The 66,608-nt window shown below is 46.3% G+C and overlaps 6 protein-coding genes and 1 non-coding gene across 12 annotated transcripts; 4 read left to right on the top strand and 3 right to left on the bottom strand.

The window, feature by feature from the left end:
- Nucleotides 1-9,265: 9,265 nt before the first annotated feature.
- On the bottom strand, nt 9,266-18,243 carry LOC120681808 (protein CHROMATIN REMODELING 19-like). 5 transcript variants are annotated; one of them, XM_039963422.1, is made up of 13 exons: nt 16,508-18,243; nt 16,282-16,399; nt 15,607-15,647; nt 15,047-15,297; nt 14,779-14,959; nt 13,797-13,982; nt 13,546-13,719; nt 13,312-13,470; nt 12,949-13,026; nt 12,636-12,772; nt 12,346-12,564; nt 11,516-11,696; nt 9,266-9,815 (listed from the first exon to the last, which is right to left on the bottom strand). In XM_039963422.1, the coding sequence occupies exons 1-12, from the start codon at nt 17,996-17,998 to the stop codon at nt 11,534-11,536; spliced, it is 3,198 nt and encodes a 1,065-aa protein (XP_039819356.1). In that variant the 5' UTR covers nt 17,999-18,243; the 3' UTR covers nt 9,266-9,815; nt 11,516-11,533. The 5 variants fall into 5 exon arrangements, with proteins under 5 accessions (XP_039819356.1, XP_039819357.1, XP_039819359.1 ...); XM_039963423.1 differs by lacking the exon at nt 9,266-9,815 and adding an exon at nt 9,861-10,225; XM_039963425.1 differs by lacking the exon at nt 9,266-9,815 and having other exon boundaries at nt 11,161-11,696; nt 16,508-17,136; nt 17,269-18,242.
- A 3,073-nt stretch (nt 18,244-21,316) lies between these two features.
- Nucleotides 21,317-23,447, top strand: LOC120683443. The gene is made up of 2 exons (XM_039965524.1): nt 21,317-21,792; nt 23,117-23,447. The coding sequence occupies exon 1, from the start codon at nt 21,426-21,428 to the stop codon at nt 21,789-21,791; it is 366 nt and encodes a 121-aa protein (XP_039821458.1). The 5' UTR covers nt 21,317-21,425; the 3' UTR covers nt 21,792; nt 23,117-23,447.
- Nucleotides 23,448-28,089: 4,642 nt separating this feature from the next.
- On the top strand, nt 28,090-29,577 carry LOC120681271 (transcription factor bHLH111-like). The gene is made up of 6 exons (XM_039962783.1): nt 28,090-28,280; nt 28,377-28,487; nt 28,597-28,834; nt 28,937-29,068; nt 29,141-29,212; nt 29,325-29,577. Exons 1-6 carry the CDS (start codon nt 28,090-28,092, stop codon nt 29,436-29,438), a joined length of 858 nt encoding a protein of 285 aa, XP_039818717.1. The 3' UTR covers nt 29,439-29,577.
- Nucleotides 29,578-35,157: 5,580 nt separating this feature from the next.
- On the top strand, nt 35,158-36,773 carry LOC120683041 (amino acid transporter AVT3C-like). The gene has a single exon (XM_039965053.1). It carries the CDS (start codon nt 35,373-35,375, stop codon nt 36,642-36,644), a length of 1,272 nt encoding a protein of 423 aa, XP_039820987.1. The 5' UTR covers nt 35,158-35,372; the 3' UTR covers nt 36,645-36,773.
- A 13,991-nt stretch (nt 36,774-50,764) lies between these two features.
- Nucleotides 50,765-60,254, top strand: LOC120681546. 2 transcript variants are annotated; one of them, XM_039963065.1, is made up of 24 exons: nt 50,765-51,161; nt 52,866-52,999; nt 53,095-53,179; nt 53,293-53,346; nt 53,429-53,520; nt 53,622-53,725; nt 53,941-54,013; nt 54,156-54,540; nt 55,095-55,418; nt 55,497-55,685; nt 55,777-55,869; nt 55,961-56,018; nt 56,690-56,802; nt 57,265-57,511; nt 57,619-57,737; nt 57,827-57,951; nt 58,044-58,158; nt 58,293-58,348; nt 58,622-58,715; nt 58,787-58,979; nt 59,053-59,151; nt 59,263-59,387; nt 59,501-59,563; nt 59,868-60,254. In XM_039963065.1, exons 1-24 carry the CDS (start codon nt 51,123-51,125, stop codon nt 59,970-59,972), a joined length of 3,084 nt encoding a protein of 1,027 aa, XP_039818999.1. In that variant the 5' UTR covers nt 50,765-51,122; the 3' UTR covers nt 59,973-60,254. The 2 variants fall into 2 exon arrangements, with proteins under 2 accessions (XP_039818999.1, XP_039818998.1); XM_039963064.1 differs by having other exon boundaries at nt 50,767-51,161; nt 59,263-59,414.
- TRNAT-CGU lies at nt 52,755-52,826 on the bottom strand. The gene has a single exon. It is a non-coding gene; the product is annotated as a tRNA-Thr (tRNA).
- A 1,035-nt stretch (nt 60,255-61,289) lies between the features above and the next one.
- Nucleotides 61,290-66,039, bottom strand: LOC120681548 (tRNA (adenine(58)-N(1))-methyltransferase non-catalytic subunit TRM6-like). Its single transcript, XM_039963066.1, has 13 exons — nt 65,871-66,039; nt 65,669-65,793; nt 64,987-65,107; nt 64,797-64,878; nt 64,640-64,710; nt 64,157-64,198; nt 63,928-64,052; nt 63,362-63,455; nt 62,602-62,849; nt 62,425-62,527; nt 62,243-62,348; nt 61,883-61,969; nt 61,290-61,712 (listed from the first exon to the last, which is right to left on the bottom strand). The coding sequence occupies exons 1-13, from the start codon at nt 65,984-65,986 to the stop codon at nt 61,611-61,613; spliced, it is 1,422 nt and encodes a 473-aa protein (XP_039819000.1). The 5' UTR covers nt 65,987-66,039; the 3' UTR covers nt 61,290-61,610.
- Between the last annotated feature and the right edge of the window lie 569 nt (nt 66,040-66,608).

Here is a 66,608-nt window from a genome sequence, read left to right as displayed (position 1 = left end):
AAAGAAGGGTAGCAATCAGCCTTAGGTTCACATTTTTAACAAATGTAAATCTTAGTATAAGTGATCAAATTTTACTTTACTCTCAACCCACTAAGCAAATTTTAGATTCACTTCATGGAACTTCAGCTCTGATACCCGTTGCGAGAACCGCCCAATTTAATACTATTTTAAGCGAACCGCCAGTCATTATCATCCAGATGAGAGTTAACACGTGCTTGCCAGAGAGCGTGCCACGTGTTACCCCACATCTAGAGACACGAATAATTGACACGTCGTTCGCCTAAAATAATATTAAATCCGGTAGTCCCGGTATGTGCTCCAACATACGCCCAGAATCAGCATATGCACATACCGTTTACAATCGAATACATCACCAATAATCCACAAAGAGCAGTTTTACATTACCAGAGTTCGAAACTCAATATTACAAGTTCAACATAGGAAGGTTCAAACTAACCTCCATTGCAAGCCTTGGGCTCACGAAAGCCATATTATACAAAAACTTAAAGTTTATTATATTTACATGAGAGTTCTGTTGCGCTAGAAATACTAAAAGATAATGGTGCCTTGCTCAAGGACACCATCACAGCCTCAATGACATACTCCTCCCCCGCACCTGGATCGGCGGGGTAGAAGTGGCCGAACACCACTTCTGGTTCACCTGCAACTAGGTTTAGAATCAACCTGAGTACAAAGGTACTCCGCAAGACTTACGCGATTAAATAAATAAGGATCATGCAAAGGCGGCTCAAGTAAAGGCTTTAGGGTTAAGTGATTATAGCATAAGTATGAGCTGTCTAGACTATCACCTAGCAAATTTAATTAATCTTGCCCAACCCTAAATAATTTTTGTTGATTAAAAGAGTAACATAACATACAATAGATCATCGATATGACATGACTTCAAAGCCAACAATACCGAAACTCTCTATGAAGAATTCGACGAACCAAGAGCTTGCTCATATCTGAGAGCGCAGCAATTCGAATTGATTATAACCTTGCAAGGGTGTACTACTTTACCCACACGATGCGAGGACCATGTGACTCACCCAGCCGATCACGCCGGGCAAGGGGGTACTCACGTCAACCGTTCCCAACAAGACTTAACCGTTGAGGGTACGCCCAGCTTGCGCGTGGAGACATAGTTCCACCGGGGACATCTCTAAACTTTCCTACACATAGGTCCACCCGGGGACACACTAAGCCTCCCTGCATAGCCCTTGGCCACGTATCTGGGACCGGGCCCCAATGATCAAGTCAAAGAAGGTAATTGGCTCACTCATACCATTATATTGGATATGTGGTAGCACGGAAAGGTGCTCAAGGCCGATGGCATCCACTCGGTCCTTAATCAATCCAAGCGGACTATGCCCATGTGACTTCATTCTCTAGGCCCTACCATTCCGCTCGAATCTCGGTACTACCACTTCACTAACCACCAAACCAAACCAGTGCGATCAAGGGTAACCGGTAAATGTGATACTCCAGCTGTTCTTTCTAGTAAGCCAGTTGAGTATTCTAAGAAGAGCTAAGCATCTAGTCAAATTAAGTTATTAACTGACTAACATGTGGCAAGAACATGGTTAAACAATTCAAGGAATGATAGTGCATCAAAGTAGGTACAAGAATGCAATACATACATAATATATATAACCCAACATTACCCAAGTGAGATAACTAAACTAGTCAAATTAGATAGGTGCAAGGAATTATGCTTAGCTGCTTGCCTTGGTTAGCTTCGGGCTCAACCACAAACTGGACTCCGGGTTTGGGCTCAACGGACTCGGTGGGCTCCACGGGTTCGTTCTCCGACGGTTTAGTCACTATAATGCATGAATGAGATGCTAGAATTAGCATGATGCCATGATCGTGCAAGAAATGCTATGCATGAAATGATGCGTATGCGATAGTATGATGCAGTGACATGAAAAAGACATGCTATGAATGAAACATGGATAAAACACTATGCAAAGGCACAAGAACGCACCACAGGTGATTATAACACACAACACTAATGCATAACGATTCCAAAGTCAAGATAAGAATTAAGAAACATGGCCTACACAGCAAGCATAAATCATGGAATAAATTGACCATGCAGAGAACATTACAAGGAACTCATGAAAATTGGATTTGCATCAAAAGCATTTTCCTAGAATTAATTGTTAATGTTACAAATTCAGCTATCCTATAAAAGTAAATTCAGAAAAGGCATGTAAACTTAACTGAACAAATCTAGGAAAATTACCACAGAAGCTAGACAAGAAAACAAAGCTAACAAATTTAGTTTCACCATTTTATCATTTTTCTACAAAGAGTTATGCAATAGACAACATTTCAGACAGCAAGCATGAAAACACACTAAGACCTTAACAAACAATAGGTAAACATATGAGCAAGTTGCACCACTGGAAACTACACTTCATAAGGAGTCTAGCAAAATTTGGTTTGACATTTTTAGAGCAGCACACAAATAACTAAGCATTTAAATCACTTTTGCAACAATAAATCATAAATAAATATACAGAAAGATAACATGCAAAATAATATTTGTCATGGGTATATCTAATGCACAGGAATCCAATAAAAACAAGTTTTACATTTTTCGGAGATCTATATGAATTTTAAAATTTCACTGCACAACAAAAAGAATCCTAAACGCTAGATCCACCCACAGCCGGCCAGCCCAGATGCTGATAGGTGGGCCCACGGGACAGCGACCCACCCAAGCCGGGTCAAGACAAGGCCGGGGCCTTGACCCGCGTGTGGGCATGGCCACACGGCCAAGCGAGGGCGCGGCGCGCGCGCGGCGACGGCTGCAGTGGCGCAAGGCGGCGCGGTGAGGCGAGGCCGGAGAGGGGCAGGGGGCACGCGCACAGCGTGTCCCAGGCGGCGGCGAGTCTCACCGGCGGCGGCACGGGTGGAGAGCAGCAACGACGGGGCGGCACGATGACGAACGGCGGCGGCGGGCGGAGGGGTACGGCGGCGGCCCTGCACAGCGAGGGGGAAGACTGGATGAGGCTCGGAATCGGCCGAGGAGGATGTGGAGAAGGTCCCTGTGCGAGGAATCGAGCCACGGCTCACCGGAGGCGACGAATCGACGGCGATGGCGGAGCTCGGGGGTGGAGGCAATGGAGGAAGGGTGCTAGGGTTTGGGCGAAAAGGGGTCGGGCGCTCCAAATGGACGAGGAGAGGGCGAGCGGGCGGACGGATGGGCGCTGCGGATAAGGACGTGCGCGAATCGAGGATCGCCAGCAGCTGTGGTGACGTGCGGCGGGCCGTGATTCATGCAACGCACGCCGAAGCAGAGGAACGGTGGACCGTCCGCTGTCAAAACCGGACCGTCCGAAAAAAAATTGGGGTCATGACATTTGCAACCGGAGTCTTTAGTAGATATCAGTTAAATCCAGAATGGGCTCACTGGGTAGGTGTCAAGAAGGCATTAAGATATTGCCAAGGCACCAAAGATTGCTCACATATAAGAGGATAGACAATCTTGAGGTTGTATGTTACACTGATGCTGATCTTGCTGGTGATGAAGATGATAGAAAATCCACTTCTGGATATATCTTCACTCTGGCAGGGGGAGCAATTTCATGGAGAAGTGATAAGCAAGGTGTAACGGCTGCATCTACGATGCAAGATGAATTTGTGGCATGTTATGATGCAACAGGACAGGCAGTGTGGCTTAAGAATTTTATTCCGGCATTAAGAGTTGTGGATAGTATCTTGAGGCCTATCACAATACACTGCGATAATCAATCTACAGTATTCTTTTGCACAAACGATAAGTTGTCTGGTGCTTCCAAGCACATTGACCTCAAATATCGTGTCATGAAAGATAGAAACCGGGACCGCACAATTAAGATTGAGCATATAAGTACTACAACAAATATTGCGGATCCGCTCACAAAAGGTTTATCACAATTCCTTTTTCTGAAACATGTCCTAGGTATGGGTTTGACTGATACTTTTGATCAAGTCCTGGTTCAGGGCCATTAATATTTCCCCAAATAAGAATAAGAATCCTGACAAAGTTTTCAGTAAGGCTATGGGTAATGTTATCCCAGTATGCCGTTATGCTGCTAATGATGCATTGGTCTGGTACTTGCTGATTTACGGAGGATGGATTTTAGTTTAAGTTAAGCATAAGTTAGTGATACTATAAGCATTAAGTTTAAGTTAAGAATAAGTTGTTGACCTTAGGTCAAGGGGGAGAATGTTGGTTTTGTTTTTGTTTGACCTTGGTCAACAACAGAATCAAGAGAAAAAGAGGGAGATCTCATCCCGTGAGTTTAGGGATCGGTTCCCTGAACCAATCCATGATTGCCTTGATCGGGAGGCAATCCTAAACTCATTGGCCTCGGCCCTGGGCCTATAGTGCTTATAAATAAGAGGGGGTCAACCCCAGGGTCAGCAATCTAATCCATTCCACCATCCACCGATCATTCAGAGCACTGGAAGGCTCAGAAGCACGAGTACCATGCCCGGGGCAGTGGTAGCGGCGTCCTGAAGGCCGCCGCTACCCCGAGAGGACGCTCAAGGAGCGTCTGGGCTACGTCCCCGACGCTGTCAACACCGTCGACGACGTCACGCCTACACCTACTTCCAGCAGCGCCATGGACACCACTACTGCTGGTATAGACCGAACATTTTCATTCCGCATTAGTTGATGTACTAGATGTGATCTACTTTGGATTAGTGATTCTGGTTAAGCAAGTTCATGCTAAGTTTTGTTAGATTAATCCTAACAAATCTAACATGCAGCAAGTAGTACTCCTGCGCCAGCGTATACATATGAAAACGTTGCTACTGCGATGGATGTAATAATGTATAGTGGTTTTAAAAAAAAAAGAAGTATAGTGGTTTTCAGCTAATAATCATACATGCATGACAGGGTACATGCGATGTTAACACCGGCCGTTACAAGAACCGGTGGCACACCGTTAGTTGTCATCTCGCTCCCCCCTGGACCATAGCCCGGCCATGCCCCCACATGCCACAGCGACCATGTACACCAAGTAGATTCCCTCCCAACAGGGCAGCACTGCGGTGACGAGGCGTGGGTGGGAGGACCCGTATGTACGCCAAACTGTTAGCAGCTTACGGGATGGCACAGGGATGGCCGGGGCCGGGCATGTCTCTGCATCACTGCATGTGGCGCAAACTGAAACTAACCCTCCTACACGCACGAGACGAGAGCTAGTCCTTCGCCCCTGCTTCGTTCTCCTTCATTCACAATGCAATCACACAGGTGCGCGAGAGCTCAGTCTTACGATGGTATGGATATTTTTGCACAGGAAAAGTTAGCTAGACCCCAATGCGGTGTGCGCTTTCGATCTGCGCCATACAAGCAAGGGGATAAAAATTTTGCTTCAGAAGACGCATGGCTAGCTAGGCGCCATGGCTGCGGCGGCCTGCCTCAGCTCATGCACCTGACTGAATTGACATGCTGCGATGGCGCTGCAAATCAAGCGAGAATAATATCTGCATGCTAGCCATTGCATTGTGACCCTAGCTGGATCGGAGTAGCTAGTCAGCAAGAAGATAGCATCGCGCGCCGCCGGCCGACAAGTAGGATGTCAAAGACTGGTCGTCCTGTGTCTTCCAGCAGCGGGTATATATATAGTCCAAGGCTGCATTGATTCGCAATCGCAACTTTCTGCATTGACAAGATCTATTATCTGCAGGGAATGACGAGGCACTATATTCAGGAGGCGGCGAAGCAAAGGTGAAGATGGACACAAACACAACCCGCCCCTTGTTTAGATGTAAAATTCAAAATTCCAAAACTATCATATCGAATGGGAATCTTACATGTATGAAGTATTAAATCTAGACGAAATAAAAAACTAATTACATAGTTTGCTTGTAAATTGCGAAACGAATCTAATGAGTCTAATTATGCTATGATTAGACACTAAATTGCTACAGTAATTGCTACAGTACACAGCTCTAATGATGAATTAATTAGGCTCGTTAAATTCGTCTCGCAATTTATGAACGGAATCTGCAATTAATTTTATAATTAGTCTATATTTAATACTTCAAATGTGAAAAAATTCTCTTTCAAAAATTTTACGAAGTGCATGTAAACGATGCCCCGGCCGGGAACAGCCACGTACGTGCAATTGTCTGAACATTGGTGCGCCGTTTTCTTTCCAGCTTTTTCTAACCTCCTGTTCCAGTACATTGCATACTGATTGCAGTGGTACGACTTCACAGTCGATTGTTCAGTTCGATCCGACTGCTACAGCAGTATCAGTTGTAGGTAGGAATGACAAAGGGTCTTAAAATTTGGTTTAGAGCTAAGGGCTGGGTTCTAAAAAGATCATACTCTAATTGTATACAATTATTTTGAGCTGAAAATATATAAGGGCCAATTGCCATCCGTGGTTGTAGGATAACTAAAAGCAAACTGGAACTTGCAATGAAAAAATGTTGGACATGTATATATAGTTGTAATGTAAGGCCGGAGTGTAGTATGCCGTGCCATCTTCTGGAGTACTGAACTGTTCGCCTGAACGGCTAGCTGCTAAGGGATCGGACCACAAAGAAAATTTACTCTCGAGCTCCCAACACTAAATAGAGAAACCCACATCCATCCTCCTCATTTGTCTCGGTAAAATTTAGACCCGGGATTAATATGAGCATTATTAGTCGCAGGTCTAAATTTTATGGATGCAGGAACCCTTTTAGTCTTGGTTATTAACAACAGCCAGAACTAAAAGTTATTCTTAATTTAGTCCAGATTGGTATTAACAATCGGAACTAAAAGGGCTCTAGACATTAGTCTCTGTTGGTAACACCAACCGGGACTAGTGTAGACCCTTTAGTCCCGGGTTGATGTTATCAACCAGGATTAAAGGGTGGTCCTTTAGTTCTGGTTGTGAGTCTTAGATGGGCTAGTTCAAAAGAAAGTATCCTATCTAAGGTCACATGTGCTTTGTAGTTGGCGTAGTAATAAGTTATACGCGAGGTTAGAGGTCTTCAGTTCGAATTCCACAGACTGCAGGGTTTGGTTGCCTTACGACAATTAATTAGGTTGATTCTACAGTGGTGGAATGTAACTAGCTAGTCGCGATTATTCAACCGGGGACTAAAGGTCCGTCCCGGTTATTCGACCGGGGACTAAAGGACTGGAACCTTTAGCCCCTGACTGCTAGGTCAGGTAGGGAAACTGGAACTAAAAGAGTTGTTAACTAGGATCAAAGGTTGATTCTGCAGTGGAATATAACTAGCTAGTCAATCAGCGTCAAGCCAAGCAGTATATTATGGAATCTGCAATGTCCTCTCTAAAATGTAAAATGTATTAGCAAGATTATTGAAAGTGTCATAAATTTAATTATATTTTTCACGCTTCATATTTCTCTCGGTCACCTGACAAATGTGGGAAACTTACAGCCATTTCCGACAAGATTAGCCTGCCTCCGCTCCCGAGCTTAGAGAAGGGCCATGGGAGATTAATTAGCTTTGGTTGTTCGATGGTAAACGTGTTGGAGAAATGAGACTATATTTGGAGGAAAACTAGTAGTATACCTAAAGAGTCTGACACTGAAACCCACATAATCACTTGAGCCATATCTGTACAACGAGGAGGCAGAGGATGGAGGAAATCGAGTAGTATATGGCTGTACAGATATGCAATGGGTCTGACACTGAAATCCACATAATCACGTGAGCCATATCTGTACACCAAGACCTTCAGGCCACGTATGATGTCGCGCCTATTACGCCACGCGCGCGAGAAAAAAAAAAGAGGACACAAAAGAGAATTCACGGGCGCTTCCCACACGCACCCTGCCCTCGCCAAAGAGAGATTCCCATGGCGTACATGCATGGCTGCGGCGTGCCCCTGCCGCCATGCGTGGCATCAGGCATGGCAAAGAGCACCAGCCGGCTGGAGGTAGTCAGGTAGATGATGGTGGGACTCGAGACACTCATAGGCCGGGACTACGGGAAGGAGGAGCGAGGACGCATGCAGGCAAGTTGCGAGTTAACGGCAAGCTTACACACCATCGTACGTGCGTGTCGGGGATCGGATTAGCGCGTGATGGTCCAAAATGAGACGTCGTGTGCGTCGCTTGCACGGACCGCGGCATGGCCATGTGACCCGTACGTTTCATCCTCCTCCCGTCCAGCAGGTCCACAGGAATAAACATACGTTTTGTACGTATACAACGTTGGCTAAAAAAGAAATTCCTCCTCACGTAAGGAGTAGGATCCGACAGTATAATTGCCCTCTTCACGTGCACGGTTTTGACCAAACCATTCGAGGCGTAGGCGAAGCGACAAACAATGTGATATTTGCCAAGGGATGCGTGTAACACTAACAGTCACCAGTGTAAGAAGTTGAGAGACAAATGCAAGAAAAATATTTGAGCACTTGGCAAAAGATCAGAATGTACGAAGCTACCAGTTTCAGGCAAGCAGCAGCAGAAATAGACTGGACAAGGAGGTCCTGCGAGGTCATCACATCGTCGTTTCTATCTACAATAGGACGATTACGTCCTCTGTTCCCAATGATTCCGACGGCACCCATACACATACCACTGGCGATAACGTCACACCAGTACACAAGGTCATGGCTGTTTCCCCATGTCGCTTGTGCACATCTGCTCAAGTAGCAAAAGAGGCCGGGGCAAATTCCACGTCATCCGGTGGGGTGGGGGGTTGGTTCAGAGAGACAGACCACGAGAAACAAACTAGCCCAGCTCATGAACCCAACTTTACCTACCAGCGATTGACGACCAGATCACGCCCCTCCACGAGAGGACAATTCCAGCGTCCGGGGACAATGCTCATTCCATCAATGATGCAAGCAAACAGCACTACCCCACGGGGCCTTTCTCTTCATGGCCAGGGCACCAGGACGCCGTGCCTCCAAGAGGTAACAATGTGGCAATGTTTGGGGTCAGCAGCAGTACTTGCTTCTTGGCCTGAATGGTTTCTCCGGATAAATGAACGAATCATGCACGTGGCAATGGTGCAGCATTTCAATAGTCGGATTCACCAGACTAGTGTACGTACAGAAGTACCGAACACCAAGTGGGCAAATCATCATACATGAATGGAAACTGACAAGTCGACACTATACAAGAACAATCGGCTCACACGAATACATTCCATTTTTCTCCCACCAAAGTGATAGGCGCTCTCAAAATGAAACAACCCATACCACAAGTCAAGCAATCATATTCCAAAGGGTAACCACAGCCAGATTTATCATACAACGGGTAAGCAAGCAGCAGCAATCAAAGCCTCATTCAACAAATCTCCTTCTACAAAAACGTAGCTTCACAATATAAACAGATAGCCCGGGATCCTAGGCTCTCAGCCAAATCAAGACATGTAGATACAAGAAATTTGGCAAACTAGAAGTCAGATAAGTCTAGTAAGCAAAGCAGATCCTCAGTCCAGAATCAGGGACTAAGAAAAACATATCCAAAGCCTTCACGAACATAAAATGTATTTGTTGCATTTGGAATATGGTTACGTCGTGTCTAGAAAAATGACTGAAAAGTCCCACTTAGGCGATAATAAAAATAGAACTGGAGAGAATTGTCAGAATTAGGCTATCGCAGGCAAAAAAAATATCTTGAAAGAAAGACAGAACACATTCCGGTATGAGTATTGGAAGTCAGAAAAGAGGCATTGTACAGAGCAGTTTGAAAGTAGTCGAGTGCCATGCTCCGATTGTAACTGATACCATCACAGCTGCCAGGTTATTTCTCAGAAATGATAATTTACATTCATTAAAACCTCATCCACGAATTGCCAGTAGGATGAAAATGTGCACTGCATAGGTCACTCCCCTAGATCATTTTCGTTCTTGTTAGTACATTTGGATGAGTTTATGGTCAACCCAATGATCCAAAGAAACAAAAACTTGCACTCATAATTGCAAATCTTAACATGGGGATAAAGAAAGCCAAGATATAAATATAATAAGTAGTGCACCTTTGAGCCATATTCTAATATGACATCAATGTTGAAGTGCTCTAATCTGAATAGACGGTGGATGCCCTCGAAGTAAATATAAACCCATATTTCACATGATTGATTGAAAATGCTTAACTTACTATAACTGCCTCAGGAAGAAAGATGAACTCTAACAGAACTTCACAAGCAGACTATCCGAGCACCAAGCATAAAAGAAGAGCACATAACAATGAAAAAATAGGACTGGCAAGCTTGATTAAGAAAATGCCAGAGTGAGGGATTACTGCAAACAAAAAGAAATATATCTGAAATAATTGAAAACTTGTCAAGGCTCGACAGTATCTCATCAGGTACAGTTCGCGATGACCAAATAAGTTGAAATCTCAATATATTTGGACAGCTGCAGCTAAGGTGCTGCATACTGCGGATACTTATACACATTAAAGAGAAAAACAACTCCGCAAACACAAGCATACAATCATGCTTACCCAAAATCTAATGCAAGCACATTAAAGGGCTCTCATTTTAGCTTATTGCAAGAGCCCTCTCTTTAAGGAAAGAGCAAACAGGTCAAAATCATAGATTACCTAAAGCGGGTCAGAATTTCTAGAGAGAGCTATGGGGTGGTGGCCAGCCTTGCGGCGGAGGTGGGCGGTGAGGCAAGGAGGTGATGGCAGCGCTGGCCGGGTGGTGGAGGACAACCGGTGGGCAGTGTTGGGGCGGTGGCCACTGCTGAATACGAAGCAGGAGGGCAAGAAGGGGGAGGGGGTGCTTGCCAGAGACAAAGAAGATGAGGGTTGTGGCGTGGTCTTCCCAGATCCGGACAATCTTCTCAGATCCGGACAGAATGGGAGAAGGTAGAGGGAGGGGAGAAGAGGGCGGTTCTCGCCAGCATTGGAGACAACGCCACGAGGCGGAAGACGGCGGCGGGGGTGGATCAGGCGGGTTAGGGCAGGCGAGTGATTTTGCTTTTCTTTTCCCATGTCGTGCGGATAAGATGGGATACTAGGGCGGGGTGCTCTTGACCGAACGCTGTTGGGAGAGCCCTCTCCCTGGCCTCTTGTGCTTTATATGAGTTTATTGTGCTAGCAAAATTGTTAATTTATGATGCCTCCTCATATCTATCTATTTATTGCTTTTTTTGGGGGGTGGGGGGTATAACTGTGTTCTTTAGTAAAAAAAAAAAGAAGACATGATCTATACTGACACACGGAATGGTACAGATTGAAGCACTTATAGTAAGCTGCATCTCATTTAAAACATGTTGGAACTTTGGTACAGATGCACTACTTTCAGTCTTTCCTATCTAGAAGAATGAAAATCAGACTCCATATCCCAACCTGTAGTAAGCTTAAACACTGTGTCACTATCCACAACCAGAACCTGATTGGCTATCCAGCAGTTTGTAGAGGAGCATTCGTAGAAATGATGGATAAGGCAGATGCCGACAAATTGAGGTCCAGTGCAAAAAGGCATCATGGATGCAAATCTTAGGACCTCAAGAAATTAACTAAGGTGACCAACATGCTTATATGAAGTTCAAAAACCTAACAGTAAGTATAGAATCAAATACCTCCAACACACTCCATGATTAGGCCAGGAGAAGAGATGCCAAAATCTCGCCCATTGTCTTCTCTGGTACATCAGTGCTATTATCTAACTCTGCTCCAGATTGAAGAATTGCAGCATCTAGCACCAACTTCCGCCTCGCAATCTCATATATGTTTTCATCAACCGAACCTTTTGTCACTAACCTGGATGAACAGATAACACACACACACAAGATACCATTCCATAACAATTTCATGTGGAGATTGATATGTAAACAGTTACATTCACTGCATCGCCTTTCATAATAGTGATTATCTATGTGTCACTTTGATATTTTTTGTTTGACATTATGATCATTCCCGACTATAAGGCCATAACTACTTCAAAGATCCAATGAAATTAAAATGATATAGAGTAAACCCAACAAAAAATGTCAATTTTTCCTAGGTATTCAACAAATTAGGATGCTACTCATTTGCAAGAGTAGCAAATAGCTCACCAAAGGTAGCAAAAGTGCAAAACCAGAAAATTCCTAAGTTATCTTTCAGGACATGCATATACATGCGAAGTGTAGTTCATGCACAAACTTAAATAAAACTAGAAAGCACAAAGGCTTTCTATAATAATGCTAGATTTCATCGTAATAATCCAGAACAACTTCTATATGCAGGAGTGTGTTGCAGGAAAAAAACTTAGAAGATTTTAAAAAGGTATAATAGTAAAACAAAGGAAATACTTTTCAGAATCTTTTGCTACTATAAAAAAGAAAACACCTTTTGGGTAGAAAAGTAATAATGATATCAACAAACAAAAACAGAACAGATATTGAATCCAAATCAACTAGAGTGGCACCTGTAGACAGTGACAGGTTTCTGTTGTCCAATGCGATGGCAGCGGTCTTCAGCTTGCCGGTCCATCTGGGGGTTAAAATCCATGTCATGTATAATGACTGTGTCAGCTCCTATAAGGTTCAGTCCTTGGCCTCCAGCTCTTGTAGAAAGTAAACATGCAAATATGGAATGATCATTGTTGAAAGTGTCCACTATGGTTTGCCTTTCTGTTACAGGTGTCCTGCAAAAATGACAGATAGTTAATTAACAGGTAAAAAATTCAATCAGAAAATTTGTAAGGAAAGAACTTACCCCCCATCAAGACGTCTATATGTAACTCCTATTACTTCCAGTGCCCATTCAAGAATATCAAGCATTGTGGTCCACTGACTAAATATGAGTACTCTGTGACCATTATTTGCTAGAGAAGGTAATAGCTCTGCTAAGGCCTGAACAGAGAGTAGAGATAAGGTAAATAAGAATGACTAGTTTGAAAATTAGCTGCAAGTACATGGATGGCTCAATTGAGAGTTTACTGTAAAAACCTATATCAATATTTCCACCTTTTTTAAAAATAAAAAACAGCAACTGCAAGGAAAAACAGGTGTTGGACGAAGAAATATACTTGACATTTCGCTGATGCAAAAACATGCTCATCTGTTAGAGCACCTTTTGTACTCGCATCACCATATGATATTAATAGCTGCACAATACATAAATAAATAAATACACCATCAATATAGAATAAGAAACAAGACTAACTTTCAAACAATAGTGTGTTCCTAAAAAATCCAAGACCACCATTTGCCCAATGCAGCAATAGTCAGTCCTACATGGAACTATTTGGTACATAGAAATAAATTAATACAAAAAGGACAGTGGTTCTGACCAGACAATGCAAAGAGCAAATCCTCCTAGATTTAATTCAGTCAGCAAGGCAATAGATGATGGAGAAGCTCATAAAGTAGAAGTCAAGAAAGAACAATACTTGGTGGATATCAAAATCATTGTAGTTCTTTAGCTCTTGGATTGCTTTCTCCAAGGAACATTCAAAGCCAAATGCACCTTTAGGGTAGAGCAACCTTGCAATTCGATCAACATCTTTGTCACTATAAAAACGCCTTACAAGCAAAGGATGGTTCGCTATCTGTGCAGCAATGAAAGAAAATCTGAAACAGCCATAAATATATTTATAAAATTTTGCATCATAAGATACACGGACCTTGCGAAACTGTGTAAAATAATTTGATATTTGCCGCTTTGGAATCAATCCAACAACATTATTGGTAATGTCGACTGAAGACTTGGTACTACGAGCCTGACAAGCACTACGGTATTCATCTATGGAATTTTGGTAAGCTTTAGACTGCTCTGTGTCCATGATGACAAACTTAACCTGCAAAGAAAGATGAACATAGGTTGAAACATCAAGAGCACAACTGATTGCCGATGTCTAAGAAGCGACTCACGCACATGTTGTATTTTAGGAACAAGCTGCTGCATTACATCTGACTTCAATCGTCTAAGAATAAAGGGCCCTAAAATGGACTTTATGTGTGAAATTAGTCCGCGATCTTCTGCATTCAGCAGCTTCTTCAGATCAACATCTCCAGTGGCAAATATGTCAGGCATCATAAATTCCAACAATGACCATAGCTCCTGCAGACCATATTACCACATAAAGTTTCAGATATATAGCAATTTAAGATCAAATAGAATCTTGAGCAATAAGATTGCCTCCAAAAAGATGTGATGGTGGAAAGCTTTCAGATAATTTAAAAAAACTGATATCACTTATGTCATGCCAATAAGCAATGATTGTTTATGTTTAAAAACAAACATGAAACAGATACAAATAAGGACTTAGTGGTATCTACAATACCAAACATGTGCCAATATAGCATGGAGCCTCAGGTTAAGGAGTAAAAGAAAGCTGTCATCATACCCTTCATTTATTTCCCTGCTCTAGTGCTTCCATTCTTAATATTTTTGGGAGGTAGGAGGGTTGAGACGTAAACTCATATATTGACACTAAAAACACTGGTTCATAAGTATGGTACAAAGAAATGGCAGAATTGTACTTTGATATTGTAGACTGCCCTGTATTCAGATGAAGTCCACAAGTCCAGAACACAATGTAATTGAACTCAGGAAAGTTTTGCTTTCAAGCACTACTGTAATTAGATATGATCTTGAAATAGCTTAAAAGGTGCTGCTATATTCCTCAAAAAATTGTGCTAGTTCAAAATCTATTGTTGAATTATTGGTAGTGTCTGGGCAAATTATTTTGAATTTTACCTAGTCAGTATACTCTACAATATTTTTAGAAAGTTCTGTACATCAATTTCATCACATAAGTGGATGTTTGATGTTTTTCTACTTTCTGTTTGCTAAAAAACAACATGATCTATGTTGAAGGACTACCATCAGGCAAACACTTGTCAAACATACTTACATGCAAATCATTTTGAAGAGGAGTTCCTGTCAGCATTAGCCTTTGACGTGCATGTTGCGCAACAGCCATCAGGTTTCTCCATCGGAAGCTGCCCTTATCTTTAAGAACATGTGCTTCATCCATCAAAACACAACTCCATCGCCATCTTTTGAGGGCCTTACGATCATCCTTTTGTTGAGCACTACAATAAATGTTTCAAGAGATAAGCATTTTCCAATGTTATAAAGCTGACATTCTGCTGCGCCACACAAAAGAAGTCACTACAAACCTTCGTCTTTCAAAAAGTGTGTAGCCAACAAGAAGGACATTAAATGGGGCTGGACAGCCTGCCTTGCCTAAGGAGCTTAATTCCTTTGAGTAGGCAGTCCTTCCAGCTCCATGAAACATGACGATTGAAAATGAAGGGCACCACTTCTTGAGTTCTCTTTCCCAATTTTCCAACACAGAAGCTGGGCAAACTATGAGATGTGGACCTGGGTCGTTATATAGATGCCGCAGCAAAGTAAGATAAGTGACAGCCTGTAAGAAAAAAGAAAATTCAAACACTAAGAAAAATGAATTGGCATTCAATCATGCGGCATCCTACAAGTGATGTATTCTAACCTTCTAGAAGGCCACATTTGCAACAATCAAACGTTAAGAGAAATAAATCATCCAAAGTTATATTTCAACACAATACGGTCAAAAAGAACAAATATGAACTAGCATAGATGATACATAACATATTGTAGAATGCCGTTGACATAAGACAACAATCATGTCACCAATGACAGATAATTTGGGATTCCCCTAACTTGGGAAATCATGTTAGGTTACTATCATGCATACCTGCACTGTCTTCCCAAGACCCATTTCGTCAGCCAGGATTGCTGTAACAACAAAATAGAACTATATATTAACATGGAAATAATCTAATATTTTTTGGGCATGGTGAAAATGAAAAAACATAGCAAAATAATAACAAGATCATTAGCATATGGTGCTCCATTATGCAGCTCATAACAATGATTGGCATATCGCTTTCCTTAAAATGAATATACCATACAAACGAATCATTGCACAAAAACAAAATCTAAAGTTGACAGTAATAACGTAATATATTAGTAACTGACAGAACAAAAGATTTTTTGAGATATATTCCTATGCTGCTAGAAGATAGTATTCAAATTGGTCACCATCTATTTGGCATACCTGCGTCATACCACAGTAGGGGTTTCCGCAATGTTCTCCATAAAAAAAAATGCGAACAGAACCAAACAGCAGTATTTAAAGTGTTTTCAATCAAAATGATTTTCACCAGTGCGATTGATACTCATGTAATTTACATCTGTGTAGCAAAAAGAACTAGCAAATTAAGGACTTGTTATTGCAGAAGGCAACTGCTGCAGGATCAACAGGATGCTCTCTAACAGTGACAGGAATCATAGGCTACTCCATTGGCAAATAATGTTATGAGCAATTGAGAGTGCTAAGTTCAGCAGCCTAATACATAAAAAACTTCACCTCCGCCAATGCTTTTCCGATGCAATAAGAGAAGGAAATTAACTCCCACGAGCTGATACGGCTTCAACACAGGGTCAAACCCTGAATTCTCACTTGTGCATGCAGCACTCACATCTTCCTGTTTGGGAGTTCACAAATCCCATTGGATCAAAACATTAGTTATCCAAAACACTTAAAATTGCCATCTGAATAAAGAACCTTAAATTACATGTACCAGACAATTTACCTGAGTAACAATCCGGCAAGTAGAAGCATCTGTTTCAGCGTAGCTTTCAATATTTCGTGCTGAAGTACCAAAAAGCTCCTGTCGCAGATCTGCCGAGATGCGTGAGCACTTGCGCAACGCCATTCCCACAACATCCCCCTCACGCTCCTCCACATGCACATTTCTCCCCACATTGCATTCCTCTTCGTCCTCATTCTCCAGCGCCGACCAATCCACCTCGTCATCATCCTCCACATCCACTGCTACAGGAACATCACTGTCGTCATCATCCCCAATCACGAATCGTCGACCAGAGGGGCGTTGCTGAAAAGGCCTCGGGTCTTGGTAGTCAAAGTCATCATCAGCAAGGTCTAAGTCTTCATCTTCCTCGGAGATGTCAATGGCAGCAGTTAACAACCGACGACCAGCAGCACGTCGCGGACGCGATGTCCTGGAAGGTGGAGCTGCAATGTCTAAGTCATGGTCTGTCAGGTCGAAGTCATCATCATCAGTGTCAGATAGCCCTGTGGTGGCAGCAGCCTTGGAGGGTTTGGGATTGTGGCGGAACGAGCCAATTGACGGAGCCTGCCAATGGGGCTGGTGCTGCGGATGCTTCCCGACGTGCTGGCTCTTCCCTTTGCGGCGCAGGCCTGACGTCCTCAAAGGCGAGGTAGGAAGGTCTAATTCATCCTCGGACATGTCAATGGCAGGAGTTAACAACTGGCGGGGCTGGTGCTGCGGATGCTTCCCGACGTGCTCGCTCTTCCCTTTGCGGCGCAGGCCTGACGTCCTCAAAGGCGAGGTAGGAAGGTCTAATTCATCCTCGGACATGTCAATGGCAGGAGTTAACAACCGGCGGCCCGCATTCCGGCGCCAGGGCGATGTCCTGGAAAGCGAAACTGGAAGGTCCAAGTCATGGTCTGTGAGGTCGAAGTCATCGTCCTCACTGTTAGATAGCCCCGTGATGGCAGCGGCCTTTGAGGGCTTGGGATTGTGGCGGAACGAGCCAATTGAAGGAAGAGCCTGCGAATGGGGCCGGTGCTGCGGACGCTTCAGAACGCGTTGGTTTTTCCCTTTGCCGCGCAGGCGTGACGTCCTCGAAGGCGAGGCAGGAAGATCAAAGTCATGGTTCGTGATGTCGAAGTCGTCGTCCTCGCTGTCGGACAATCCCAAGGCCGCCGCGGCCTTGGAGGGTTTAGGATTGTGGCGGAAGGAGCCAGTCGACGGAGGGGCCCGCGAAGGGGCCCCGTGATGCGGGCGCTTGAGGCCGCGCTGGCTCTTCGCGGCGCGGCGCGACCGTCCGTCCGCACCTAGGTCGAAGTCGTCGTCGGAGAGGACGACTGTTGCAGTGCTGGTGCCGGCGGCGGAGGAAGACTTGGGGTTGTAGCGGAATGAATCGATCGGCGGCGGAGGCTGCGAGGGCGGCTTGTTGGAGCGCTTGAGGACGCGCGAAGGCTCGAAGGTGTGAAGCGACCACTCCTCGTCGGAGATCTCTTCGAAGGCTCGAGGCATCGGGGCGAGGCGGCGGCCGCAGCCCGCTGCTACACCTGCGAGCTGCGGCTAGGGTCTGGGGTTTTCGAGGCGGCGGGGAAAAGCCGGTGGAGACGGGAGGCGGGAAGACGAGAGGCAGCAGGCGAGGAGGTGGCGGCGACGGCTGTCGAGTGGGAGCACGAGGAATTGGGGACGGAATTTTGGCGGCCGGAGGACTGGGAGAACTGGGCGGCGCCGAAGCCGAATAGACGGGAGCGTATATTCATCACCTTCTGCTATCGTGCTATCGGAAGCCGTTCAATCGCAGAAACGAGCGCCGCCCTCGCCACACCCGCCGGCCGCCGCCCCTGCTCCGGCGGCCTCCGTCGCACCCGCCGCCGCCCTCTACTGCCGCCACGCTAACCGAGTCTGCCACCACGCTGCCTAGCCACCGTCGTGTTGTCTTCTCTTCGCCCCCGCCACCGGCACCGCCCACCGGAGGTCCGGCCCCGGCCGGCGGCGCTCCCACGCCGCCGGGCCGCCGCCACCCTCGGACCCCGGCAACACCGAACCCTAAAGATCCGCAGCCTACACCGCCACCCCGGCTGGCGGCGACCTCGCCGCCGGCCGCTCCGCCCACCCACCACCCTTCCCGGCCACCCCTCTCCCTCCCCTAGCTCGCCGTCGCTGCTCCGCCTCCCCCTTGTCGCCCCGTGTCGCGAGGTTGAAGATGAACAGCGCCTCTGCGACGCGTCGCCTCCCAGCCGCTCGCGCGACAAATAGATTTCCCCGAATAGACCCCGCCAATTGCTTTTCTGGAGGAGGGGCGCACTGTAATTTCCACTTTTGAGGGCAGTTTCCAAAATTTTCGGAAGGTTTTGAATCATTTTGAATTAGCCCTTGTTTAGTTGTATTCAAAATTTCAAAACTTTACATGATTCACCATCATATCGCATCTTTGAACGCATGCATGAAGTATTAAATGTAGCTAAACAAAATAACTAATTACACAATTTGTCTGTAATTTGCGAGACGAATCTTTTGAGCCTAGTTAACCCATGATCGGATAATAATTATCAAATACAAACGAAATTGCTACAGTATCAAAAATCCAAAAGTTTTTGCAACTAAACAAGAGCTTAGAGAATTTTATGTGGGGCATCTGCATCTCTGTCAGTCTGCGAATCTTGTCGTGCTGGGTCGGTAGGAATGATTCGGTACTTGCGATCTAGGCTTACGCTAACCCAAGTTTTACTCTACAGTCATTTAAAAAAAAAGCTTTACTCTACGTTCTATGGCTACACCCTTGAGCAATTATGGCAATGTTTTGCTAGATTGTGCTTCTAACAAGAGCAACTCCAACAGCCTCTGTAAAGTATTATGAATAAGTAAAAATAACAAAAGTTAAGTGAAAGCTGGATCCAACATCCTCTCTATCTCGCTCTCCTCGGTACCCTCCTCGGTATCACACGCTCCGCGCCAGCTACTTCTTCCGAGCGGTTCGCACTCGCCATCCTCCTCCTACCGTGTGGGACCACCCTCCCTCTCCTCTAATTTTCCACGGACCAGAGACCATGCCGGGCGGTGGCGGCGGCGTTCCCAGGCCGCCGGCGCAGGCAGCAGCAAGAGGAGGGTGGCGCAAGAGAAGCAGCATGAGGAGATCACGTCCCTCACCGCCGCCGCCGCCGCCCAAGACATCCCTGCCATCTCGTGCCGCCTCGGCCGACCTGGGCCGTCCCCGCAAACCTGCGCCGCTCCAGATGTCCAGCGCTGGCGCCGCCATCCAGCACTGCCCCGGTGCCGCTGTCCCGCGCTGCCCCCGCCGACCTAGACTTGCTCGCCGCCCACGACCGGCCACGGTAGAGGAGAGCCACGGGGACGCGTGCCTCCGGGAGGCGGCGGTGCAGGGAGCCAGGAGAAGAGCTCGATTTGGGGGAGGGAAGGAAGAAGATAAGAAGGGAGGATGACATATGGGGCCCACCAATAGTATAACATATGGAGAGTCCTTTTAAAGAGTCCGTTGGAAAGCTTGGTAGTTTGGAAAGGTTTTTATAGTTTAGCTAGCCTCCAAATCTTTAAATTTAGCTAATATTTTTGCAAATCTTTTGGAGATGCTCAACATGTGTAACTCTTATATCTATTAAAAATAGATGAGGTGTGGACGTCACTCCTTTAAACACATACACGTGTATCCTACTCCTGCTCCTATATACTACTACCTCAGCTCCAAGTTTTAACAAATTTAGATTTATGAATTTTGCTATGTATCTAAACATAATGTTACAAAGGGAGTATATAGCTACGGGATAATATATTGATGGAATTGAGAGGGTGTTTGAATCAAGTTCTAAAATTGGCATTAGTCAATCCAAATAGAAATGCTAATTGGATGGACTAAACTTTAGCAAGATTCAAAAAATTTAGCACGCAACTTTAGTCCATTCAAACAAATCCTCAATCATAATAGCTTATTGGCCATTGTCACTTGTCTACAATACGAAGAGTAGCTATATTAGTGACATACATAGGATCACGTTGCTGAAATTTTTTTCCTCGCCCGGTCCTCCCTTTCCCCTAGTCTTTCTTCCCTTCCTTCTCCAGGTAGATCCAGTGACCGGTCCTGCTAGTGCTCGCGAAGCTCCTTCCTCTTCCCCTCCCTTCCTCTGGAGATGGCGATGGCGACGCTGTTGGATGGGGCGGCGGCGGCGCCGTGACAAGGCGGAGCGGACGTGAATGGCGCGGTGTCGACTCACCAGGGCGAGCTCCGCGTGCGTCTGGGCGGGACGGCGGAGACGGCACCGCGTGGCATCGGCAAGCTTCCGGGGGCGAGCTCCGCACGCGGCGCGGCGCTGCGGCGTAGCATTTTTTTTCTTTTTTGGACGATAATTTTTTTACAAAATATTTTTCCCAAACTTTTTTATTTTGGACGAAATTTTTTCTTCAAACTCTTTTCAAAATTTTCTCTTTCAAATTTTTCCTCATCAAATTTTTTCATCTCTTCAAAATTTGTCTTGAAAAAATTCTCCGAAAATTTTTGGAATGAGACAAAAAAAATCTAAAAACGAAAAAAAGCTTTCAAAACATAGGCAGAGGCAAGAGGGATATACTTTTTCCGTTCCAAAATAAATATGATTATAGAGTTCAAAATTTATTCTAAAAAAAATTAACTTTGACCCACCTATATAAAAAAAACAAACCAGTTCTCGAAAAATTCTCACAAAAGACAACTAACACTTTATTTACTCACCATAAAAGACAAAGAGTATTTTGATAATTTTATATCTAATATTGGTTTGCGTGTTGGATTTTAAAATTATATTTATTTGGAGACGGAGGGAGTAAACGAGACAGCCGCCTAGAATACGACCGATCAAGCCACCTATTACCCCCGATCCGGCGTGAATCGACCGCGCGACGCACCCGCTTCGACCTTCTTCCTCATCTCCGTCTCCCTCGACCCCCGCTCTCCATGTCTGACGCGTACAAGAAAGCCAAGGCCGGCCGCCTTGTCTTCAAGGGCGGCGAGGCGGCCTCCCTCCACAAGCCGAAGAAGCACAAGAAGAAGAGCAAGAAGCCCGCCTCCGATGCACCCGCCGACGGCGATGCCGAGGCCGCGGCCGCGGAGGGCGCCGAAGGCGGAGGCGGCAGCGGCGCCGGCGACGACTACACCATCGACGCGGCGAAGAGGATGAAGTACGAGGAGCTTTTCCCCGTAGAGGCCAAGAAGTTCGGGTACGACCCCGCCAACGCCGCCCGCGCCGCCGCCCGCAACCGCACAGTCGAGGAGGCCCTTGACGACCGCGTGCGCAAGAAGGCCGACCGCTACTGCAAATGAGGTGAGGCATTGGGAGCTAAGCTATGGTTTCGTTTTGTCAGAATCCGATAATTGATTATGTTGCTTACCGTTTAGTCAGAGTCCGATCTCCGATAATTAGATCCCGATGCTTTTTCTTAGACGACCGAGTTGCCCTTTCAATTGCATGTTGAGTGATTCGATTTGAGTTGCTTGGTGCTCCCACCAATATGTGAATTCGGTCGGTGAGAGACTCGTATTTATTCGATCGCAGGTTCATCTAAACTATGTTAAACCAGGAAAGTGTGAGCTGTGTTGCTACTGCAGCTGTCTGACTGTTTATTAATGTATACTGTAACCTTGATTAGTGGGAAACCTACTGTGTGGAACGAACAGTCATGAAATTCTGATGTACCGGCTTACTGCTATGTGTTAAATGCTTCCCTACCGATGTTTGAGCATGGCTTAGGTTCTTGAGATTCTTTATCTTTTGAGTGCTATTGATATCTTTGCAACAGTGTGACTTTACTGACTCAAGAACCAAGTCATAATGGGGTGGATTAGGTCCTGTACATGGTCATTCTGGTGAAAAATAGTTGGTGGGGAAAAAACATGACCTGCTCAGGTTATCCTGGTATAGTGATTTGGCAGTAATGATATGGTTTAATTGTTATCTCTGCTGTTGATGGACACAAGAAGATGTGCCAGGGACAGTGGCGGAGCTGTGCGCTCGTTGTTAAGGCTAGGACACTAGCATTAGCCCTCCATCCGGGACTCCTGTTCAACTGGTAACCACCAAATGGCTGGACTCTTTTCTGTTGTCTCAGCAATGGAAAACAGCAGGGGCCAGTCCTTGCCGTAATCGAAATGGGCAATGGAAAACTATAGGTGGTATCCTGCAAGTTTGGGCCACAAGGCTGCAGCCCTATTGGCCCTAGTTTGACTACACCTGGCCCCTTCTTGACTGCGCAGATCACATGTTTTTGCTGCATCACAGAGAATATAGCACTGCATCACAATTCAGCAGAGTTTGTAATTTTATAGTTCCACTTGGAGGATTCAAAACTCCAGTATGCTTCTTACCTTTATTCGTTCGGTGTCTCATATATATATGTATCATGTGACTGGAGCGGTTGTTGCTCAATGCTGATGCCCCTAGGTTAATATTCGACCATTCCTTTACTTCTCTTTGCAAATCTGTTTTACTAGACTCTCACTCTAAAGAACAGTCCTGCAATTGTTAAAAGGTTATGGCTTCATCATGTTGCTTTGTTGGCACACAACATCATATGTATGGAATACTGTATTTTGCTAACTGCCATTTTATGCTTGAATGTTGTCTGATATGCTTTTTTTCTACTTGACAGGTGGCTCCTCACCGCAGCTGGAGGGAGACCCACTTGACTTAGCTCAGAGCATCAGAGATGGTATCTTTGGACGAGTCAGGACCAGATGGTGTATTGTTGTTTAGCTAGTCTCAATACCGTTCAAGCATTTTCTTGTATGCATATGTACCAGTAAGCAGAAGGATGCTTGCATCTGTTGTTCTGAGATGATTTTACTCTGCTCTCTTTCTTGCTTGATTTGGTCATTTAGAAATACCAGATGGTTTGCACCGCTGTTCTTTAATGTGTATTTGTAATACAGTTTCAAGCCTGGAAAGTGTTTCCTATGTAGTGCTGTATTTTATCCTTTCGACCACGCTACTACTCATCCACTTGATAGAGAACATAGGGTGACATCGATTAGCAACTATATGGTCTATTGATCTTTATCTTCTTACCATATTAAGTGATGTTTACCTGCAATATGATCTTGAGCGTTGCATCTTAAGAACAGTTTGGATTCTATTTCTGTTTAATCGTAGTAGAGTTCAGTCCACATGCCTGCAATATTGAATAGAACTGTACTGACAGACTATGGATGGCATAACATATTCTTATGTAAGACAAAAGGTTCATTTTTGCAGGTTTTATGGTAACAACTGAGCATGCTTATTTTTAACCTGGCTGTTAGTGTCACTAAGTTTGCAATTTATACTTGGTCTAAGTTTTCTGGTCAACATTTTCTTATGTGGTGGGCCTGGATCCTCATTTAAGATTGAGATGCATGCTAATTTATTGCATCTTTTTAGTTGGACCACAATAATTCTTCAACAGGTCAATTTCATGTTAGTTACCTTTTTCCTATGTTTGCGTAATTTCTTACCTTTGTTGAGTAATACCTTATTCCTAATTTGTACCGTATTTACCTTTTTTTTTACTGTATCTGATCCAAACCATAAATTTTCTTTGCATGCTGTATGTTGATTTTCTTGTGTGGTGTGATTCATTGATTGGCATTATTGTTAGCTTGAATGAATGAATACTATCTATCCTGTTTTGGTTCCATCAACTTACTCTCAGCTCTTTCCATCCACCATGGTTGTGACTTCAGCACTTGTCTTGACTACTTTAGCCTGGTAGGGATATTGGTTATTCCACTGAATGAGAAGTTTCCGAAAGGGCAAAATAGCTTTTACTCTACTTTCATGTTCATAGCTGTAGGTGAATTGTCCTGTCATGACTTATCTTGCTTCCTTTGCTAAGTAACATTCTGTTCACTTATGATTGTATTGTGTAGTTGTGCTTTTTCTGGACTACAAAGCCAATAAGGTTCGGGAGGGTTGCATTGTAGATGGAAGCTCAAATTTCCAGGTATCTTTATTTTTCTGGCTATCACCGGTCCTGTGTCATGTGTAGTGCCAGTAGCACACGTATCGTCGTGGTGATGTATAATTCTACATATCATATATTCTTTTCTAAGCAGCCAGCAAGGATAACTGGCCATATGGTTGCTGTTGCTGTTTGAGCACAGCTGAAAAGGCTTGATTCTAGAACACACTGCATTATTTGAAAATGAAAAATTGTGATTATGCACCCTGTATATATAAAAAAAATCCTTTTGATTTTCTAGAATTTATAAAAGTCTTTGTAGTGATTTTATTCCTATGCACCACAACTGAAAATTCAATCAAATGTCAGATCTCCTTGCTGGAACACGCTGCTTTCATTTGTCATTGTCGGTTCCCACCTTCCTGAGGTGCCACTTCGCACTAAGAGGCCTTTGCGTCCGTCATCTTTCTAGATGATCTTTGTCCCTAGTGTTTGACACAGAAGGGGGTCAACATAGAGTAAATAAAGGTGCGTTCTGCTTGCTGGTCATACAACTGTTCTGTGAGCTCTTGATGCACTTTATCTCTTATTCACCTCAATTAGAATAAATGGTGCGCATGCTTAGTGCTGGATATCCATGCTTTGTCTCTTGTCTTTTTCTGAAAGTTGGAGGACTCTTATGTACATCGCTTGAAAGTGCTCCATTTGTAGTTGTGATAGCTTCGAGTAACTGGTTTTGGTTCCTAGACCATATTTCTGCTAAGTCATGATGAATTCTTTGGATCTCTCATCAAGGCCATACTAACTCTGGTTCCACATCTGAGTTGACATTTGATCATGTAATCATCTGAGAATACAAATGGCATCAAAGTAACCGTTTGTTGTCATCCAAGATGGGTATTTTTTTTTCTAATAAGCTATTGAACAAATACCTTATCAAAAGGGCCTGCTGTCCCTTTCTCATTGTTCACTTTTGATGAAGGTTACATCTAAAACCAGTAAAGATGTACCGTCTCTGGTGGCTAATGGTGATAGTTTATGGATCATTATTGAGATGCTTCCTGTCCAACCTGTTAATTGAATCAGGGCACCAGTATTTGTGGATCAGACTGGTAGGGTAAGTGGAATGCTTTTGTAAAGAATAATGGTGGGAGTTCATGTTACATTACTTAGGTGGGGGAGCCTCCAGTGTTCCAAGTTCTGTTTACTTTCTGAATGATGGGAGTTGAGAAACAAGATATCATTTTATTGAATTTCTACCGGAGGATATCACCTTTGCAGATGTACTTAAATATTAGCTCCGAACAAATCTGTATTTTTTTCAGCTCTAGATAGAATTCATGCCGGTCAACTGACTGGTGTAGCTTGGAAATTTAGAATACAGGCTGTATGCACCTGTATCCGCCCTGTAATAATGGGACACACAAGTTAAAGTTACAGGTTTGCCACCTGCTTTTTTTTTCACTAGAGGAGGTAACAGAGGGCTTGCCACCTGCTATATAGTCTTTTTTAACTTCGCATGGCCTCTGTACTGCATGGTTCACGATAAGTTTATGTAATTTCTAAGTTAGCTCACTTCAGAGTATGACAACCTGACATCAGAGTTTTCAAACTCATGGTTGGGGGAGGTCGCGTGAACATTAAAGAAGGAGCTGGAGTGAAATTTACTGAACCTGCACATTTGATTTCAGGTTACTAACTAACTATCAGTGGGGGTAGCGATAATTAGCAAAAGCTATTTTCTGCTTCATGTGTGTTACATTTCTGTTTGTTGTAAGGTGACACAAATCACAGCAATTTGTTGTTCTTTTGCAGTTGGTCTTCTAGAGACATCATTTCCGTGTTATTTCTCGATTTGTCATCAGAATGGTAATTTGTGTGTTCTGATTTCTGCTGCAGAGCTCCAGGTTAAAAAGTTCTCCAATTGCATGGCATGTTCAGACACTTCTTTCCTTGCATCCACACGGTACACCCTAGAGGCTAGAAGTACTCGATTGTAGCCTTGAAATCTCCCTGGTGCACCAACACGACCACAATGGTAAGGTCTTTCTACCTGTGCAGGCCAGTACCTTCCTACCCTATGACTCACAAAAGATGCATATGCATGCAACCCCACAGACCAATATATGATGATGCCATCCCTTTGCCACCGACCCACTGAAGCTGCACTCTGCGGTCTTGTCCAAGAATATCCTGGACAAGAGTTTAATTGCCAGTATCATCATTGAGTAATGATCATCATGCTACTGTATAATCTTTATATGATGGTATCCAACCTATGCTTGTGAGGGAATAAGAGTCCAGTTTGTTGCAACTTGATCATTTTTTGTTATAATTAAACTTAAGGCAGTATGATGCATGACTCGGCATTGCATTGCCCCGGTTCAGCTGAGCCTTGCACTTGTACAGGTAATGTGGTTCCTTCTGAAGATAGACCCTTTTGGTGCACGGTTCAGCTGAGCCTTGCACTTGTACAGGTAATGTGGTTTCTTCTGAAGGTAGACCCTTTTGGTACATATGTGCTTTCTTTTCTTTACAAATTAAAAGGACTCTCGTCAACTGTCTATACTATTAGTAGTAACTTGTAACCTTATCGTCATTGCTGTCCGTTCATTGTATCGTAATAATGATGTCCTACTACAGAAACTGACTTGAAGTGAGAGGCTGTTGTGACATGTTTTCCCTTGGTGGCTGAACACGCTCTGGGTACGCGGTTGGTGTGAGCACGCGCGTGCTTGCTTGCAGAGGAACATGCGCGAGGGGTCATGGAGAGCGGGACCGGACCGCGAGAGATCTCAGTGGTTGCATTGTTCAGGTACTTTTGGTGGACCATCAGCTTATCATTCATCACGTAATCATTTGCCACCGAAACATTCCTTCGAATCGTCGTCTTCCTCCTTCGATAAGTTGTTCTATTTTGTCGAAGTATAAGTTAGTATAAGTTCGTGCACCGGGCCGTACCAATTGCGTGGTTCATTTTTTTTTTGAATCATTTTGTCACACGAATACAACTTGAGAGTGTTGGAGCGCTCGGGTTTCTCACATTCTGCTACGAGTTAGATCAAGGCTGTGGGTTAGCGAGGCGGTGAGGTGTCGCCGGAGAGGAAGGAGGTGGCCTATTACGAGACAAGCGTGGGCAGTGAGTAACAACGAGGGAGGCTGGGAGATCGAGCAGAAAGTGTGTGTATTTGTGCTGGTTTTAGAAAGAAATCACCTTAATCCTTTGTAACGAGGAGGCCAGAAGCTCTAATTTTGATGTGCTAGATTGAATGCATGGGCATAACTTGTTATAGTTTCTGCCAACTGCTGATTACAAATAATCACGCGATGACACGAGAAGCTGGGACTGAGCAGGTACTGTCGAAACGATCACGTCATGCCGACGACAGCTAGCATATCATCCTCGAAAGCCTCCAACCTCAAGAGGAGAAAGAAAAGCTCTCCATGCGGCGCGCACCAACAAAAAATGACCCTCATCCGTCGTCAACCTGGTCCACTCCGACTCTGGCGTCTTCCGCACCACACGCCCACACACAGTGACACATGCACGCCGCTCGGGCATGCAAATGTTGCAGCGAAGCAGGCGCAGCTAGCTCAGTAGCTCGCCAGTATATTTCATGGCGGCCCAAGACGCACACAAAGCCCCAGCTGGTCGCGGCCGCTCGTCTGCTCCACCAAGCACCGGCATGTGGGAGTCTCCTCCTAGCCAGATGCCAACGCACGCGCCCTTCCCCTCCTGGAGCCCCTACGCCGGCGCGTTCGTCGGCGGGGCGGTCGCAGCCGGCGGCGCGCAGCTCTCGCCGGCGGCGGCCGACTCGTCGCGCCTGCCGAGCGAGCACGTGCACGTCCCAGACCATGCCTGGAACCAGAGCGCCCAGTAAGTATACTGGCATATATATGCACACGTCTAACAAGCTTGTTCGACCGAGGTGCATGCCCCAACTGACAATCTGACGTCGTGCACTATCGTCAGTGGCGCGGGAGCGCACGGGGGAAGCGGCTACAGGGAGAACTTCCTTTCCCTGTTCGGGGCGAGCAACGTGGTGCCGGAGGTGTTCCAGGACATCCCCGCGGCGTGTGACTAGTGACTACCTCGCAGGGCCGCTGGGCGCCACGGCGGCGGCGGGCAAGACGGCCGGCGGCGCAGCTGCCTACGGCCTCGGCAGCGTCGACCGTGTGGCGCACGGGAGCAGCGTGCGCTTCGCGCCATGCTACAATCACGAGGTTTGGAGCTCCCACGGCTTCATCATTTCTTCATCAGACTGCTCTGGGTTATCCCTGCATCGGCATGGGAATGGGATCCGGGAGGCCAACGGAGTCTTCTTCTTTTTGCGTGGGGAGCTTGCCGGTGCCGGTTCTTTTGGTGACTACAGGCCAGCTGCAGAATTCATGTCGACCAACAGCAATAGACATGAGCTGGATATTAGGCCGGTAAGGTTTACTCGCTAATGGAAAAGTGGCTTCTCGATCGTCCACGATGCTTAGAGATGTGAACAGGTGAAATCTGTTGAACTCAGCTCTTGATTCTTGCAGCAGGGGATGGGCAGTAGCAGCAGTGGAAGTGGAGCAGCCAGTGTAGCCACGAGGAGGAGAACAGAGGAGAGGGTTGGAGGAAACGCGAAGAAATCGAAGCAGGAGGCTTCCCGCAAGGCGTCGCCACCCAAGGTAATCCCGCGAAAGCCAAGTAAAAAGCCCGGGGTTTTGAGCGAGAATTTGACAATTTTGTTTCAAACGCAGGCTCAAGCACCCAAAGTGAAGCTGGGAGAGAAGATCACAGCACTGCAGCAGATCGTGTCACCTTTCGGGAAGGTACAACCGTACAAGATTCTTACTGCAAAAGTTCTCCTTCAAATGCAAGCTGGGTTCTCTCCGTTCATTCTTACTCGCTGTGAACTCGCTCTGAACATTGCATTTTTGCCAGACTGATACATCGTCGGTGCTGTTTGAGACGATCAAGTACATCAAATTTCTTCATGAGCAACTACGGGTAAGTGCATGCGCACAGCATGCCATGTGTTTGTCTTTTTTTTTTTGAGGGGTCCATGTGTTTGTCTTGCATAACTTTCAACGTTGTATGGCAAAATTCTAATATCCTTAAGTAGTAGTAAAATTTGGGCGGAGCGTTGTAAATAGGCCCAATAAAGAAGCAAATGTCAATATGTATATATTTTGAACCGTTGTACTTGGTGCTTCAGCCTTTTGCCCTGGCTTCAGTGAGACTATACTCACCTTTTATCAGTGGACTTCCAAGTCATGCCCAAGTCCTGTGTAAAGAATGATCACGCTGTCTCTTTCCAGAGTCCAGACTCCAGACAGACAGACAACACTAATGAACTTTTTTTTTTGAAGGTCACCGGGAGGGGAGAGAATCCCCCACCTGAATTTTCATTTCATCCGGCCCTGAAGTGGCCCATTAGAATATTTCAATACATTTTACAACAAGTTCATTTGGATACATTTTACAACAAGTTCATTTGGTGCTACATTGCGGAATTAAAAACAAAGCACCATGACAAGCTAACACTAAGGTCGCCTGGCGGCAGGCGGTACCCCTAGGTTCTGGCTTCCTCTTTTGCAGCACGTAGCACGGTGCCCAGGTGGTCATTTTGCTGCCGGAAGATTGCGTTGTTCCGTCGTTTCCAAAGTTGCCAACAGCACAGCAGGAGGAAGGTGTGGAAGTGTTTACCAGGGATATGCGCCGGCGGGAGGAGTAGATGAAGCTTCATCAGCGTCATATCCGGGGGCAGGTCAATGTTGATAGCAGCCCAGAAGGAGGCCGCAAAGCTGCACCCAAACATGATGTGCGCCATTGCAGATCTCACAAGCAGCGTCATGCAGCACGTGCCTTCGTTTCAAGTGTTCCCGGCTCTGAATTCGGTCCCGGACGAGGAGCCAGGCGAAGAACTGCACTCTTGGGGGAGCCCGGTTGTGCCAAATGAAGACAGCAAGTGGGCTTGTGGGGTTCCGCGTGGAGTGCAGCAGCCTATAAAGTGTCGAGGTGTGCAACTTGCCGTCAGGGTCGGCGAACGGGCTAGACCGCCGGTCTGGTACCTCAGACGGACTCCACCCAGCCATGATTGCAGAAACTTGAGTCAACTCCTCTTGTGCCACAACAGTCAATCGTGCGGTGAGCACAGGGGACATGCCGGACCGGTGAACGGTTGCCACCGTTTGATCGGTCCTCTGGCAATGGCTGAGTAGTGCCGGAAAGCGGTCGGCAAGGGGGTCCTCGCCAACCCAAACATCGAACCAAAAGGAGGTGGTGTCGCCATTGCCAGTATGGACGGAGGTGATGGCCCGGTACACAGGTAGCAAGTCTTGTAATGCTGACCAGTGTTGCCCATTGATTTCGCCCTGCATGCTTGCGAGGTCCGAGTGGCGCCGAACCCAGGATGCTCAGGAAGATCCTGTATTTTGATGCAGTCTGTGCAGGAGCTTGAGGAGAAGGCAGGTGTTCTGCAGGGACAGATCACGTATGTCCAGTCCGCCATGTTCTTTGTCTGCACAAACGTGCTCCCATGCTACCAAGCAGCTTGCTCCACTGACCGTGTCCTCCCCAGTCCAGAGGAACGCTCTGCGGCACTGGTCCACTTATGCGAGTGTTCCAGGTGGGATTGGTAATGCACACATCAAATAGACAAGCTGAGAATCAAGGACGGAGTTGATTAGTACCGTGCGTCCCATTGGATTGAGCAGGCTGGCTTGCCAGCCAGCTAAGTACCGATCAGCTTTGGCAATAAAAGGTGTAAACGCCAACAGTTTCAGCTTGGTGTTGGACAGCGGCAGGCCGATCAGTTTGCAGCGGCTACTGGACTGAAGATCAACTACTCCAAGAGTACGGCCGTGCCGATGCACGTCCCAGCAACTGTTCTCCCGCAACGCATCGACACACTTTTGATGCAGGGAGGAAGGTTTCCGGCAGACTCAGGGGGTGTTTTGGAATAGGGAGTTAAAAAAAGCCCCAGGGACTTTTTACTATTTAGAAGTATTAAATAAATGTTAATTATAAAACTAACTGCAGAACCTGGGGCTAAACTGCGAGACGAATCTAATGAGGTATCTGAATTCATGATTAGCGAATGATACTGTAGCATCACTGTAGCAAATTATGAATTAATTAGGCTCATTTGATTCGTCTCGCGAAAAAGCACTCAGCTGTCAAAAAACATTTATAAACAGATTTTATTTAATATTATAAAATATTAAAATTTCTTTTGATGTGATAGGGACTTCTGAAAAAAAGTTGGGATCCAAACATGGCCTCACTAATGAACTTAAAAGAAAACGGAGCACCTAAGCACTGTCGCAGCCATTATTCCACCTCTTTTCTGAAGTCTTGTAATGCTGACAACACCCCATGCCTTGCCTGACCTGCTCTTCCATTCCATGGCTGTGTTTAGATCTCTGGAAAAGGTGGAAGAAAAAGTCACATCGAATATTGTAGTACACTGTAGCATTTTTTATTTGTTTGTGGTAAATATTGTCTTACCATGACTTAACTGGGCTCAAAAGATTCGTCTCGCAATGTACATCAAAACTATGCAATTAGTTTTTTTATTTACCTATATTTAGTACTCCATGCATGTATCATTTGCTATATTTAATGTTTCGATGTGATGGAGATGTGATGGAAAGTTTGGAGTTTTTGTGGGATCTAAACACACCCCATGATGATCTGGTGCAGCTATTCAGTGAGCCGTACATGACGAAAAGCGCACACAAGGTACCGACAAAGCCACAAAATTTGTGTTTCTAGGAAAAAGTCTATATCACCCCTCACCTATGGAGAATGGACTACATAACCCTCAATCTATGAAACAGTCTATATCACCCCCTGAACTTTCCAGAACCGGTCAAATTACCCCCTAAAGCAGTTTTAAAAAATTATAGTAAATCACAAAAAATCATAAAATAAAAAATCTAATTGTGTTAGACTCCAAATGAATAGATCTACACAATGAACATATAATATGGTATGTTTTAGTATTTTTTTTGCTGTAGCTTTAGATCTATTCTTTTTTTCATAGCTGTAAAAAATGTATTAAAACATATCATATTATATGTTTACTGTGTAGATCTACTCATTTGGAGTTCAACACTATTGGATTTTTTATTTTATGATTTTTCTGTGATTTATTATGATTTTTTGAAACTATTTTAGAGGGTAATTTGACCGGTTTTGAAAAAAAATCAGAGAGTGATATATACTGTTTCATAGATTGGAGGTTACGTAGTTCACCCCTCATAGGTGAGGAGTGATATAGATTTTTTCCTGTTTCTTTTCACTAAAGTATTGGCAACAATGCGTGGTCACGAGTCGTTGCCAATTATGTTTGTTGTTTCAGGGCCGCGTCCCGTTTGGAGGCGAAGAGAAAGACGAGAAGAGGGTGACGGGGCATGAGCGTGGCTTGAGGGGCAGAGGGCTCTGCCTGGTCCCTGTTTCGCTGCACCCTGCCGGACTGCTGGACGCCGGCGTACCCGAGCTGCTTGTACCGGTAGATGAGCTCAGGGAGGCGACAGGCTGCATTAGCAATAGGATGCACAAAGATTTGTTTGTTTTTTTGTGCCCGGTCTTTGATTTCCAGTCTAGTTCATCAGCCGTTCAGGCTAATAACATACTTAGGCATCCCAGTGTGGCATCTCCACTGCAGACGCTGTGCTTGTACAGTTGTACTAGTAGGTCAGGCTGTAGCTATCGTCGACAAATCAATCCCTCATCAGGCCACTTTCTCTCAAGAGAAGAGGCCCTCGAATCTTGTTTAGTTGTGTAAACTTTAAAAGTGTAAAGTATTGTAGCACTTTCGTTTGTATTTAGTAATTATTATCCGATTATGGGTTAACTAGACTCAAAAAATTCGTCTCGCAAATTACAAACAAACTGTGTAATTAGTTATTTTATTTAGCTAAATTTAATACTTCATGCATGCGTTCAAAGATTCGATATGATGAAAATTTTTGTAAAATTTTGGAATTTTGAAAGCAACTAAACAAGAACTTAGGCTGAGGCATCCAGCCATGCCACACCCCTGCGCTGCCCGTGCTATAGGATGAAGGCCTAACAGAGATGTTCAGGGAGCCACACACTTACAACGTGCACTATTGTCTGTTTGCCCAGATTAAAAAAAGGAACTCGCACTTCTGAATCTGAAAATTCCGGCTGCAAGGAATCACCGGCCTGTCAAAGTGTCAACCTTCATGAGGCACTTGGAAGTGCTCGATCAAATTCACGTTCGAATATCGCATTGGCAGAGTGGTACTTCCCCATACCCACCGTATATATGATCAAGCAGACGCAAGGTTTGTCTGTACCATTTTTTTTATTGAAGCGTTCCAGTTACTCGAAGTCGAGGTGTGCCTGATCTGTCGATCCAACTCTTTTTCTTCTCAAAGCTGCTAGCCTGCAACTAACTACGTGACAATAAGATGTACTACAATCTAATCCCGCGTGACGTACGGTACGGCGATATGCTCTGTAGAAGCTTTCATCATTCGACCCCTGCCCCATAATAAGAATCAAGTGTTTATTAAAAAAGATTGCGACCGCCGGATATCAAACCGAACTGATCGACCCGTGCGTCTCAGTCGCGATCAGTTCTGCACTCCGTTCCGTATCTTTTACTTCATCAACCAAAAAAAAAATCGAAACAAATGCGAGACACATCCCGGTCAAGATCAGGAGGTCCGATTATGAAGGCATCGGCAGAGTCAAGGATCTCGGTATCTTCCCGGGAAAATAAAACTACTACTCAAGTGTCAGGTTAACCGTATGCGGCAAGTGCATGAACCGGCAGCCCATGCCACCATCAACGTCACCGAAAAAATTCCCCCAAAGGAACATCCACGTCGCTTTCCTTGTCAGGCTCAGCCACTCAGGCTGGCTCACAGCAGTTGGCACGTGGACGGCCTCGTTTAATTGCGCTGTGCAAAATTTTTGAAAGAATATTTTTCTACATTTAAAATATTAAATATAAACTAATCATAAAATAAATTACAGAACTCGTCTGTAAATCGCGAGACGAATCTAATGAGACTAATTAATTCATCATTAGAGGCTATTTACTGTAACATTAATGTAGCAATTTAACAACTAATTATTACGACCTAATTAGGTTCATTAGATTCGTCTCGCGATTTACAGACAAACTGTGCAATGTGTTTTTTATTTCGTCTAAATTTAATTCTCCATACAGGTCCAAAGTTTTTTTTCGGAATTTTGAAGTTTGCAACTAAATAAGGAGGGAACACGCGTGTTTCGTACCAGAAGAACCGAAGGAAAAGTTTGATCCTTCCGGATGCAGGGTTCCGATCCGCCGTACCGTGCTCGCCATGGATGGCACCTTGCCTGACTGATTTGGCCGAGGAACATTTATTTTCCGGCAGGTTTGCTCAATGGTGGCCTGATCGCCAACCCGCGCCGGCGGGGCAGCTCGCACTGCCGAGACAAGTTGAGGGAGTTGGCCAGAACCCAGTAGCGCGGCGGCGAGGCCTCAAAACTCGATGCCGGGCACTCGCGGCCATGGCGAGCAAGCCGAACAAGTTCACCGTCCCGCTCCTCGCCGCCGCTACGGAGCACGGAGGCCAGAGGGAGACATGCCCGTGCGCGCGCCGACACCCTCGCCTCCCGTGCGCCGCCGGACACACGGCAAGTGCGAGTCCCGCACGGCGCACGCCGTACCCTCTCCCTGATTGATTGGTGAACAGACAGACCAGTCCGTGAAACATGTCCACGGCGTCGGCCAAGGAAAAGTCCGCGGCGTGTCCTGCTCCGACGCCCGATCCCACACCCACCTCGGCCACTAGCTGCCACCGGCCCGGCTGCGCCTCTGCTACAAAGCGAGAAAGCGCACGGCGCGAGCTCCCCCAATTTCCCAATTCCCCGGACGCCAGCAGGCCACGCCGCCACGCTCCACTTCCACCCCCTCCAGCCGCCGGTTGCCGCCCGATCCGTCCTATCCAGCGGGTGGCGGCCATGGGATTCGACAAGGAGGCGAGCTCCTCGTCCTCGCGGCTCGACGCGGCGGCGCCGCTGCTCCCGCAGCACGGCGGCGGCGGCGGCGCGGGCGGGCACCTGTCGTCGCAGCCCAAGACGTTCGCCAACGTCTTCATCGCGGTGGTCGGCTCGGGCGTGCTGGGCCTGCCCTACACCTTCTCCCGCACGGGCTGGGCGGCGGGGACGCTGCTCCTCCTCGCCGTCGCCGCGCTCACCTTCCACTGCATGATGCTGCTCGTCGCCGCGCGCTGCCGGATCGCCGACGAGCACCCCAAGATCGCCTCTTTCGGGGACCTGGGCCACGCCGTCTACGGCGCGCCCGGGAGGCACGCCGTCGACGCCATGCTCGTGCTCAGCCAGGCCAGCTTCTGCGTCGGCTACCTCATGTTCATCTCCAACACCATGGCGCACCTCTACCCCATCGGGGCCGACTCCCCGGCCTCCCCGCTCCTCACCGCCAAGGCGCTCTTCATCTGGGCGATGCTGCCGTTCCAGCTCGGCCTCAATTCCATCAAGACGCTCACGCTCCTCGCGCCGCTCAGCATCTTCGCGGACGCCGTCGACCTCGGCGCCATGGGCGTCGTCCTGGGCCAGGACGCCTCCATCTGGCTCGCCAACAAGCCCCCCGTGTTCGCCTTCGCCGGCCCCGCCGAGATCCTCTATGGGCTCGGCGTCGCCGTCTACGCCTTCGAGGGAATCGGCATGGTCCTGCCGCTGGAGGCGGAGGCCGCGGACAAGCGCAGGTTCGGCGCCACGCTCGCGCTGTCCATGGCGTTCATCGCCATCATGTACGGGCTGTTCGGAGCGATGGGCTACCTCGCGTTCGGCGCCGCCACGCGGGACATTATCACCACCAACCTCGGCACAGGGTGGCTCTCCGTCCTGGTGCAGCTCGGCCTCTGCATCAACCTCTTCTTCACCATGCCAGTGATGATGAACCCGGTCTACGAGGTCGCCGAGCGCCTGCTCTGCGGCAAGCGCTACGCCTGGTGGCTGCGCTGGATCCTCGTCGTGGCCGTCGGTCTCCTGGCGATGCTCGTGCCCAATTTCGCCGACTTCCTCTCGCTCGTCGGGAGCAGCGTCTGCGTCGTGCTGGGGTTCGTGCTGCCCGCCGTGTTCCACCTCAAGGTGTTCGGCGGCGAGATCGGTTGGGCCGCGCTCGTTGCCGACGTGGTCGTCATCGTTATCGGGGTTGCGCTTGCGGTGTCCGGGACATGGACATCGCTCGTTCAAATCTTCAGTTCTAGTTAAGAAAAAGATCGGGAATTAGAGGATGTGTGTAAACTATACTAGTTTAAATAAAGCATATCGTAAGGTTCTCTTCCCTTTACCATGTATTGATTAAATAGTTGATTCAACTGCGGGATGTGAACTTTTATCCTTTCTTGATGCTTATTCTGTCTACCATCAAATCAAAATGAAAGAGTCCGACCAGCTCGCGACTTCTTTTATTACCCCTTTCGGCATGTACTACTACGTCACGATGCCCTTTGGCCTTAGAAACGCCGGAGCCACATACCAGCGATGCATGCTCCACGTGTTTAGAGACCATATTGGGCGAACCGTAGAGGCGTATATCGACGACATCGTCGTAAAATCCAGGAAGGCGGACGACCTGGTAGCCGATCTTAGGATCACGTTTGATTGCCTTAGGGCCAAAGGGGTAAAGCTCAACCCCGAGAAGTGCGTGTTCGGAGTCCCTCTAGGCATGCTTTTGGGTTTCATTGTCTCCCAGCGGGGCATCGAACCTAACACTGAGAAAGTCTCGGCCATCACTCGGATGGGACCGATCCGAGACCTAAAGGGGGTACAGAAGGTCATGGATTGCCTAGCCGCTCTCAGCCGATTCATCTCACGCCTTGGTGAGAAAGGTTTGCCTCTGTATCGGCTCCTGAGGAAATTCGAACACTTCTCGTGGACCCCCGAGGCCCAAGAGGTCCTCGACAAACTCAAGGCGTCGTTCACTAGCGCTCCGATCCTAACACCGCCGATGGACAACGAGCCCCTCTACCTATACATGGCAGCCACGACCCAGGTCGTCAGCGCAGCCATCGTTGTGGAACGACAAGAAGAGGGACATGCTCTGCCCGTCCAGAGGCCGGTGTACTTCATCAGTGAAGTATTGTCTGAGACCAAGACACGGTATCCACAGATCCAAAAGCTGCTTTATGCAGTGATCTTGGCTCGACGCAAGCTGCGCCACTACTTCAAGGCTCACCCCGTCACCGTGGTCTCATCCTTCCCCCTTGGGGGAGATAGTTCACAACCGGAAGGTCTCGGGAAGGATAGCCAAGTGGTCAGTGGAGCTGATGGGAGAGACTCTCGCCTATGCACCTCGCAAGGCCGTCAAATCCCAGATCTTGGCCGACTTCATTGCTGAGTAGACCGACACTCAGCTGCCCCCATGAAGCGTCCCCTCATAAGAGAAGACTTAAATGTGATACAAATATCAGTCACAGGAGGCTGATACACATTTATTACATCAGATGGTACATCACCGTACAATCCTCCGAGGAGGTGGACACTCAGGACAGACAATAACAAGAAGTAAGACGGCTACGGTGATACACCAGAACACGACCCACATGGGATCCAGCTCAGGCTCAGAGTATCGCGCCAGAGAAAGCATCCTGAACAGGGCCAACACCACAGGCAGAGTTGGGTGCAGGACGGAACCCCTACTCAACGTCTTCGGGAACGAAGTCTGGATCTTCCTCTGTAAAAATTAGGAAAGGGGTGAGTACAAATGTACTCAGCAAGTCCAACCACACCCACGAAGGGGGTATAAACAGAATATAATGCACATGGTAAATCAAGGATAAGGCTAGGGTTTAATTTGCGGAAAGCTAATTTTTATGCAGGGGTTCATTTGAAAGAAAAGAATTTTCAAAGCGACTATCTCGCATCGAGTAACACGTAGGGTTGATCCACACATGATCCAAGTTTTAAATTTCCTACCGGACTCCTCATCCGCCATAGCACACGGCACAACTGCCGGACACTTTTCCAAAATAACTCACGCCAACCCATCCATTTCCAGAAGAAATGCTAGTTGTGTGACCAAATCGTAACTCGCCCAGTACCGTGGGCACGGCTATTCGAATAGGTTTTAACTCTACAGAGGTGTGCAACTTTACCCACAAGCAGGGTACCACAACACGATCACCTTAGTGTCAGTGCAGATCCCAACAAAGCGATTACCCACCTTAGTTAGACCTGACTAGCCAACACAGGATCCACCAAGGGGCCATTGACCTATCACAGAGGTTTTAACCGGGATATAAGTCACACAGAGCTTATCCTTTCTCCTTGATCACCCGTTGCTCTTAGCTCTCCTGATGGCTATCAGACCAACTAGTGGAATTTATGCTAAGCCGTTACCGCATACAACGGTCGAGTGGTTTGCACGATAGTGGAGCTAGGCAAGATGACACATCAACTTGGTCCTTAATTGTGACAAGATGGATATCTCCCTTCCTTGCTCAACCACACAGGTACGAGCACACCATTCGGCAATTCACACAGAAGTGCCATCCATCCCATCTAACTCATCTTTCGAAAATTTCACATTTTCCCTTCCCACACACTCACATATTTTTCTTTTATAAAACAAGTTGTATCGTGTTCGAGGTCCTAAGTGTTCTAGCAGCGATTAACATCCAAACAGAATAAATCATATTCAAGTATTAATCTAAGTGGTCAAGGAATGGTTATAACAAATCAAGGGGTGGCTATCCAACCATATTTTCAGCAGTCAAAGTATATGCAGTTTTGTAAAACAGGCCAATAGGTTGTGTTTATAAAACTGGGACAAAATATGCATCAAAGGATGGGATTGAACTTGCCGTTCTCAAAGCCTTCCGGGAAGTCCTGATCGAGGTACTGTCTTTCAGGTTCGGGGTCGCGGTACTGGTCCTCGTTCACTTGCTCACAGTACTGCTCGTCGATGGGTTCTCCCTCGTTCACACCGTGATCTACAACGCACACAAACAAGCACACAATAAAGAAAAAGAAATAAAGATTTTATCGTTGAGCTCGAATCGAAAACAATTAAGATATAAAGATATGAGTGATATTTTTGGGCGGTTTTCTAATGGCACGACCGAAACTATATTAGAACAGGCATGGTAAAGTTTCGAGGTGATTGGAGAATTTTTGGCGCATGAAATGATAGGTCGGAGAGGGGTTTAGGGGTTAAACCGGGATTTAGGGGCCTCTTCGTAAATACTTTTGGAAAGGAAGGGACTTGATTATTATTTTGGAAAATATTTGGGCTACTCTAGAAATGGCCAGGGGTATATTTGAAATTATGTTTATATGGTGGAGGGGTTGGTTTTGAATAAAATAATAAAGAGGGGGCTTCTTTGTAAAAGGACTAAAGAGGGGGGTGGATTCCTTAAAGAATAGGAGAAAGAGGAGGGGGCTAAGGGCAAAACAACCCTTCATCTCCTTCCTCTCGACAGAGAGCAGAGGAGGGGGACGCAGGGCGCCGGTGGCGGCCCTCGCCGGCGGCGCAGGGCATGGCGGCGGCTAGGGTCAGGGGGAAAGAGAGAGGGGCCACGAGGAGTTGACTCCCCTCCCCAATTTCAGAGGAGGGGGCCCGCAGGGAGGAGCGCGATGGCCATGGCCGTGGCGGGCAGGCGGCGGCTGTCGGTGGCGTGGCAGGGGCGGCCAGGGGTGAGCACGTGTGGGGGAAAGGGAGAGGGAGGGCCAGGGTGCCTACCTTGGCCCTTGGCTCGAGCGAGGAGGCAGCAGGTGTAGGGTCGAGATGGCGGACTAGAGGGGGGTGAATAATCCTTTCAAAAAAATCGTGCTGGCTAACCGAAACTTATGCGGAATTGAAACTATTCGCTTAGCCAAGACTTCACCCCTATAACTATGATTCTAAGGCACTTCCAAAAAGATCCTACACAAAGCAAATGGAGTGCCAAGCTAGCAAGAACTCTCCTGACAATTCTAATGACAAGCCATACAAGCCTAAGCACTAGTACTTCACAAACCGGGGGAGCTCATACACAATTCTAATGAGCAAAAGTACAAAGCCAAACCTAAGCTCACTAGATGCTCAAGGACAAGGATACACAATCCAAATCCAAGAGCTCAACTTGCTTAGCTACATAATCTAAGCAAGAGCAACTAATTAAGCTATACAAGCTAACTAATCACTAGAGAGCAACTACACAAGCACAAGATATAGAAGAATGTAAATACAAGGCTTGTAATTTGTAGAATGCAAACCACCGAGAAGAGTAGACAAAATTGACACAGTGATTTTTATCCCGAGGTTCACTTGGTTGCCACCAAGCTAATCCCCGTTGAGACAAGATCCAAGGTTGCCGCCGATCCTCTTGCTAGTGGTGACTCTCAAGTCACACTCTCCCACGTGGAGTGCTCACACCGAGCTCTAGCACATGATCCGGCTGAACCACTTGTTGCTCTTCACGTCTCGCTCAACTAGAGTTGCTCTTCGCGGCTCCCGCGGGGTGAGCACAATACCCCTCACAATCTCTTCTCCGGAGCACCGCACAATCTTCTTGCGGGCTTCAACGGAGCCTCTTGCCACCAAGCCGTCTAGGAGGTGGCAACCTCTAAGAGTAAGAAGCACACCGGCTTGCAACACGATCACCTAGTGCCACTTGATGCAATCTCTCAAAGCAATCGCACTAGAATCGCTCTCTCACTCGATCGGATGATTACTATCAAGTTAGAGTGAGTAGAGGGCTCTCAAGCACTCTCACACATGGATACCAAGTCCCCAAACTAGCCGTTATACTCAAATCCCGTGAAAACAGAGTTTTCGCGGACTGTCCGCCTCACAGAGACCGGACCGTCCGCCATTCAAAACCAACAGCTAGAACTGCAATGATTATGTGTCAGAGTTGACCGTTAGAGCCCCGGGTGGACTGTCCGCACCCCTGGGGCGCACCGTCCACAGTTCAAAACTTCGAACCAACCGATTTGCAAACATCTCTGACTAAATCTGGAAGTGACCGGCGGACTGTCCGCTCCCCAGTGGCGGACCGTCCGCCGTTCAAAAAGTGAGCACACACAGAAACCGTAGTGTTTCTATCCCAGAATTTTCAGTTGGAGGTGGACCGTCCGCCCCCAAGGGCCGGACCGTCCGCAGTACAATTTGGACACCCAAGACAGAACTACCAAGTTTCTGCGCCCGTTTCAGCTTTTAAAGGCGGACCGTACGCCCCCATGGACCGGACAGTCCGCAGTTCATTTTGGACCACCAACAGAGCTAAAAACGGTTATATTTGAGCTCATCCGAGATAACGGCGGACCGTCCGCCCCCCATGAGCGGACCGTCCGCATGTCTATTTCCAGCAGAAATGTATCTCGGAAAAACGGCCATAACTCTTAGCTCCTATGTCCAAATTTGGTGATCTTGGACTCTATGGAAAGCTTATTCAGAGGGCTACACAATCCAACTGAATATTTGATCCAAAACACAATGGATCAAAGCAGTATTTCACTCCAAGAGCCAACCTAATCTCCGAAGAACACCGAAAAGCCTTTCTTGCTTCCCCCAAGTTGATAAACATCAACTCCAACTCTTTCTCCTTTGCAAATGTGCCAACAACACCACGTGAACAACTCCATGTGCATGTGTGTTAGCATTTCACAAACATTTTCAAAGGATTTTCACTTGATCTCACCATGCCACTCGATCCTAGCAATATCGCAATGTTAGATCGCTCAAGTGGCACTAGATGAAATGAAATGCCCTACAAGTCATACCTTTGCCTTGTGTATTCCATTTCATCTTCCCAAATATTGATGCCACACAAGTACCAAACTCCATCAAGCCTTTTGATCATCATCATGAGTCAACACTTGGCTTGATCTTTCTTGAATGATATGATCCACTCCATATCATCACATGACCTCTTTGGTCCATCGATCTTGACCTTGCTCGCTCTTCACCGTTGCCTCGGTCCATCGGCGCCAAATCTTGCCCAAGCTTCACCGCCTCGCGGTCCCTCGCTTCAAAGCCTTGACTTGCCCTTCTCCATTGCAACCGGTCCATCAAGCCAAGCCTTGTCTTGATCTTCTCCACTTTGGTCACATAACTCTATGTCATGTCTCATATGCAATGAGCTCCTCGATCACACTATATGAGCATAGCATCAACCCTTAGCCATTTCTCCACCACGGCACATGTTGCACATACTAGTGTCTTTGTGTGGACTAATCTCCTGTGTATCTCAGTATAAACACTTATTAGTCCACCTAAGTTGTCACTCAATTACCAAAACCAAACAAGGGCCTTTCAGCAGGGCGGGCCGGCCACGGGAAGCAGGCGCGGCGGACGGATGCGCTAGCGGTGGCGGCGATGCAGGGCCGGGGAGGGGGCGTGTGGTGGCTGGGTGGCTTGCGGAGCTTGAGGGCGACGCGGGGGGCCTCTTTATAGGCGAGCATCCCGGGCGGCCATTAATGGCGCTTGGCGTTGCGGAGCGGCGGCGCGGGCGGCGCGGGCGGCAAGGCCGGTACAGGATGACAAGACGGCTTAGGCAGGAGGTGCTGTGCTTGATGACGGGCGGCGCGACGAGGATTGCAGGCGCGTGGGGCGTGTGGGTGCTGTGCGAGCACAGGAGCGGCCGACGGCGAGGGCGGGGCACGCACGTGGTTCTGCTCGCTGGCAGACGCGGGAGCTCGGGCGTCGAGGCAGGCAAGCGGCACGGCGGTGCAGTGGATGGGGTGCGGTGGTGGAGCCCTGGTGGGAGAGGGGCGCCGTTGTCGAGCTCAAGTGCGCGGCGTGCTGCGCGTGGGGACGGCCGGGAGCAGAGCGCGCACGTGGAGCAGGAAGAAGGAAGGAGAAAGGAGAAGGAGAGAGAAAAAGAAAAGAAGAAAAAGGGAAAGAAAAAACAAAAGGAAAAGAAGAGAGGGAGGAAAAAGAGGAAAAGGAGGGGGCGCCGGCGGGATTCGCGGCGGCGGTCGCGAGCCGGTCGTGGCATCGACGAGAAGCGACGTGCACGAGAAACGAGGGAAACAGGAAAAAAAAAAGACGGTGGCTGATGCGGGTGTCGGGACGGCGAATCGCCGGGAAAGGTTTCGGGAGACAAGGGGTTTAGAAAAGATTTGAGCTCAACGATGCAAAATAAATTTTAAAAAATTATTATTAGCACGTGATTTAACTTGGTGAATTTTTGGGATGTTACACCCCATCTCAGATTCAAGCCAAATGTTGGCTCATATACTTCGACGGCTCGGTGATGAAAACCGGCGCAGGCGCGGGTCTGCTTTTTGTCTCGTCCCTCGGAGAACACATGCGCTACATGGTACGCTTGCACTTCCCGGCGTCGAATAACATGGTGGAATACGAGGCCCTCCTCAGCGGCTTCCGCATCACCATCGAGCTCGGCATCGAGCGCCTCGACGCCCGGTGAGACTCTCAGCTCATCGTCGACCAGGTGATGGAGGCCAGCTGCCACAACGAGAAGATGGAGGCGTACTACAACGCTGTACGTCGCCTCGAAGACAAGTTCGACGGGCTCGATCTCAACCACATCACGTGCAAGTACAACGAGGAAGCGGACGAATTGACCAAGATCGCGTCTGGGTGAACCACCGTTCCCACGAACATCTTCACCCGCGACCTCACCAAGCCATCCATCGATTTCAAAAACCCTGCGGAGGCCATCGGGGCGGCACCCGAACCCTCGGGTGCCGCGACCATCGAGCCATAGGCCGAAGATCCCTCGGCGGTGGAGCCCGCGGCCATGGACACTGAAGCCGATACCTCCTCGGTAGATGAGGCTGAAGCAATGGAGATTGACGAGGCCCCATCTCCGCGAGACTGGCGTACCTAGTACCTCGACTGGATGATCCGAGGAGTCCTACCCTCGGACCGAGCTCAGGCACGGCATATCGCCAGGCGGGTCAAGTCCCTTGTTCTGGTCGATGACGAACTGTACAAGCGCAGCCCCTCGGGCGTTCTGCAACGCTGCATCCCCATCCCCGAGGGCAAGGAGCTGATCTGGGACATCCATGCTGGAATCTACGGTCACCATGCCACGCCTCGCACCCTCATGGGCAACACATTTCGTCAGGGCTTCTACTGGCCCACCGCAGTCGCCGACGCCACCGACGTCGTGCGGACCTGCGAGGGCTGCCAGTTCTACGCCCGGAAGACACACCTCCCGGCTCACGCTCTGCAGACAATCCCCATCACATGGCCGTTCACAGTGTGGGGATTGGACCTCGTTGGGCCTTTGCAGAAAGCGCCCGGGGGCTTCACCCACTTACTGGTAGCAATCGACAAATTCTCGAAATGGATCGAGGCTCGACCCATCGGCAAAATCAAATCCGAGCAGGCTATGTTGTTCTTCACTGACATAGTCCTCAGGTTCGGGGTTCCGAACTTGATCATCACCGACAATGGCACCCAGTTCACGGGCAAGAAGTTCTTGGCGTTCTGCGACAATTACCACATACGTGTGGATTGGTCAGCAGTGGCGCACCCACAGACGAACGGCCAAGTAGAGTGTGCCAATGGCATGATCCTACAAGGCCTCAAGCCAATAATCTTCAACAAGCTGAACAAGTTCGGCCGAAGGTGGCTCACGGAGCTACCCTCAGTTATCTGGAGCCTGAGGACGACCCCAAGCAGATTCACGGGCTTCACTCCATTCTTCCTTGTCTATGGTGCCGAGGCCATTCTCCCCACGGACTTGGAGTATGGATCGCCAAGGCTCAAGGCTTATCAGAAGCAGCAGAACCAGCAAGCTCGCGAGGATTCGCTAGACCAAGTAGACGAGGCTCGAGACGTGGCGCTCCTGCACTCAGCACTCTATCAGCAATCCCTGCGAAGATATCTGGCGCAGAGGGTTCGGCGCCGAGACCTCAACAAAGGAGATCTGGTGCTGAGGCTTCGACAGGACAACAGGGGGCACCACAAGCTCTCACCGCCATGGGAAGGCCCATACATCGTCGCTGAAGTGCTCAAGCCCGGCACGTACAAGCTAGCGAACAAAAATGGCGAAGTCTTCACCAACACTTGGAACATTCAGCAGCTACGTCGCTTCTATCCTTGAAATTACAAGCTATTTGTACATCATTTGTACTTATATTTAAAGTTTCCCGAAGCAATAAAGAGTATGCTTTACTTATTTATTTTTTTGGGAACCTTCCGAACCCTCGGGAGCTCGGATGCGCACGAACACGGAGGTAAGCTCGGCTTTACCCTCGGCAAAGCCAAGCCTTTCTTGGGTGCTACTACGAGGGGAACCGGGAATCCCCGAACGTTTTTTTCGAAAAATATCCGTATCCAAACTTCTTGTACACTTAGAAAGGTATACGCAAGGCATAAACGACTATGGAACGGGATCGGCCGAGCCGGGACCGCCTACACCTCCGGGATACGGCATTCCCACTCACCTCCCTACGCCTAAGTTGCTTATGAACGTAAACTTCCTCGCAGAAGCCTATCTAAGACGCATACGAGAGCACGGAAATAAAGTAAAGAAAATAAGGGCACGAATGCACAAGGCCCCAAGCGGCCACACTGTCAATATACGTTAACTAGTTTACTCACATAGCTAAGACAAAGTACTGACTTATTTACACGGGCTCCATGGCCCAAGGCTTTCACAAGTTGCCTCCTCCCTGTGGACCTTCAGCGGCATTGTCTTCGACATCAGGGAGGAGGTCGTCCCCAATCTTCCTGGACAAGACGACGACGTAACCCTCGATGGCAGCGTCGGCCTCTTCCATAGCATCCCTTGTGGCATCCCCCTCGACGCCAGGTGCAATGACGTACCCCGACGACACCCGCTCGAGGTCCATGACGTAGTGCGTCGAGGCCACGCCGAGGGTTCTTTGAACGCTGAGGCGGAAGGCGCTCCAGATACGCTCGGCCACCCTACCGCCCAGCGATCGCGAGCGACTGGCCACCGAGCTACCGGATGAGGCTCCCTCCCCCTCGAGTTCCTGACACATGGCCACGGCGGTCTGCTCCAGGTCTGCGAGATGGAGTTGGGGGCGAAGTTGTGCAGCTCCACCCCGTAGTGGTCGCAGAGCGCGCGGACGAACCTGCCGGCGGGGACGCCGAATCCTCGCTCGTGAAGCCGCACGAGGCTCACGGTGAAGCCGCTCGGGGGCTTCGGCTCCCTCTCCTCCGGCCTCGGGGCGATCCACACCGGCCGCGACGGCTCGGTGTTCGGCGGCAAGAGTCCTTCGTCGACGAGCGCCTCCAGGGCTGCCGTGGTGGCGGTGGACTTGACCCATGGTGCCGGCTCCTCGTACCGCACCATCACTTCAATCGATGGGAACGCGGGGGGTGAGCTCGAACGAAGGCAAAGGTGTGCTCGCTCATCCTCTTCTTCTTCCTCTCGCTTCTTGGCTTGGACGCAGGGGAGGCGAGGAAAGTACGGGAGGCAAGAGCAAATCGCCAGGTGAATCTCTCTCTCTCTCTCTTTTATTACTGCGCCGGGCGGATTCATCGCGGCGACCCCAGATTTGCTGCATTAAATGCGATAGGCTTCACAGCCACCGACAGCTGGGCCCCACGACCGAAAAAAACCCCGTGCGCACGTGCAATAATCACGGTGTGGTAACTGATGCGGGCGGTGGCACTGTAGCGCCTCCCATCGGCCAGCCGCCGCCCACGCCTCTCCGCCTACCCGAGACAGCCACCTAAAAAGGCGCGCCCGCACCGCACGCACCGGGCCACGTCGCCCACGATCAGCGGGGAACCCGCGCATGACCCGCGGCTCCGCGCTGTTTGCAAACTGTGATGGAATATTCCCTCCGGGGGTTCCTTACCATCGAAGGAACTTTGTTCCGAGGCCTTACTGATCAGGGGTTCGAAGCCTGGCCCACCGAGGGTTCGACAGGTGCCCCAGATCACCAGAGTCGGGGATCGCATGGGCGTGCTGTACAAGCAACCCTCGAACACAGAGTTCGAGATGTCCAACACACTGTTCAAGGCCAGCCGAGGGTGCCTAGCAGGGGGATCCCGTCGAGGGAGAGCATCGAGCCCTCGGACCCTATCGAATTGGTCCGAGCCCCGTCTAGCGAACCTTTGTGAGCACTTTATGTGACGTGTCCACGGACCACGAGCCGACCCTTATCGAACGGGGCACGGACGTCCACTTGAACCGCCCGATAACAACTCACCGAAGCAACCATGGCTCGCGGCCCGGGTATGGGTAGCATGGCTTGCTTCACCCCTCCTCCCTGCGGAAGGGCGACGAGGGTCGTAACAAAAAGTCGAGGGTTCCCTGAACGCCCTCACACGGGCTAGGGCTCGGGGGCTCCTCGCACGCCGCGGCTCAGGCCGCACCCTCGAATGAATCGACTGCCGTTGATTGTGAAGTTCCACGTGTCCAACAAACCCCCCTCGCATGACCATGGAAGGGGCAATGGGTCACCACATCAGCACTGAAAAACGCCGAGGCCGGCTGAAAGGAACGCCGAGGCCGGCTGAAAGGGAGCTGAGCGGTCACCCCGCCCGATCAACCATGCAACACGACGTCTTTAGCCCTTGGACGATTGCTAGCACTCCTCCACGGCCTCGGGGGCTACACCCGCGGGTGCGCTGACGCGCCCCCACGGAGGAAACTTCACACATTCGAGGATCAAAACCCCCCAGCCTAGCACCCGAGCCTTCTCCTCGTTTCAGCTAGTGTTGGGTTCGGAGTCGGACCTGTCACCACCCATAGCCTCCAACTCCAAACAAGGCCGCAAGCACCCGACTCTTCTCCTCATTTCTATCTTGCTCCGCAAAGCAGCTCAAACCCTTCCGTCGGTGCGGCGGTGACACCCCCAGCGGCAACGCCATGGTGTTCGAGGCGACTATGATCTGCATAGACAACTCCGAGTGGCCCTGCCGCCGTTTCTCTGTCAGCGAACTCCGATTTTGAACTAATCTCCTCCAGCAATGCCCGCGGGTGCGCCAACACACCCCCGCGGGGAGAACTAAGACTCCACAGTCGGCATCCGAGTCACGGTTTCGAGGGATCAAGCCTCCGCAGGGCTGATGCTCATCCCTACAAAGGCTCGGGGGCTACTGTCGGGTACCATAATTAGGGGCACCCTAACCCAGGGACTAAATCACCCCTAAAAATGCAAAACACAATTGGGCAACCGGGCCCACGACGCCCACCATCTCGACACGCTCTACAGACACAACGAGTCAAGGCCCACGATTTTCCTCCGATCCGAAGGAAAAGAAGGATTACTCGACGGCCCCAACTCTCCTAACAACACCAAAAGTCCTCTCCAGGATCCAAAGAGGTCCAATTCACAACCTAACTCTACAGTACGGCCCGTCCGAACCCCCCTCGGACCCGCGGAGCAATCTCCGCCTCGCTTGAGGCCTCCCCACCGAGACCCTCGACAGCGCTCTGCGTCTCCGCCTCACTCGAGGGTAGCGGACTTACCCTCGGGAGAGCGAACTAACTCTGCCTCGCTCGAGGCTACCCCTCGGCCGACGGAGTTAACGATCCACCGGCTCACCTGCCCGTCTGACAGAGGCAATAAATGCCAACCACTCCACCGCAGAGTGGGGAGTCATGCGGCATCAGGCCACCACGCCGCACATCAGCTGTGATCGGAGTCCCGTCCGCCAACTCCGGTCACCGCTCCGCCATCCCCGGCCCTGTGGTGACACTGTGGGAACCTACGACGCCCTGTGCAGACGTGCCTGGCACTGCTCTCGCCACTGTGCTGCCTACTCCCCATACTCCCTTCGTACTTCCTCTAGTGCAGAACCCTCGATCGGCATGGGCGCGACCCTCGGACGCAGCCCGGGCCTTGACTAGAGCAAGACCTCTGCCTGGAGGACCCTCGGTGCTCTGCCACGCATGCCTAGAGGACGGTACCCTCCACAACAATCGCCACGACGCCCACAGGAGCTATCAGGATGCCGGCGCGATCTGCGCAAGGCCAGGACGTCGCCTAGGACAACTGCACGCCCGGCGCCTTACTCTCCAGTGCCTCACAGTGTACCTTCTACAGTAGACATCTACTGTGCACCCCCGATTCGGGGAGGACACGACGACTTCCGACCTCCCGTACATGTACACCGCCCATCCTTGTGTCTATAAAAGGAGGAGCCGGACTCCTTCTTGGACGACGCGATCTAACTTCCCATCCTCTCATACGACCAACTCCTTTAGCTTCACTCGCTCACACCCCTGATATTGGCACTTGCCTCAATCATCTAGCAGAGACCTGGGAGCTTCCCTCCCTCTCTCGCCTTGCTTGTACCCCCTACTACAGGCACCCTGGTGCAAGATAGTGCAGTGCAGTGCAGTGCAGTGCACACCCCTTTGCTGGACGTGCGGCCCCGCGGCCGGAACCAGGATAAATCCGTGCGTTTCTGTGTTACCTCTTGCATCAATCATCTAGGGTGAGGGATCACGCAGCATCTTCACTAGTTGGTGCCGGACCGCCGGGTCTTGACACCGACACTAGATTTGCCAAAATAACCTACAATTTGGAACGGAGGGAGTAGCCATTAATTAAAAGCAATAAAAGATAAGTTTAAAGATAGTTGAAAATCCGCTCTAGTCATATCTCTCAAAATTCGCTTTAATGATAGCTTTTAAATGACATGTAACCTTAGAGCTGAGAGCAAATATTATAAGAGGTTGTAAGTAGACTAAATGCTAAGATCGATGAGAGAGAAGAGGAGAAAGTGAAGAAGCGGACTGTAAGTTTATAGTCGGAAGAACCAAAAAAAGTTTGTGAGACGAACACATGGGCCATATATTAATAACAAAGGACTAACTACTATACGAGTGAACTAAGAGATAGATTACAAGGATTATTGCAGCCAACAGCTGACTGTATTATTAGTATTATTAATCTTGCTCTTAGAAGCCATAACCATATCTGGAGGTGTGCTGACCGCTTGCACCGCAGTTGGTGCTTGACAAATCTGGCCTCGGCCGATATGCACAGCACCAAATGGTCTTCAGACATTGCTGCATTTGGCGCGCCAGAACCAGCAACCACTGAACCCGCTACGCCTGCAAGAAAGAACCAGCCCCTGCTTGTGGCACCTCGTACTCCTACCAATTGTTCAGCACCTACCATAATCGGCTGCTGTAATTGCTTCGGCCTCACGTGAACCCTTTGCGAGGCGAGCTGACATGAGGGACCTCTCGAGGAAAGGCAGCACCAGCACATCGTGATCCCAACATCCAAGCGTTTTTTCCCCACTGGTGACTGGTCGCGTCAGATGCGACGCCAAGTGCCGGCACCTGATTAGAGATTACGCGGGGACGATGGCTCTCCCACGTTTGGGCACCGGGCGCGAGTGATTCTGTCGGTTGTGGTGGGCTCGGTCCCGGGCGCCCTCGGGTCCTCATCGCCGATCTTCCCTTTAAACCCCCCCTCTTCTTCGCTCGCTCGCTCTTCAGAAGTTTCAGAGCCTGGGTAGCGGGTGTACACGGCACAAGCACAGAAGGGCCGAGGCCACCAACCTAATCCTCAACTGCCCTCCAGACGCCAACTCCTCCCCACTCCCCTGCCACCCCGGCAACCCCCAACGCCAGGCCATCATCTCCTCTCCCGGCCTTGCCTTCGTCGTCGGTTTCGTCCCGGCCTCCCTCGCTGATCCCGCGGCTGAAGCTGGCGCTTCCTACTCCAGTGAAGAAAGGAGTCGCTGATCTTGGCCAGTTGTGATCCCTTCGTCGGGGGTTGCCCACTTGCCCTGCTGCGCTTGGACACCGTGCCTCGTCTGCGCCGCGCGGACGGATCGATCGGCCAGCCATGTTCGTCAAGAAGCTCGTCGAGAAGGCCTCCAAGAAGGTACGCTGACTGCGTCCCCTCCTCTGGCTCTCTCCCCTGCCGTGCTCTGCCGTCTCAGTTTCCACCTTGCCTTGTCGTACCTGCGTCTGTTCTTGGCTGATGCAGCGTGCTTCTTTGGTGTATGTCGATGACAACGCTGCACAACACGCACTCGAAATTTGGGGATCGGCGTGTCTTTCTTGCTGCTTAGGTGCTGTTCTTCTTTAAGCATTGTCTTGTTTTGCCTAGCCTCCGCACTGATTAAATTCCTCGAATTTTCAGTCACAAAAATTGCTTCTCTAGGGCGTCACTGTCCATTGTTCTTCTTTAAGCATTGTTTTCCCGTGGAAGCAAGAAAATAATGTTGCCTCGTAGACGCCGTGGCGTATGGTTCGTTCGACTCTGACAGAGACACGGTTCCATTCGAAACTATCTTCAGAAATTCAAACGTTTTCGAAATGTAGGACACCCCAGGAAATCTAGGCGCGGCACGCGCAGGCCATGTGACCTCATAAATGTCCGGCCACTAGAATATAGTTTTCCAACACATTGTTTATTCCCGGCAGAAAATTGTTCTTACCGGTGGTAAAAGTGAAAGTAAAAAAAAATACAGAGCGTTCAGCGCAAGCATGATCTTGGTTAAAGGCGATCGAGGCGGATAAGAATTTGCATTGACGAGGTCAGATGCTAGTAGCACATGGATTTAGTTAGTATAATAATCCGGAGCGATTATAAAAAACACTATTTGGTCGGTGCTTCGAGATCAACGGACGATAGATTCGCTTACCCCAATGCTGGTTCAACGTATCGCAGTCGCGGGCCGGCCGGCGTCTGCTTTTGCATCGAGTCGCATCTGTCCATTCGGCTGTCAGTCTAAGCATGTTTGTTTACCCATAACCCAGCTGTTCTTCCTGGCTCTGCTTCGCTGCAAGTATTTTGTCCGGAACATGAAGCCTGAAGGGACAGTAGCGTAGCATGATGGAGAAATGGAGATGGCGATTGCTGCAGAGGTCAAGGAATGATGCTCTGTTAAAGACAAAGTAGATGCCGTAATCAGCTTCAGAGTGGAGCAAGTTGCGTGTGAACTAGAGTAGTTAACGAGAAACGAGAGCAGGTCGGGCAGTGACAGTGACACGGCGAGCGGAGAGCCGGTGCCACTACACGTTGTTTGGCGTAGAAATTTTCAAAACTATCGTACGTGTACGGTTGTCCCCTGGCAGCTTGATTTTCAGAGCAAGCTAGATCCGGGACAGCGGACACATGGCAGTTTGGAATGGCACAGCATTTTGTTAGGACAAAAAAAAAAAGAATGGCACAAAATAAGGTGTGAGGTGTGCGAGACTGAGGTGACCGGCCATGTGCAATAGTACAAGGACGGTGATTAGCTGGACTAGGAGACCCGCAGTTGGTGCCACGTAGCCGTTGTTTCGTTCATCTTCTTTGCTAATCATTGCACTAAAAGTTCGCGCGACTCTTGCCCAATTTCTTGTGGGTACCATACGGCTGGTAGAAGAAAAGAGAATCATTTCGTTTAGACAGAAAATACGGTACTCCTCGCTGCCCAAGCAATGAAGAAAGAAAATAAACCAAGAAACAAAAATAATTCGAGAGCTCAGCTCCCGGCGAGGATCGAACTCGCGACCTTTCGCTTACGAAGCGAACGCACTACCTCTATGCTACGGAAGCAGTTGATGCTTGTTACTGACACGCTTCTAATCTATTCAGCAAAATTTCGGAAGCATCAGCAGCCTGCGCTCCGAGGACGTGAGTCCGCGGCTGGCCTTCCACTACGGCGTCCCCGCCGACGCCGCCCTTCTCGCCTACGATCCCGTCCTCCACGTCCTCGCCGTCGCCACCAGGTAACAGAACGGTCACCGCCTGGTCCCCTTCAACTTCCCCTTCTGCTTCCCAGTTCTTCCGAGTTCTGACAAGACCGACACACATTTGCTTTCAGGAATGGGCAGATCAAGCTGCTCGGCCGCGACAACACGCAGGCTCTGCTCCAGTCTCCCTCCCCACTCCCTTCCAGGTTCTTGCAGGTACCGCGCCGCCTTCCCGCCTCCAACCCCACTGCTTAATTTTGAGTGTCCAATGTCGCGTGGGAAGGACCTGGAAGCAATTCAGTCACTCACTCTTCGATGTTCCGTTTCAGTTCGCAGAGGGTCAAGGGGTTCTGCTCAATGTCAACACCCAGAACCAGATCGAGGTGAGTAGGTCTACACGCTAAGCATATTTGATGCTGTCGTTTTTTCCATGCCGTGGTAATCGGTAAGGCATCCTGTGTGCAGGTTTGGGACATTGACACGAAAAAACTGTGCTATGTGCACCCGTTTGAAAAGGGGATCACTGCCTTTTCTGTGCTACAGAAGAGCTTCTACATGTGAGTTACAGTGCTTGCCGAGTGTATAAAGTCTAATGTATTTAGTGCTATGATGGCAAAAAAAATTTGAGTTAAACTAATGGCAATTTTGCGCCTGCCAGATATGTAGGAGATAGTTCTGGAAATGTGTTTCTGTTGAAACTTGATCTGGCTCAGAGATGCCTAGCTGACATGCCGTACTGGATTCCTTTTGCTGAATGTTATGGTATGCTATTGCTGCACTGAAATATCTGCCTGCCATGTCCAAACTCAACTTTTACCAATCTATTCTGTGTTTCAATTTTTGTTTTTGCAATATGTGATTATATTAAAAAGAGAGCACTCTTCGGATGTTGGTTTAGTTTTCAGAATAATTCCTTCTATAAGAGAGTCCGTAAAACGAAGTGGTTGCTGAAATTTGAATCTTTTTTCCTGCTGAAGGTTCCGCTGCCAGTGTTGGTAATGATGTTGAAGTAATATTTGTATCACCACAGCCTATGGCGGAATCTAACAGGTTGATCTCTTCCTAAGACTCGGCCATAGATCGTAATTCAGGATTAGCAACTGCATCTTTCTGCTCCATCTAGTATCCATGTTTTATCTTACATACCAGACATAGAAAAGAAGTCTCATGAAGGTACACTCTTTCTCCTCAGGGTGCTTATTATCTTCAGAGATGGGGTTATGAGTTTGTGGGATATCAAAGCAAGTAAAGCGGTATCCATATCTGGTAAAACTATGCAGCAACAATCACACCAGGAGGCTAAAACTGTAGCATCCGCGTGCTGGGTTTGTGCCAAGGGAAGCAAAATTGCTATTGGATATGACAATGGTGATCTGTACATTTGGGCCATTCCTGAAGTTATTATAAATGCACAAAATTCCTCATCTCTGGGCAACCAGAATCTACCTATTCAGAGGCTTAACCTAGGATACAAGCTAGACAAGTTACCAATAGTCTCTTTGAAATGGATCTCTAGTGATGGAAAGGCTGGTCGTTTGTATATCAATGGGTTCAATGATCATGGGCACCTGTTTCAGGTGGAAATACTGACCTTCTTTTACCAAAACACATATTTATCTGTTTCTCAAATACTACTTTTTAGATGTGTCCACTGCCATAAATTTGAAGTGATTGTTTTCCTATATTACATCTGGATAGTTGGGAGTTTGGGACTTACATCATGGTTAAATGATGAATTTTTAGTTTCAGTACGTAATATCAGTAAAGGAGCCAGGAAGATACAAACTTAATTTATCATGTGGAGTTCCATTTTAAAATTACAATGTTCCTTGTTACTTGTAAGATTTTGTTTGTTCGTATGACAGGCTAATTTAGACTTGATAATCAACTGATTTTATGATTGGCTGGTCTGGAAATAGAAATACCACTTAAAGTAAATAGTAAGCTAGGCAGATCAAAAATATTTTTTACTTACCAGTGTCTAGAAACATTTGAAAGTTGCCTACTTCTGTACATTGTTGGAGCCAGTATTTTTTCTGTATATAAATAGTTTGATGGCTTACATGGATAATGTGTCATGATTGCTTCTGTTCACTAAGAACTGCATCTTTGTTCTGGTGTTAATGAATAGGTTCTGATTCTGAATGAAGAGAGTGAATCGCGAATTGTAAAGATGGTGTTGCCTCTCACTGAATCTTGCCAAGGAATGGAACTTATTACAGGGCTTAGTGACCCAAATAAGCACAGACAAAGTGCTCTTGTTCTCCTGTTGAAATCTGGTCAGATGTGTTTATATGATGATTCAGAAATTGAGCGATATCTCCTTCACTCTCAGTCTAGATCACCACCAACACTTCCAAACTATTCATCTGTGAAGCTTCCTTATGGTGATTCGGGAATCAGTGTTGCAAAGATGTATACAAGTAACCCTGCAGCATTAGCTTCTGTGGATGAGGCATGTATAGATTTGTAATTTTCTTGCAGAAACTTTGAACTCTTTGATCTGACAGTTTCATCTTCTAATGATGGGCAGGATTATTTTTTGTTAGCCTCCAAATATCCATGGCTGTTCTCGATGAAGGATAAAGGCCAAACTTTAACAAGTTTTACCAACATTCATAAGACCCGGAACCTTTACATAACTGGATATCTAGATGGAACCATAAGCTTCTGGGATGCATCATGTCCCCTTTTGCTGCAGATTTTTATAATAAAGCAGCAGGTTCCTTCTAATCCTCAATTATTTTGATGACTGTTTAATATTTATGCATTTGCATACGAATTAACATGCCGACTCCTTGATAACTATGCAGAATGAAGACAATACATCTAGTGGCAACCCTATCACATCATTACAGTTCGACATGCCCTCCAGCATTCTGATATCTGGAGATACGAGTGGAATGGTAAGTTATTCCACGTCAATAAAACATGGTTTCTAGCTTGCATATCTGATACTCTTGCAGTGCAATGAAGCTTCTTTCCTCTTATTTCTAGGTCCGTATTATTAATTTTAAAAAGGACTCCGCTGATAATATATTCTCCTTTTTAAACGGTACTGTTCTCATTCTGTCCCTAAACCCATTTTTTGGTGTTTCTATCTTGATATATACGTTTTGTCTTGCTCGTCTGAAAGTTTACACTACAAGTCTACAACAATACCTGTTCTATCACTGAAAAATGTTGACCTTTACCAGTAAGATGTGTACTTGCTCAATTTAAATTTATGGAACATGAAAATAATAAATAGCCAGCATAATTTTAGTATTTTCTAAAGGGCAGCTGTTCGGGTCTAAAATCGATGTGTTCTTTTTCTTCATAACATAATTTTTCGGCTTGTGATAGTAGTGTTCTAAACAACCATCATCAAATTTAATTATATGTTGCCAATATCTTGTGCCTTCTGTTAATGGTCAAGAGTAATATGACGAATATCCTTTCAAGCTTATTGATATTAGTATAGAAGAGATGTTTGGGGGTTTCCTGCAAAAGTGCAAATTTGTTCCTCAAAAGAAAAGGAATATGATATGATGTTGCTCAAAAATGGGTAAGTTTGGTTGGTCAGATGATATATAGTCTACAAGTGTCAAGTATTTAGAGAAGAAGGTATAAAGATGCTGTTAGTTATTTCTTGGTCTTATCATCTGAATGATGTATCTTTCTTCATGAAATCTTCAAATATATGATTATTCATGCTCTATCTTACGTGATCAAATAACTTGACAGCAAAGCAAGGAGATAACTACAATGTCAGAAGTATAAAGCTCAAAGGAGCTGTAACCACAACGTCTTGTATCTCGAAATCAAAGCATTTTGCTGCTGGAACAGAAAAGGGAATAGTAAGTAATCTGTTGTTTGTACAAAACATACTCCGTTGTTTTCTTTCTGTCTGTCAACCCCTAGGCACTGTTTAGTCAACAAGCTTAATAGCCCAATTGCCCATGCAATTGTGCAGCTAGGTTTGATAGAGCTGTCTTCATATATTTTTACCATTTGATTAATAAGATATTTTCTAAGATTTTCTTTATTCATATATTTTTACAATTTAAGAATTATGCCTCGAATACTATATTCTTTTTTTAAAAAAAAACAAGAGAAACTGTGGAGTCTCATGATGTCCATAAAAATTTAACATTCGTGGCTTACAATGGCTAATGCTATGATATCAGTTAGTGCTTGGTTATTTCATAGAGCTAACATTATGTTAAGCATATATGTACCTCAGATTTGTTAAGATCAATATTTGGGCCCAGCTGTCTTAGCCAACAAAGTGCTATAATGTCACCAAATCTGTCTTTCAGGTATCAGTTATCAACGTAGAAGATGCTACAATCTTATATCAAAAACAGTTTGAATGCCGGCTATCTGGTGGAATCGCCTCTTTGCAATTTGAAATCTATGGCCATAATGGATATGACAAAGACATTCTGATAATAGCAATGGAAGATTCATCTATTTTTATTCTTGAGGAAGAAACTGGGAAACTTTTGAACCCCAACCCAGTCCAGACAGACAAACCCTCTAAAGCCCTTCTTCTGCAGATGATGGGTGAGCTTTATGGCCTTGCATGTAATCGAATCTTTTTGCTATATACATTTATTGTATTATCATACCACTGTATCATTCTAAAGCCCTTAACAATTTGTGCATGACAGAGTTGTCTCCCAATGATGCATCAGTTTCAGATAACCACGATACAGTGTCGAAGGAATCATTGTTGTTGCTTTGCACTGAAAATGCAATCCGCTTATTTTCCTTGAGCCTTGCAATTCAGGTATTTCTATTTCTACTTATCTATCATTTTTTTCTATTTCTACTTTTACATGAGTTGATGATGTTCTTATGGCGTTATACTCCATTCAGGGAACAAAGAAGATAATTAATAAGAAGAAATTTAGCAGTAATTGTTGTTTCGCCTCTCTTATTCATAGCTCTTCTGATGAAATTGGACTTATTCTTGTCTTCTCTAATGGGAAAATTGAAATAAGGTAAGGCAACAGTTTAGTTGTAGACCTCAATGTCTCTGTGGATATTAAAATGACGTTAATGTACATATCTAGTTTCTTTTGTGAAACTCCAGATCTCTGCCAGATTTATCCTTATTGAAGGATGCCTCTTTACGAGGTTTTGTGTACTCAAGAAACTTGAATTCAACAAGTTCCATAGCTTGTTCATCTGATGGAGAAACCATCTTGGTATGTACTGCACCATGCTTTCCTCAAACTATTTCAGCTTTTGAAAGACATTGTCTACTAAATAAAATGTAGATTTCACTTGTAAAATAATGCATTGCCTTTCATTAAAAAAAATAACTAGATCAAATTTACAGATTAATGGAGAGGAAACCTACTTTTTCTCTACACTCTGCCAATCTGACATTTACAGGTATGTTATTGTTAGCAGTGCGTATGTGATTTTGATAGTTATTACCATGTAAAGAAGTTCATGTGCTGTCCTGAAAGTTCTGTCATTAGGGTGTTGCAATTTTATGCCTTGGCGGAGATCCATGTATTCATGATTAAGCTGCTGCCATAGTTGCCAATGCCTATCCTAATAATTCAAAATTCTTTTCAATTCTAGAGCTTAATACCTAGATGTAGCTCCTTTTGTTATTTTGAGTTTGGCTTATAGTATCTGACTGTTTATGGTTGTGCACAGGCACGTGGACAGCATTAGTACAGTATACAGAAAAGATACCTCACCCAGGGAAGAATCTTCTTTAATGGTGAAATCTCCTAAAGAAAAGAAAAAGGTATAATTGATCATAGAAAAACTGGAAGCCATCTACATATTTTTTTTTCTGACAATGGAAATATGGAACAGGGCCTTTTTGGAATGATCATGAAAGATAACAAAGGAGGCAAATCGAAAGAGAGTGATGCAAATGGCAGCGAGCAATGTATTGCAACGACTTCTGAAGAGCTGGCTTCAATATTTTCATCAGCTAACTTTGCTCCACCATCTGAGAGAAGGAACAGTTCACTAAAAGATGAGGAAAATGTCGAGCTGCACATAGGTATATGCTATCGATTTGCTTTTACTTGTTCAGCAGCCTAGATATACTTACGTTTATATGTTTACCCCTGAAGATGATATCGACATCGACGACATCCCACAGAAGCAGAGAGGATCACATTTCCCTGGTCTGAGCAAAGAGACAATCAGCAAGGGACTCCAAACCCTTAGAGGTCAGTAAAGCACAATTAGCAGATGTTTATAAGATCGTAGTGCACTGTGGCTTTGTAAAATTGGATTCTGATTCAGAAAGAATTTCTGTCATATCATTTATGTACGTGCAGGAAAGCTGAAGCCCAAGACTGAAGAAAAGACAAGTTCGGGAAGTAAAAAAACTGAAGATGAAGCACCAGCGAGTCAAGTTGACCAGATAAAGATGAAATACGGATATGCAAACGCAGCAAATGATGTGAGGCTTATAATTCATTTATGCAAAGTTTAGTTATAGAATAATGCAAAGTATAATTTAGTAGCCACATTTGATTACCGTTTGCCGATCCCTTTTCATGTTTATATGAACAGGATTCAACCAGTGTTCCAAAAATGATTGGGAACAAGCTGCAGGAGAACATGAAAAAGCTGGAGGTGAGATGCTTACATTTCTCGTTCGAGAAAATGCTTACATTTCTAATCTAACCATGCATCACACACTCTGGAAACTAGACTTCAGGTGCCCTAAGGATACTATTGCTATCGTTCGTGCTGAAATGTTCTGAACAGGATCTATTACAGTTCAGTCTTAACTCCTTGTTATTGCCAGTTCCATATTTCTTTCAACAAAAAGCCCCTCATACAAAAATCCTGCAGAAATTTAGCATACTCGCTAATGTTGCCTGATAAGACATGCAACAGGCAGACGGTTAACTATGGACCAATGTGCTTTCTGCAGGGCATTAACCTTCGGGCTGCAGATATGGCCACTGGCGCTCAGTCATTCTCCGCAATGGCAAAAGAGCTGCTCCGGACTACAAAGAACGAGAAGGGGTCCTCGTAACAATGTGGACCTATAACAATTTTCCCCTCATGTTGGAAAGTTCTTTAGAATACCTCTGTTGTCAAATTCGGTTCCATTACGTATAGCCATGTTGTTGTAAATAATGGATTTGAGGGTCACCGCAAGAACATTACATTATGAGTTGCTTTCTCTTAGTTTCATTCTTACACTTACAGAGGAATGTACACCAGCAGTCCCTAAATTTGTTCTGGTGCGTCATCTAGGTCCCTAAACTCTTAAAATGCATTTTCAGATCCCTGAAATCTTCTAAGGTGTTGCATATGTCCCTAATCTCTCAAAATGCATTTTTAAATCCACAAACTTGTCTGTGATGTCATGCAGATCTCTAAACTCTTAAGATGCTATTTTCAATTTAATATAAATATTGTTTGGCTACTTTAAGTTAATGAAAACTTCTTTTGCAACTCTAAATTTAATAAAGTTGCTATTTTAATTTTTATAGAGAATGAGATCAAATTATCTTAATAAATTTATACAAAGCACATGCAAATAAATAGTTAGTAGGAAATATTCAAGATTAGCATTGACACCTACATGTTAAACAAAAAAACTATAATATCCACCGTTGATATCAAATGATCAAGACTAACCCATGACGTATGATTAATAAGCAGCTAATTCAAAATTAAAATGATCTTAGTGGTAAGATTTCTAAATGAATTGGCTGAAAAATAATTTAATAAATGGTCCATTTTGAATACAATTAATTAATGGTAATTTTCAGGGATATTAAAGATTCACCTTGAGAATTTAGAGATTAAAATGACACATTGAGATAAGTTTAGAGACCTGAAGATGCATCTTTAAGAGTTTAGAGATCCGAATGACACCTCCGAACAAGTTTAGGAATTAAAAATGCAAGAGTTTAGGGATCCGAATGAAACCTCCGAACAAGTTTAGGGATTAAAAATGCATGTTGAGAGTTTAGGGGCCTAAATGCCACCTCGAGACAAGTTCAAGGATTGCCCATATATTTTACTCTACACTTAATGAGGATGATACCAACTTTTTTCATGGATGAGCAATCAAAATCTCTACATGTATTTCACACTTGGAAGACAATGACCAGATCCATGGTATATATAGCTTTCCCTTCTCAAATTGAACAGAAAAGGAACACTTTCTCACCACGGAGATATTTTATACACATAACCCAAATATAAAGCACATCAATGTCACGGCAAACCGCAATGCGTCCCTTGATACAATTAAAGAGAAACTTATCAGTTCAATGCTCCATACTACCGTTTCTTCACCACAAAACTATAATGCAATATAAGGCCAAACCCAACGATATTCCCCGCAAATACTACAACTGGACGCATCAAATGATTCAAAAATGTACAAGTTCAGTTTGAATCCTCCAGAATTTTTAAAGTACAACAATTATCATATTACAGGCTACAAGGATGTGAGCGCATCTAGGCAGCAATGCTCATTTCCTTCTACTCAATGTTATCCATAGTAAGCATGGAAATTTCTGTCTGATAACACATTCCTTTTAACATGCACATAGCACATTAGCTCCTCTCTCGACTACAAAAATTTTGTCCACCTTTTCAGGTAGCACAAAAATTACACAATGGTGTGCTCCTCCTTAAGGGACGGAAGCATGACTTATTGATGACTCACTTGTTCACTTTGAATCCTCATGCCACTCAAGATATAACCGCCAAATGCATTCATTTGCATGTGAGGGTGAGTCCGTGATGAAAGCACCTGTATTGGACACAAGACCAGAACTTTGTAAGTTCATATATCACTACTTACAAGGGACAGTGCTAGGGGCTCATAAAAACAGAAGTGGTAGGGCATCCTTCATGTCTGTTGCAAAAAATTCTCTAGTACTCAGAAGGAAAGATATTTCTGCTTGTTGCTCATGTACTGACCTGGTATTCACGTAGCCAGGGTTCCGAAAGCTGCAATCCAATAGCCCTTTTTGATACCTGCAAGGTGTGCATGCACTTTGCAAGAGGCTGCATGTAGATATAAAGGACAAGAAAATATAAGCAACAATGAAAGTCCCATTTTACAAAAGAGCAAAAAAAAAGGAATCATAAAATAAATTAACATGACTTTTTTCCCAGAACATGTGTTAATAATTTAAGGCATGAAAAAGGATGATCTATGGTGTTTTTCAAGTTTAATCGAAATTCTAGAGAGCACAAACTCTAGAATAAATGAAATAAACCAAAGAATATTTAGTTCACAATTGGCACGCTTCTATATAGATGTCTAGGAATATTTACCTCAAGATATTGATGATAGATAGCAAACGGAGCTGAATAAGACAATAACGGAAGCAGATCAGCAACAAAACTCTCTACCTCATGGCTCGGGGCAGCAACAATTAAACTGCATTAAGAAGAAACCATCATATCATAACATATACCACAATATCATCAGAACTTTCATCTATAACTAATATTACCTGCTAAAGCCATGTTCATTCCAATATTTCATCTTCTCTGGTGATGGTGCTTTTCCAGGTTTAGATTTGGAGGCAATTGAATCACCATCACCACCTTTGCATTCTATAGATTCACATAGCATCCAGCGATCAAAATTTAATTTCACCAGAAACTTTTTAGCTTCAATAACTGCTTACCAAATGAAGAGTTTTCATCTTGAACATCCAAAGAAGGGTTCGAGACCTCCATATCAGTTGTTTGTTCTGTTGATAACTGCGCCTTCTCATCTGCTGTGTCAACTGCCTGTGCTAGAGATGCCTGTGCATCCTCATCTTGTACTACAGCAGGTTCGACCACCTCCCCTTCAGCGTTACCATTGAGAACAGAAGGGGTATTCCCAGAACTTTGAATTGAGCATAGTTCACTAAGTGGCACCTGAACAATCCTGAATATACAGTTTATCACAACATTTTCAGACATGGTATAACTTGAACTAAACTTGGTTGCTGTCCACTTTTATAACTTTAACTGCTTCGTTCATATACCTATTAGCTTCAAATAATAAGATAATAATATTTCTTATATGGCAGTATTGATCAATAATCAACAAGTGAATGCTTATATTAAATTGGATGGTAAAACATTATCAAATCCAGTTTGACTGGCAAATGTGCTGTATATTGCAATATTGCATTGATCTCGAAATGACCTAACAAGGTCTCAAACTCAATGAGAAATAATTTTTGCTAGAAATTTCCTCATAGACTAAAGCCTAAAGGTCCGACTTTACAATTTTACAATGTACAATTGCATATTTAATTATTTAATGTGCTCTAACTCATGCTTGGACTTTGGATGGAAAATCTGCTACTGACTTGATTAAAAGCTCACTTTACCATAACACAGTTATCCAAGCATTCTCTAATTGAAAGCTACATAGTGCCAAGAGAAAATTACCTGCTGACCATATCACTGCTCAGATTGTACATTCTTATAATGTCTATGGAGCTGGGTGCTGTACCAAGATATGTGCTGCAAACATATCCTGTACCTGTTAATTTGATGAACAGCATACATTGTTAATAAAAACTTTACAACTTTACATAACGATTATAATGTGTATGCCAAGAAAAAAAACAAAACCAATTCTAACTTCACTCTAAAAAATGTTGATGAATGCCGGAAATTGGCACTTTGCAATGCATGTAACTTCTACATTTAGTAAAATATAGCTTCCACTTTGTGGCAAGCAGTGCAGCTTGCACACTTTAGAGACCACATACAGAGCATTTATTATTGGCTTATTGCTCAAACCAACAAGCATAAATCAAACAGCTGTATAGCAAATTCCGTCATAGGTTGGTGAGTTCATGTCCACGATAACTAGGTAAAGAATGTTCATTTTGCACAAAAAGATATCGAGTGCAACATTTAGCATCTGCATATAGTTGATATAGCTGGATTGTATTCAATTCAACCTATTAGGTTGAATCTTAGTTTAGTAGAAGAGAAACATAGTTTACCTCCTAAACGTTCAGCAACAGCTCCAACAATTAAGCCTCCAACCATATCAACCACAAGCACATCTGAATATGGACCAATGTTTGCCATAGACAATAAGAGCGATAGTGTGTCAACTCGCATAAACCTAGAAACCACAGCATAAAGCAACTGAGAGTTGTACACATTAAACAAGAAAAAAATATCTGAAATTGAATATGAGGACTGGACCACTTCAAGAAAAAAGATTACCCTATTCGAGCTGGACTTTTCTTTAAGTATGTCTCGCAAATGCTGCAGATGAAAAGGATCACAAAATTATGCTGCTGCACATATGATTCATAACAAATTTAAACTCGACAAAGATCTGGAAATCAAAATTTTAAAGAGATACACCTTACAAGATATGAGTTATAGTAGAACATTACGAAATATATGCAAAGTTGCTGACCTCACATGCCAAAGACAAGAAACTAGAACTAATTTCATTTGCATTATACATTGCCCACTTTGGTCTCTATGCACCCTATCTCCCAATTTGATATGTTCCATGGCATTTTTTTATTCAATGCAACTGAACTGGCTTTGATAATGGTAGTACAAAAAATATCATGTTCTCTTGTCGCTTGGAGAGAGCATTGAGAACATTTGTACCACAAAAGAATAAAGGTTAATATATCTGGTTGGGCGCATGAGACAGTATAGATAAAAGATTTGGCATATTTTTTAATGTACCTTCGGGTAGAGGGGCGTCGCAAAAGAACTTTAGGCGCATATTTCTTTTGTTTCTTTAACTTGTATTTCTCCTGCAATCATACTAAATCAATCAACAACAATCTTCAAACATCAGAGGAAATCAAAGAAAATAATGTTACCAAAATATTATACTAACTTGTGAGAATACAGTTTTCTTTCCAAATGTTGAACTATTCGCTATCAAAGCTTCCACAATCTCATCACCAGTTGCACCATCCCTATTTTGGAAAAAATAAATTTGCAAACAATTTTGGGTGTTAAATCCTAGAGAACAGAGAAAGAAGCATATATTATTAAATATAAGTCGATTATGATCAAGATCTCACCTCTTCATTGCCTCTATGTCATCGCTAGATAAATTCTGGGCTGTATTATTATCAACCAGGGACCTATTGTCCCTGGTTTCATCCCTCACTTGGCCGTCGGCACCATCTTGCATGCTATCATCTGGACAATGAGTCATTGTTACAAAAATCAAATAGTTAAAAACAATGATGTTTATGTTTATGGGGAAAAATTTTAAAACACAAAGTGATTTGTCTGTAGGAATAAATATCAAACTATCGCTCATTAGGCACAATGATAACACAGAGTAAGATTATGGCACTTGGGACCTAGCGAAGGTTCAATAGCTAACTTACATTGAATAGTGATGTGCTTCTATTATTTTCAGTACAATATTACAAATTTCAAATTGAGAAGCTCCTCAAGTTAAAATTATACCCTTTTTAGTACAAAAGATTAAAACTGCATTTAGCAGTTCAGGTTGAAAATCTCGCTAAATTCGATTAGATAAGTACTACTAGTTTGTTAATGAGTCTTGTCATAGGGATTTCCAGTCAGAATCCTTGAAACTTGAATTGTTTTGGCTGAAAGGTTTGAAACAGGTGACTTAGTAATTCACGTTGAGAGTCTCACTGATTCGAGTTGACAAGTGTAATCTACTAGTTCGTTAATTAGTGAACTGTGGCATGGTAGGGAGTAGGGACTTCGAATCAGAATCCTTACCACGGGATGGGGCATCTGCGGCGGCGCAGGGGACGAGCCCGTCAGCACCGACGCGGAAGAGGGAGCCGAAAGGGCGCCCCACGAGCGGCTGCAGCGAGCAGGTCTTGTTCCCGATCTTCACCGTCCTGCGCCCACACCACAAGAGTTGGTTTCGGGTTCGTGGAGAAGTTAGGGAGGATGGGGCGGGGAGGGTAGTACTGACGCTGCGGGGGTGAGGCGGAAGAAGGCAAGGCGGTCGCCGTCGTTGATGTCGAGGAGGACGCTGCAGCCCTCCCACGCCTCCCGGGGAATCGCCGCTGGCGGCGGTGGCGGCTCCATTGGTGTGGCGAGACGTGGGGGAGTTAGGAGAAAGCGAACCAGCGAGGCGACAAGCGAGGGTTTAAGGAGCGGGTTTGTTATTAAAAAAAATACAGTAGAGGTCCATCAACACGTAGAAGGATGTCACTTAGATTCATCAATTTTAAAATTATATTTCTGAACCCATAAACTTTTAATTTGTGTCACTTTGGTCCACGAGCTCTGAAAGTTCATTTCTACATCCATAAACTTATAAGTTGTGTAACTTAGATCCACACTCCTCCACCTAGCCTTCATGAAGTTTTGTCAAAATGGTGAAATTTGAGCCCCAATTTCAAATCAAGTGCATAGAGAGGGAATGAAAGACTTATTTTGAAGGCTATTGACATGTATTGGGATTCAAAGGGAGCTTCCGAACTGTCATTGATGAGTTCTAGAGGTTATATCCAGATATAACCCCGTAATATGGGTGGAGAGTAGGGACTGATTGCTTTGAAAAGATGGAGGAGGTTATAGAGGGACTCAACAACATGTGTACCGTAGTAGAAGATATTATATCCTCCGTGGTGTGAGTGGCCGGATATGGTGATGCAAGTTGTTGTGGTGAAAAATCTTGTGACGATGTTAAGTTTGGGTCAACCCA

Source organism: Panicum virgatum, chromosome 7N (genome assembly GCF_016808335.1).
Source record: "Panicum virgatum strain AP13 chromosome 7N, P.virgatum_v5, whole genome shotgun sequence".
Taxonomy (NCBI): Eukaryota; Viridiplantae; Streptophyta; class Magnoliopsida; order Poales; family Poaceae; genus Panicum; species Panicum virgatum.
The sequence above is the reverse complement of the archived record's forward strand: the minus strand, read 5'-3'. Positions and strand labels throughout refer to the sequence as shown.

Bases quoted from the DNA above. Each gene is read 5' to 3' on its own strand.
- LOC120681808 (XM_039963422.1), bottom strand. From the start codon at position 17,998: ATGCCTCGAGCCTTCGAAGAGATCTCCGACGAGGAGTGGTCGCTTCAC. The intron at 13,720-13,796 runs GTGCGTGAGTCG...CTTTCTTTGCAG, and splicing joins TTGTTCCTAAAATACAACAT to GTTAAGTTTGTCATCATGGA. The intron at 13,471-13,545 runs GTCCGTGTATCT...ATTGCTGCACAG, and splicing joins ATTTTACACAGTTTCGCAAG to ATAGCGAACCATCCTTTGCT.
- LOC120683443 (XM_039965524.1), top strand. From the start codon at position 21,426: ATGTCTGACGCGTACAAGAAAGCCAAGGCCGGCCGCCTTGTCTTCAAG.
- LOC120681271 (XM_039962783.1), top strand. From the start codon at position 28,090: ATGTGGGAGTCTCCTCCTAGCCAGATGCCAACGCACGCGCCCTTCCCC. The intron at 28,281-28,376 runs GTAAGTATACTG...CACTATCGTCAG, and splicing joins GCCTGGAACCAGAGCGCCCA to TGGCGCGGGAGCGCACGGGG. The intron at 28,488-28,596 runs GTGACTACCTCG...GCACGGGAGCAG, and splicing joins ATCCCCGCGGCGTGTGACTA to CGTGCGCTTCGCGCCATGCT.
- LOC120683041 (XM_039965053.1), top strand. From the start codon at position 35,373: ATGGGATTCGACAAGGAGGCGAGCTCCTCGTCCTCGCGGCTCGACGCG.
- LOC120681546 (XM_039963064.1), top strand. From the start codon at position 51,123: ATGTTCGTCAAGAAGCTCGTCGAGAAGGCCTCCAAGAAG. The intron at 55,419-55,496 runs GCATGTATAGAT...AATGATGGGCAG, and splicing joins CATTAGCTTCTGTGGATGAG to GATTATTTTTTGTTAGCCTC. The intron at 57,952-58,043 runs GTAAGGCAACAG...GTGAAACTCCAG, and splicing joins AATGGGAAAATTGAAATAAG to ATCTCTGCCAGATTTATCCT.
- LOC120681548 (XM_039963066.1), bottom strand. From the start codon at position 65,986: ATGGAGCCGCCACCGCCGCCAGCGGCGATTCCCCGGGAGGCGTGGGAG. The intron at 65,794-65,870 runs GTCAGTACTACC...GTGTGGGCGCAG, and splicing joins TTCCGCCTCACCCCCGCAGC to GACGGTGAAGATCGGGAACA. The intron at 64,879-64,986 runs GTGAGATCTTGA...TTTCCAAAATAG, and splicing joins GACATAGAGGCAATGAAGAG to GGATGGTGCAACTGGTGATG.